Source organism: Acartia tonsa, chromosome 12 (assembly GCF_053477335.1).
Source record: "Acartia tonsa isolate MP-2025a chromosome 12, ASM5347733v1, whole genome shotgun sequence".
Taxonomy (NCBI): domain Eukaryota; kingdom Metazoa; phylum Arthropoda; class Copepoda; order Calanoida; family Acartiidae; genus Acartia; species Acartia tonsa.
The window spans coordinates 46332416-46404504 of record NC_137271.1 but is presented as its reverse complement, the minus strand read 5'-3'; the positions used below and the strand labels follow the sequence as shown (position 1 = coordinate 46404504).

Below are 72089 nucleotides of genomic sequence, written 5' to 3'. Positions count from 1 at the left end.
ACAACACGCAGAGAAAGCTACGGCTCCAGCCATCAATCAGATCTCACTAGACACCAGAAACAATTCAGTCCAACTCTTATAGCTACCAAAATACAGCGCCATCAATCTGGTAGAACGATCTTTCCCTTTAGCTGATGGATATATACCGAATCCTACAGCTATAAACAATGACACTCCAGTACCAGGAGTAGCCTTATCTGATTACCGATCTAATATTGATGAAATTCTAACTACACCAGATCCTGAAAAGAATAAACTTTTTGAAAATAGTGATGACGTTATTGAACTTGGCTTAAAACATATAGCTGAATCTGATAACCTCATGGACTACGTAACAGAACCTACTGGCTACAGTGTGCCTAAGGATCAGTTTGTTAAACCAGAGGATCTTGTGGTGCTGTCAGACTATCCACCAGAGGTAAGACATTATATAGAAGACATATTCCTAAAATCTTACCCTGATATCATATCTACACATTCTACTGATAGAGGTAACATGAGTAAATATCTAGGCAATTATACAATTAGACTAAAACCTGGTCAAACTTTACCCCAGCATAAGAAATTATATTATTTATCACCCGTAGAGAAAATGCAAATGCAATCTATCTTAGAGTTTTTGTTAAAGAACGGCACCATTGAAAGAGCTAATTTGGATGGGGATTCCTATAACAACTATGCAAGCCCAGCTTATCTGATTCCAAAGTCGGATCAGGGGAGCTGTCCTCGTTTAATTGTAAATTTTCAACAATTGAATCCTTGTCTGCAATCTGAACCTGCACTGCTACCCACAGCAGAAAATTTGATTCAGTCACTAAGGGACAAATTTGTGCATAGTAGTAGTGACATGGCTAACGCCTTTCATAGTATAACGCTAGAACCTTCTTGCAGAGACCTAACATTGTTTGCAACCCCCTTAGGAGCTTTTAGACATGCATCCTTACCAACCGGTATTAAGACTTCACCTGAAAGTCTATCACGCTTTATGGAAAAGATATTACACTGGGAATTGGTTTATGATGATAATGGTAATGTTGTAATGGATGGTGATTTAGCCAAGATGGTATACTCACCTATCCCAGAAGTCCAACACATTTACGATGATTTCATTGTCTCAACTGAACTAGCTAAAACTAGATCAGAATCATTGAATATACATTTTAAGATTTTGAAGAAAGTTATGGGGAGAATACACACGCATAAAGGAAAGATTAGTTTAAAGAAATCACAACTTTTTAAAAGTAGGGTAAATTTCTTTGGGTTCTTCATTTCACATAATTATTGCTGTGTAGATCAAAGGCGAGTACAAAAACTTCTAAATATTCCCATGCCTACTGATATTACTATAATGAGATCTTTTATGGGAGTACTACAAAGTATGCATAAACATTTAAGATTTGATATTATGGCTCCTACACATATTCTAACTTCACTTACCTCTACTAGAATAGGTAAAACTTTTGTCCCAACTCCAGAACAAAGACAAGCATTCGAAGACATTAAGAAAGCTTTAGCCTCAGGACCAATTTTTAGCAAATTAGTTAACTTATCGGCACCTAAGATTATCTTATCAGACGCAGCCGGCACTTCAACTGGCTCATATTCGGCAGTCTTAGCGCAAATAGTGACACCAGAATTACAGGCTAAAACCCTACCCCCTGGGCTAAACTTCGATGACCCTGTACACCATGTTATTTATGATAATAGGTTACCAATTTTACCCCTACCTTTGCAGAATGAAGGTGAAAACATTAAGGATTATGCGAAGCGTATGTCTGAAGATGGACCACCTGAGTTTGAATATTTGGCTAGTAAAACTTTGGGCTATCCTGAAGACACTGTACACAATAGTCTCGGGATATCTTTACAATTGCTTCTAGAACTAAATAAAGTTCAAACACCTTTGACCACTATCCTGCAAAGAGCATCAAAAATTATACGTTCTACGATGTTGAGACAAAAGTATATTCAATTTGTATTTAATAATGATAGGGATAAATTCTTAGAATTTATTCGCAAACTAGAGCATGGATATGTATATCTAGATCCGCAACAACTCATATTTGAAGCTCTTAGTGTAGCTATGTACCGTCCTGTGATAGTTATCACAAATATAGAGGGTGCCAAACCTGTCACTCAACACTGTTCAGACAAAACAAAACCCCCTTTTGTATTTTTACTATATGGACACAAAGAGCAACACATAGTAAGACCTGCAATGGTCTCATCAACCAATAGCTTTAATTTAAAATCTTTAGCGTCTATGTTTGAAATTATCGCATACACCTCAAAGAAAATTACCGTTGCTGAGTCAAGATTACATATCATAGACATTGAAATCCTAGGAATTATTTATGCAGCAAACTCGTTTAGAACTCTAATAGGTCCAAGCTGTGAATGTACTTTGTTAACAGACGCAAAGTGTGCTTACTATCTCTTCAATCCTAAAGCATTAACAGCCGTTAATAAGTTGAAAAGGTGGAATACCACTCTGTTAACTCTAATACCGAAGCTAACAATGTCCTTCTTAAGAGGAGAAGACAATTTGGCAGATTTCTTAACAAGGGCATATAAGGCTACTCTACCAAGCATTAAAAAAGTAGCCCTACCTAAATTTGTTAAATCTGGGTTTGAAGATAACTTACCCCAATATAAAGTTTGGACTATTGAAGAATGGACACAGTTCATTATGGATAACCCCGACTATTTGGGTTATGATGAACAACCCCCACAGCCAAAGCAACAAAAACCCAAAATCACCATAAATTCACTTGCCGCAGAACATAGAGTTATAGGCAAAGTACTAAGACCTTTGGAAATCCTAAAAGAAAGGATTAGCATAGAAAATATAATTGCAAACCAAAAAGAGGAATACTCTGATATTTACACACGTTGTCTAACCTCTAAATCAAATACCTACACTTATAAAAGACAGAACTACGAACTTAAAGACACGATTCTGTTTACAAAAATAAAAGGAGATTTAAAAGTTTATCTCCCAACCAAACTACTACCAGTATTAGTATGCTATACTCATCTTTTGTTAGTACATAGTGGAGAAATTAAAATGCTTTTAAATATGCAAAATTTCTTCCACCCTAATCTTAAGAAATATGTTAGAAATTACACTAGATCTTGTTTAAATTGTCAACTTCAAAATTCATCTACAAAACTAGAACAAGTAGGAACTTATAGTACAATTTCAAGACCTTTTGAATGTGTAAGTATTGACTACATACAATCCTTACCCCCCTATCGTAGTTATAATCATATCCTCACTATAGTCTGCCAACTAACAGGAATGATTCTTGCATATCCCATGAAATCACTCACATCCCGTGAATTTATAGACAAATTCATGTTTTATTTCTATCCCAATTTCTCCCCCAGACAAATATTGTGTGACAATGCAAAATCATTTTTAGAAAAGCAAAATTTGATATTCTTTGCTTCTATTGGCATCCGAGTTTTGTATTCTACTGCGTACTTTTCACCCTCTAAAGGATTGGTGGAAGCTAGCAACAAAGTAATAAAATGGCCAATCATTAAAATTTTAGCGCAAGACTCAACAACCTCATGGTTATATCTACTACCGTTAATAGTCCGACAATATAATTGCACTAAAATACCAAAAACTGGATTTTCACCCATGGAATTATTATTCGGGACACGTAGCTCCCTGTCTAAATTGTTCTTTGGAGCAATAAAACCGGATGAATATCACCCTGAAATAGCACGCACAGAAGCTTATGTGCAAGACCTCTCAGACGGTATACAAGAAAACTTGGACATTTCAGCAAAAGCTATTGAAAAGGGAAGGGAGGCAAGACTAAAGTATATTAACAAAACCCGCATACACAAACAATTTGATATAGGAGATCTTGTCTTGGTTAGAAATAACACTATTACACCTGGTGTTAACCCCAATCTTAGACCTATCTATCATATTTCACCCTATAGAGTTTTAGATGTAAGCCCTAACAGTTGCACGCTTGAAAGAATTTCTGACAAGAAAACTGAAATATTTAAATACTCTTTCAACGAAATCAAAAAGTTCAAGCCAATTGACGAACATTTTGACACCCTCCCAGAGGAAATAAGGGATATTATCACAAAGCCTTATAATAAACTCACAAATCAAGAGATAGCCACATTAGTTAAAAATGACACACTTCCGCTTATATTTCCGGTTAATTCAAAAGATCCACAACCAGGAATACGCGCACACTCACCCTTAGAAACACGAAAAGAAGTGTCACAAAATAAGAAACCATTAGATTCTGATTCGGACATAGAGGACTCAAGTGCCGACGAGGACATGACACTCGATTCCGTATTTATTACCGGAGGTCGACGACTTAGGAAAATAAATGATAGACATGTCAGATTTCGGAATGGCACAAGTTCACAACCATAATTTACATTTCCATTTACCCTGTAAACTTGTGAACAATATGATAATATGTTATTCTAATCTGATAACTAAGTTATCATATTCATGTAAATTTTCCCACTCAAGGTTATATATTCAGTGGTAAAATATACATCTTTTCTCTTCAACGGGGAGACCAACTATATGCAATATACGTCGACTAAAGAGTCGATCCCTTCAAAAACACTTACATAAAAAAATTTGCATATAGAGAGTTTTGAATCTGTATAGGCAAACAGAGTCAAACGATTGATACAGATTGTACAAAAATGCGAATGTTACAAATGTTAAATACGCACCCTAAAATATACACAAAAACTATTTAAAACATTTAATACAAATTGTACAAAGTGTACAAACATAGCAGTACTAATAGGCAACCTATATATATACGCCTTGAATTATGATGAGTTGATTAGTTATTAGAAACTATAACCACTCTACATACAAAAAAAATATGTCAAAAACTTTAATTATAACTTCGGACAGGAAACGCCCACTCAGAATTTTAGTAGTAGTAAACAATAACGATAACTTAAATTTTACCCTGAAATTGAGTCAGTTTACTATAACATATCCACAAGTGAGGAAATCACCAACCTTGTGAAGTACTACAGTTATCACATAACACGTAAGTCTTAACAGAATATTTTACAAAAGTTATAAAATGCAAACTAGATTCCGAAAGCCTATGCCTAGATCACAACGGGTTCTACATGAGACCTTCGCAAACCTAGTAGAATATTGTTATAACTTGCTTACGATGATTAAAGAAATGTTAGCGTTTAAAATTAGTTGTGGAATCAGCCAACCTAGTCGTATTGTACGATACTTGCACTGTCGTATACTTAGAAACACTTATAGAGACGCATACAACCGTTTGGTTATACGGTATAGACAGCAAGAGTATAGAAACCGACAGACTATAACAGACGAATTACGGGCAGTAGCACGCCAAATAGAGAATCTGAGAGACACAGTCCTCCTCATTTCTGGGCATTGTACTCTCCCCACTATCCACGAAGAGTAAACTAGATTAAAACTGATTCTTATAATCTGATTTCTAACAATGACGTACGGACGTATCCTAACGATATAAAAGTTTTGCATATGATAAAACCTCTTGTACATATGTGTATTGATGTAAAATACTTATATTCTCATATATCTCTATGTACTTATTGAAAACGATAGGAAATTAATCGCATAAATCATAGTAGAGGTATCAAAAAGGACATAACAAGAAATTTTGTTATTTATACAAGTTATCATAAACCAAGTTAATGTAAGCTAAACTAAGCACCTTGCAAAAATAAACTTTAATTATGTATCTAACTAAATTAAGGAACAGACAATAATACTTATAGAGTAGCTACGTAAACGGGAGTGGTACACAACAAATACTAAATCAGTAAATAACAGTGTATACGCTACTTAAAATTGCTATATTTATTTAAACAAAAAGTAAATAATCTTTAGAAAGGTATAAAAATTTTGACAAATATTTTTCTTTGGTGAAAACTTAAAATTAAATCAATTTTGAAAACAGAACATAAACTTTTATTTTTACAGTATTTGAAAAACATTATGATAGTAAGAAGTTTTCTGACAATTTAACATCTTAGTTAATATAATTTGGACATAAGCTGTATAATGGCACATAATAAAACTTCGAGATTGCTAAACGTTGAGTTTATACATAAATGTTGAATTTATACATATAAAAAGCACATAGCCTAATAACAAGCTAACGGAAGCCTAACATTTAACTCTACTTGTTGGAAATAAGACTTAGTTTTAAATCTAAAGGGACATAAGAACATTTTACCTTGAGACTTTAAACTTTGTGACTATTGTATTGAAATTTAAAAGGGAAACGCTATTTATTCTAAACCTTACTAATTAAATAAAACTTCCTTAATGAGATCATCCAATCAATGATATTACTTTAATTACTTGAGTTACAAACAGTCTTTACATGAGTTTTCTAAAAATACTTGAATAAGCGTATGTAAATGATTTTGTCTAAACGTCAGTCTTTCGGTCTACTTAGATATTGGTTACAAAAAAAAATATACATGCTATTTACAAGTCCTCTCTATATCACAGCACAATTAAAATTCACGATTAATGCACAGGGATGGATATAAATGAAATTTAGAGAAAAGGTACTGAGTTGCGAGTTCGATTAAATATCTATATATACATGACCCTTACAAGCTAACAAGAATGAATAAACTGCGACATAAGGCTGTAATTACAGTTGTTAATATACTATCGAGAAAGAAAAAGGATTAGTTCGCTTACGAAGAAAGTAGTTAAGAATTGAATGAAGTTTTAAATTATGGGCATAAAGAAAATACAACCTTATAATCATTTCCTTACATACTAAATATCCTTACAGACTAAACATATATATACATAATATAATGGCAGAAGTGTAAATTAATGTTTGGTTTTGTACAGTATAAAAAGTCATAATGTCTAATAACAAAAGTCTTTACTTCATAGTGATTACTATTTTGACTAGTTACACAAGAATAGAAAATCTGTAAATTTAGTCACATGTTGTCTAAACCTGGTCATTGTCTTAAAATTTGTATGTCATATTTTCAACCAAGCTAACAGCGCCACTTCACGGCGTACGTTTAGGGAACATGGGACCCCGACGTCGAGGGACTCCCTCAACGCCGGAATCCTCTGTCCTGTTGTTATCTGAGGAATGCGTAGCTGAGTTGAAGCTACTCTCCGCTGATGTTATCTCTTCCAAGATAGCAGGCGTTGGAGTACGCATGGAGCGGCGCAAACGTTCTAAACTGAGGACCCGCAGTGGAGTGGGGTACTCGATCTCATCAGTCACCGCATTAAATCTAATCGGCGGGAGATCGGGGTCCTCGATATCGTCAACCAGTGGGACTAAACTAGCCGCATCCTAAAATTAAGAAAAGGGACATTATTAGACAACCATTTTAATAAATGCTCACAGGAAAATGTATCAACGTTTATCCATATTGTTTGTGAGTCAATTTTTATACATCTCTAATACTTTATCCAGAATCTTGATATTAACTATTAGGAAGGAATTACACCATAGTTAAAGTAAAGTTATTGTCTAATAGCATAGCTATCTGAGCTAAACAGCCTATTCTAAGTTACGTAATTTTTGCAACGAAGAAATATTATAAGAGCTTATCAAACTTACCACAGACAAATCAGCTGCAGATGGAGATTCAATGCGACTTAAGCACATAATAGAGCTCAAGGAAGAGCTGTCGCTGGATACCTCAGCTGTTCTCTCAGAACTGACTCGATTACACCTCCCCATATTGGTGTAAAACTGTGCCAGGGGGATGGAGTTGGTCGCCTAAAATATAATAAGATCTTTTAGTTTAATCCCAACGCCAACAACGAGTCTAGGAAAAGCAGGAAATGAGAATGCCTAAAATCCTGTAAAAGCTATATGATTAGGTAGCAATTCAACCCACTTTATACTAGAATTAAAATCTTAGATCGGTTCAAAAATGCTTATGCAACCATACATTTTAAGATTAATATTCTACCAATAAAAGAATTTTAGTTGCAAATACCTCTAGATACGTGTACAAATATACAGCCTCTTTCTGAAAATTAATAGAAAACTAAAGCATGGATACTTACATGTAAACGCTCTGCTTGATCAACAATCAACGGACGGAAGCCAGGACTTCCCGTCGAGGTTTCCAAGCCCGCAGGCACATTTCTTCCAGTAACCCGATCCTCAGTGGCAGACAAACAGTGTACGGCAAACAGGCCAATTCTGGACCTTACTTCTGCTGGAGTCGATGGACTAGCAGAGGGAGCCTAAAACAAAAGGAAAACATTAAAGTCTTGATCTAACATTTAAACCCCCAATGAGAAACGTACGGCACGAGCAAACTCTTAACCTTCCCAGAGGAAAAATAATATTAGGTTGCTACTTAAGATTTTAGTAAATGTTAACTGGTATCTCAACTTAATTGCGGTAACCGAGCGGATTTCTCTGGCGACATAAAACGACGACAAACGGTGAGCGATATATATGGAAGAGCCGAAAGTCAATGTTGAGGAAGTGAGAATAGGACAGAACAACCCTACACCAACATGATGCTTTATTAGACAAAACGGGTGGCTAGAAAAAAATTATACAAAACAAAAAAAAGAAATATACAACAGAAGAAAACTCACCTGTGTATCTGACAGAATATCATCAATCTCAGAGGACGCGGCTTCATACATGGTGTCCGACGGCTCCGCAGTTGGCGACATAGCCCCAGCTCTAGTCCTGTTGGTCCTGTTACTGCAGTGGAGAAGCTCAATGGTCCTGACGCCTATGTTTCGGAGGCGCGTACATACATCTCTTATCCAGCGAGCCAGCGACCTGTCTGAGGTGTTGTCAATACGTGTAAGAGTCTCAAGCCCTACAGCGCCGAAGAAGACCACTATAAGAGCACATGAAAACAAGCCAAAACCCAACAACATGTTAATTAAGCCATCCATGTTGAAGGTGTCCAGACTCGTCTTCTGGTCTCTCCCCAACTCGGCAGACCCAGAATCACCTCCGGCAACATCGTCACCAATGTCACCGCAGGAGTTCTGCATCACCGAATTGAGGAGAGACCAGATGATTTGTATCGTTCTACTAAGCATCAGTGAGAGATGCTCGTTGCCGAACATCTCCCCTTGATCCCTTTCGGACTCTACAGTACTTGTACCCCCATAGTCGTCGACATCAGCAAGGCTTGGCATCCCAGACTGATCGCTGTACACTGAACTCGAGTCGTCTAAGGAGTTTTCAAGAAACGAGGAATTGGCAAGAGTGGCCGCAGCCGCCCTCATTGATTCCTCGAATCTTTCCTTAATATTCTGATGCGCGTCCAGGCTGTCAGGCACATACATTATGAGCGAATGTAAATTTAAAATAGAGGACTAGTGATTCTGAAAGGCAATATAGTAAAGTTGATTTTATGAAAAAGACTGTACACACGAATATTTTTTTTTGTATTTTAAGCAACTATGGTTGAACCTCCTAACCATTAAACTTTGATTTATCATCTAAAAGTAAAATTCTTTAAGTTAAAGAATATGTAATTAATTTTACATGATTCAACGCTTGAAAATAGCTATCGTTAAGCTATTCAAACATTAAAACTTTGTTTTATTAGATTCAATTAAGTTAAAGAATATGTAATTAATTTTACATGATTCAACGCTTAAAAATAGCTATCGCTGAGCTATCAAAAACATATTCATTATGATGTATCAAGCAATTAAAAAACTTATGTACTAGCTAAATCTGAATATCTTCAATGATGTTTTAAAAACACTTTAGATAAAGCTAGCTAAATATAATTTTTGTAAGCGACCATTTTTTTATAATATGGTTGAGTTACTCGTAACGTAAATAATCTATCGATTAGCGTCATTATAATTGAATTAAGTAAAAAGAAAATCTTATTTTAAAACCTATAGTAAAATTGTTTTAGAAGATTTGAATCAGGACTCAATAAGTTTTGATTATGAAAAGGGAACGCTGTAATCAAAAGTTAAAACGAATAGAATGATGGAACATATCTGTGTCAATATAAGTTTTGTTTACGATGAACGAATTTAACTTTTGCAGACGGAAAACGTAAACAAAACAGGGTACGTCAATTTACCTGATGACTCAGATATGTCCTATCAAAACTACAAATATTATATAGAACAAAATTGTCATATATTGAAGATGTACCCATATTGCTTCAAACCCACTTTCGTTTAAAAATACAGTGATAAAGGTCTTATCGACGAAGAAAAATAAGATTCTTGAGTCTTAAATAATGGCTAACGAATGCAATAATGAGCATATCAACAATCTATAACATAAAAACATTCATATAAAACAAACGGGTTACTATATTTTATCACTTTTATATAAATTCTCTTGGAATTTAGCGGTAAAATTAAACACTCGAACGCAAGCTCCGCTCGCAAAGACAATTATTATATAAATGAGCATAATTACTGGGCCGCCAGCTTTTTATAACCTCGCTCAAATCCAACCCCTATCACTTTTGACCGCCCAAACATAAACAAAGGGTTGACAACTTATTGTTACGTAAAATTTAATTACGGACGTCGAACAATATATTTTATAGATATTAAGTCTAAAAGGTACACTTGATAGCGACGTAATGTAAGATATTAGTCTTTAAAATGATTAAAATTTATTCATGATAAAAATAACATAAATACAGCTAATACCAACAATGGTATAAACCATATGTACATATACAAAATATACAAACAAAGGGTTACCAACTATTGTTAGTAGAATCTTATATTTTTACATACATACGAGTAAGGTAACAAAAGAAAATAATACGATATGTAAATACTAATTGTACTTATACATTTTTATATAAAATATTGTTTATATTCAGGAAACAGTTATATTTAACAGAAATAGAGATAACTAACCAATCCATTATAGGTCTATCTGTAACGAAAGAATTTCTAGAATATCCCAGGGATAAAAGGATTAATAAAAGATTATTAAAACTTCTTTTGTTTAGATTACCATAGCCAGGATACCCCAAGGAACCGGTTGGAGCACGCGCACTAACTCTTTTTAGGATCTACCATGGACCAGCCTGGAGATAACCTAGATGATCATGGAGTATTGGAGCCCTACCACCACCCTACCTTGGACGGATTGCGGTTGTGTTCCTGTCAACACCTTGACACAATAGACGAGAACAACAACATCATCACCACACCAGAGTACGATGGATTCTCAGAGAACCTGTCCATCACCATCAGGAATTTCTTGTTAAATACAGCCCTGACTACCAGAGAAGATAGTAGAGTAGAGACCGATAGTGACACTAGCTCCAGCAGCACACTGTCCCTCTCTACCAATGACCTCAACCAACTCTACTATGACCTGGAAAATCACTCAATCACCTTGGACGAGAATGGAAACGAGGTAGCACAAGTGGACGCCCTTGGCTACATATCTACCTCACCCCCAACCTCAACCTACACTTCGAACGAGAGCACTTCACCACCTAGTTCATCATCAGAAGAAGCTGAACTATCCAGAACAACCAACGCAAAAACATTTATTGATGTGACAATGTTAGATAAAACTAAACCCCTCAAGAAAAGAATGTATTCTATTTGGGAGGTTTATCATCTTGTATACCCAGCTATGAAAATACGCAAATCATACTTTCTTAATGGAAAGCGTATTTAACTTAGCTTGGAATACATTTATAGTTTATTATATATGCCTATATACTGGGACTACTAAACTTTTTCTTTTTCTCTTTTTTCTTTTTTAACAACTTACCCCCATTGGAGATGCGATCCTCAATTTTCAAATTCTTTGAACGTACATATGAGACTTTTACAGAAATGCTTCGCATCCACAACTATCTATCTATGCTTGATATAAAATCAACACTATATAGATCATATTATGAACCTTTGATTGACACGTGCCCTGCAATTAACTAGTAGCACTCAGGGGCAAGACACAATTACTTTAGCTAGGCCCAAGGCATTATTTGTATCAATTTATGCATTCATAGGACTGTCTCTACCTATATGACACCATATATGGGTAACGAAAGCCTATTCATGGTAATCTGTATGTGATTTGCTAATAGTATATGTTTATTAAAGATATTATGTTTATAGTTAATGTAATCATATAAACAACCAGTACATATATGTATGCCTACAACCATGCCTGATTTACGTCACATATTAACACACAGATATTTAATTGCACAGACAAACACTAAAATCCTGGTCCAGAGCTAATGTTATAGCATGTACCTCTTGAATTTATTCAGTTATTTACTAACTCTCCTACCATCAACTTCTCTTTCTGGCTTTAAAAGGTAATGACTTAGTTGTTTGGCATGCATTGTAGTTTAAATTTAGGCCCCTTAGTACTTAGCATGAATTGAGCTCAGGCCTTATGTTAGAACTCTAACACTTAGCACAATTCACTGCTTGGGACTTAGGGCATATTTCTGTCCTACTCTACTTATAATTTTAACACTTATCCTGTAAATATTTCCATACTTAACTTATGCACTTGTGATATAAATACACTTTATAAAAACATTTTCCTTCCTTAATATTTGATATACTTATATGATTCTGATCGAATATCAAAACCAACCATTTATTCTTAGGTTAAAGCAACATAATACTTCGCGTGGGTCTTTTGTTGAGCTTCCACCAGCTCAACCAAATTCGTATTATACTTGTGGGAATAGAGGGTTAAGCATTCTAAACAAGCGAACCGACGATGAGAATGTCTATGTGTATTGCATTAAAATTAGGTTTTAGTAGTACTCATAGAAGAGCGGTCTCCATACCAAAATATGGACAAACGCCCCATTCGCACACACATCTTGGAGGGTAAAGGTATCCTCCCCCAACATAGTTATAAACCTTCCCAGGACCTATGAGAACCACACCGGTTCAACAGAAAGCTAGATCTTTCGGTACAAACAGACTCACACAGATCCTGTTACTTTAATGTAAGTATAAAATTGATAAATTATACCTAACATTCCTGGGTAATAACTTGAAGAATTTTGTCTTGATGGATTAAACTAAATTTCTTTGTTTTAAATTTAATTTAAAAGATAGATAGATATTCTCTACTTTTTAAAAGCGAAGCATCTCTATAATCAAGTCCTAAAATGTAAGTATGTCCTTAAATAGTATTATAAATTTTTGCAGTTTTGAAACAATTTTACTTCCAATTTTGTTTATACTTTGCAATAATAATCTGCTTATATAGTTCTGACACCCTACAAGTGTTAATGTTAGTTAGTCCTTTAATATCAGAGCTTCGCTTTTATGGATGTTGTCATCCTTGTTGTATAAACAGATGGATGGATTATCTCATACGGATGAAGCTGCTGTCCATGACACTCTAACGTCAGGTTCAACAACCCAGGATAATTAAGCGGAGCCAAATGTCTCCTTTTCTGTCCAAACACCTGGGGTATAAGTTTAACAGACAAATCTTGGATTGCGCGACTTTTGCCTGAAAGTTCTAACTGTGCAATGAGGAAGATGGTTAAAGTCCCTCCACAGATTATGACGTCATACGATAGAATATCCAATGAGAGGCCAGCATAAATTTTACCATTGCAATTGGTCAATTACAGTGAATACTGGCCTCTCATTGGCTATTCTAGTATGACGTCATAATCTGTGGAGGGACTTTTACCATTTTCTGCAATGAGTTACGCCTGTTTTAGTATAGGCATTCCCCCTACTCTAACTAATTAATGTCGCACATCTGATATAGAATTAATGGTATTCATTTTTAACCTCTTTAGTTTTGACGCTGTGTAAAATAGAATAATGATAATTAAGATTGATACATATAAGATAAAATAGGCTAGAAAAGCTACTATAGCACTATAGCAGAATTAAACCAGGAAGGAAGGGGACAATGGGCTGTTTATTACACTAGTCCCCAAAGTTTTATTATTTGTTGGCTTGAATTGACAACTTTGTGAATTTTGACTAGGTTTGTTCAATAATTTTTGTTTCAACCACAAATTGTAATTTACAAAAGGGGTTATTTTGTATATCATCATTGGGAATGTAATCAATTTATCGTCCATTGTCTTATCCCTTTAGTTCCCTGAAATGAAACAGACAAATAAATTAATAATTTTAAAACCCAACTAAATGTTAACCCAGATTTCAACTCTGAACACAAACTTTCCCAAGAAACATTGCAATTTTAAACAGGGAGGGAGGGGTCATTGGACTGTTCATTACGCCAGTCCCCAAAATTTATAATAACGTTTTCTTATTCGTTGGCTTAACATTTTTGGGGACTTTTATTGAATTTTAATTATCCGTTCATTAAGCTCAACCAATAATTGTAATCTACAGAAGGGATAATTTTGTGTATCATCATTGGAGATGGACATTAATTTTGTTTTATCCCTTTAGGTCACTGAATTTTAAAGGATTTTCAAAAATGCCGCTTTTGACAAGCAAGGAATTATTTATAGAACACTCTTTCCAATATAGATTCGAATTCGATTAATACCCGTTGGATTAGAACCGGTTCTCAGCCATACTTTAAAGTCATGTATAGCATCGTATTACAGACAATTAGCATTAATTTTGTTAGCCTGGGCCTTCTACCCTTCGGGGCCAACCAAAGTGATTTAATCTTATAATTTTAAATTTAATATTCGTTTGAAAGTTGTCTGTAATACAATGCTAAAAATAACTAGCCTAAATATTGAATTTTATTAGATTTTAACTTTATACAATTTTGCCCCCAACATAATTAATTACACTTACTTAAAAGGTTAAAAAATCTACAAAATAGTTATCATCCTTCCCTGAATATGTAAGAAGCATCATTGTAAAGGAGAACCATATCGGCCCAGCAGTTAGCGAGATCTTTAGCTACAGACAGACATTCTGTTAGATATATATAAATTTGTGCAAATTTTCATTATTTTATATTAGCTTTTCTTTTAAATACTTGCTATACAATGTCAGTGATCTAAAGGAATAAGACAACAGCCGATAAATTTATGTACATCTCCAATGCTGATACACAAAATTACCCTTCTGTTAATTAGAATTAGAGGTTTATATGTTTGGACAAACACATTATTGAACCAACCAATTAAAGTTCAATAAAATTCCAAAAGAGTTAAGCCAACGAATATAAAAACACTATTAAAAAATTTAGGAGACTAGTACAATAAACAACCCAATGTCCTCTCCCACCCTGACATGGATATACATATAAACGTCCATGATAGATTTTTTTGTCGCTTCACTAAATCTATTCAGCCCGTTTTCTTAGGAAATTTTTACATTACATTTTTCATTCTATTTAGTTTAGTGTCATAAGAATTTTTTTTCCAGTATGGCTTCAATTCTTATATATATCCGCTGGATTAGAACCGGTTCTCAGCCACTCTGAAAAAACATGTAAAGCATCGTACTATAGAAAATTTTCCACGAAAAATAAAATAAAACTCATAAAATTATTACCAGTTTTGTCAGCCCAGGCCTTCTTTCCCTCGGGGCTTATTAAACTAGTTTTAATCTTATGATTTTTCATTTTCATTTCCACGGAAAGCTGTCTATAATACGATGATATTAATAACTATAAGTAATATCTTAATTTTTAATAGCGAAGCAACTCTTTCACTAATAAATGTCTGTCCGTCTGTCTGTATGTCACTTTTTCATAATTAGCAGGAAAGTACTTTAACTTTCAAGGTTTCGTGATTTTATTTGTTAAATTCTATGACCAAAGTTAAATTGATGTACACTGCCAATTATGAAGAAAAAAACATCCAAATAGCAGATTTAAATTATTAGTTGAAAACATTGGACACTGCTATTTTTTTTACCAACCAATCAAGATTTATAAGTTCTCAATGTTTTAAAGTCAAAGAATAAGAGAACATGCTCAAAATTAAAAGGTAATAGTTTCAATTAACAGTATAAGAGATAAAATCAACCTTATTCAACGTTCACTCAAAGCCCCAAAAATAATGGACTTAAAAGTGTATTAAACTGTATATAAGACATTTGCGAATATATTGATACCATTAATTTGTCTCTTAAATCAAAAAAAGTATGTTTTTTTAATATTTTTCTCTTGCTACAAATCAAATTTCAAATTTGAGTCACCAAAAATCCTAAACTAATTTTTGCTCTAGAAGAATCAATTTTTGGAGTTAGAAAGTGCTTAATACCTCATTTTAATCGCCTGGCATTGCTTTATAATATATAGGAAATAACTTGGTTGTTTATAGAACAGCTGACTAAAAAATTGAGGTTTTGTGATAAACCCACTTTAGTTGTTGCTCCATAAATGATATTTTTTCCCCCAATTTTTTTGGCTGTAAAGAAGCTTTATATATTCATATAACATCCACCTAAATTTGACTTTTGGTATTTTATTTATAACATCACCAGAGGGAATTGAATTTTGGAAAAAAAAATCAATTTATATTTTACACTGCTATGCATTGTTCTTGTTCTTGTTTCTAAAAAATATTTATATTATTAAAAAGAGAATTATTTAACGCTTCTATAGGTATGTTTATCATTTTTCTAGGCTAAATATAACTATAATTACACCATTTTAAAGTTAGACATCATAACATATTAACACAATTATTGAATCGGTCTGTATTATTAAGCTGGCAACCCTTAAAACAGCTGCATTTCATTAGCCTATTATATAAAGTAGTAAGCTTTCTTGTCTTCAGCTTAAGATTTCGACAATTACAGTACCTATTGAGTTCTCTGTTTTATGAAAGCTTCTTATAGGTCCCTGGATAGTTTTGGAATCTTGAAAAAAATATCAATTTATATTTTACACTGCTATGCATTGTTCTCGTTCTTGTTTCTAAAATATATTTTATAATTAAAAAGAGAATTATTTAACCCTTACAGATCGGGGGGGGGGGCTCCAAGAGCCCCCCCCTCTAGTTTTTTCGATTTTTTTGTAGGTAAGATGGAGTGCTGTGTAATGTCCTCTAACTTCTAGCCGTATATCCTACAATTTAGAGTACGTATAGGTATTGTATAAGTGTGTTATTTTCTTGTTAGTAAAAGGATTAATTAGTTCTATCTTGTAAAACAAAAAAGTTATAAAATAGAGGACCAGATAGATCCTATATTTGCAACATCTATCCTTATACCTCTAGTATCTGAACTAGGAGACCATTAATTATCCAGCTATCTACACATCTATTCTTATACCTCTAGAATCTGAACTAAGAGACTATTAATTATCCATCTATCTACACATCTATTCTTATACCTCTAGTATCTTAACTAAGAATATATTAATTATCCAGCTATCTAAACATCTATTCTTATACCTCTAGTATCTGAACTAAGAGAATATTAATTATCAAGCTATCTACACATTTATTCTTATACCTCTAGTATCTGAACTAAGAGACCATTAATTATCCAGCTATCTACACATCTATTCTTATACCTCTAGTATCTGAACTAAGAAACTATTAATTATCCATCTATCTACAATCTATTCTTATACCTCTAGTATCTGAACTAAGAGACCATTAATTATCCAGCTATCTACACATCTATTCTTATACCTCTAGTATCTGAACTAAGAAACTATTAATTATCCATCTATCTACAATCTATTCTTATACCTCTAGTATCTGAACTAAGAGACCATTAATTATCCAGCTAGCCGCACAAATTAGACACCGAAAGACAAAGAACTCAGATATTGGTTTTTTCGCAATACATTTTTCTAGGTTAATAATAACTTTAACATTTAAATTGAGTTTTAGACAGTCTGTTATATTCTTTTTAATATTTTATAATACAGGTAAATTCCAACAAAAAAATGTCTGAAAAATCAGCCATGTGACGTCATAAAAATAAGGGATATGAGAGGAGAAGTGGAAAAAAAACCTAAAAAAGAGATGGATAATCCCTCATTTTTTTGACGTTACATGGCTGATTTTTTAGACACATTGTCCAGCGACAAAAAAATACAATTTAAAAAATGTCATTGCAAAGATAGGACTCGGGTATTGAAAAAATTCTGGTTAGAATAAGAAGTTCTAATTACTTAGAAGCTGTTGATAGTGCCTACAAAATGACGTCATAAAATACAAATGACCTATGATAGGCTCATGCTCAGATTTAATTACCAATGGCAGGCCAGTATGACATTTATAAAAAAAGCCTCTTTTGACATGTTTAACTGTTTTCCTTTAAAATGACAAAGCTAACATTGCTTGGTTCACCTCTATAAGAGACAAAATGAATTGGAATTGAAATTTTTTCTTATCATAGATATACAAGTTAAAGATGTAAAAAAGCTGCGCTAATTATAATATTAAAACATTATCAGGGAAGGAGAGGACATTAAGCTGTTTATTAAACTAGTTCCCATTTAAAAATAACATTGAACCTTATTCGTTGTCTTAATAACCTTAGGGACTTTTATTGAATTTTGAATGGTTGGTTCATTTAGTTGAGTGTCCAAACGTTTTAACCACTAATTGTTTTTTTATAGAAGGTGTAATTTTGTGTATAATCACTGGGGATGTACATCAATTAAACAACCATTGTCTTATCCCTTTAGATCCCTGAAATATGATAGATATAATTTTGAGGTGAACATTCCCTTATCTTTCCTAATTAAAACATATATTTAGACAAAGGGTTCCACAGATTTTGCCATCCTTATAATCAGTAACAGGATCTGTGTGTGTCTTTGTGTGTGTACGAAGGATGACCACTGAACCAATATGGTTTTTCCTTTACAGGATAGCTTCTCATAAGTTTTGGGAAGGTTTATATTTATTTTGGCGGATTATGTTTTTTTTTTTAAAAACATTTTCTTTTAAAAGCTACAATTAAAAATGGGGTGGGGTCGACTTCACCCCCCCGGCCTCCCTCCCCCCTACCCTCAAGGGGCGTAGCCGTTCAGGGAGTAAGGGAGGGGACAATGGATCGAATATTCAATTTTTAAGGAGTCTCAGACTTTGGGGACTGGCTTAAAGGGAATGTGCACGAATACAGCAGATTCTTACTGATTTTGGGGACTTGCGCATCAATGCCCCGCTAACTAGCTGAGCTAGTTTTGAATATGCAGACAGAAAAGTTTGTTATTTATCGCTGGTTTTAACAAATATTTTTTCCCAAGAAAATGTCTTTTCATGTATAGAAACTCTACTGTGATATTTATGTATCAAATAATCTAAGAACTGCTTGAATTGAGGGGTCAGTTATAAATATATCAGAAGGGTTGAGGTAGTTCTAAACAAGATTTTTTAGTGATTAATTACAGAATGTTTACTACATTGTGATGTGTTGATAATTTCATTTTCAAGTAAATGATTTTTTTCTTAGAACAAAATTTTGTTCTAAATTAGGTCACCATGGTCCCTTTACAATTTTGGTAAAATTTTCTTGATAAATCGGGTTTTCATTGCTTTTCAGCGAACCCTCTTAATTGAATTAATTGCCCATTGTCCCCTCCCTTACTCCCTGGTAGCCGTTAGTATAAGAATTGAACCAGAACAAATAGAAACAATATAGATAACATCCATAAAGCGAAGCTCTAAAATCAAACAGTAGAAAAAAAATTATTGTCTAAACAAAATTGTAAGTAAATTTATAGCAAATATTTAAATACAGAAAGCTGTTTAAGGGTAGTGTTACGATATTATTATTAGGTAACGATTATAGAGTTGCTATGCTTTCTAAATCGTACCTATCATCATGTTAAGTTTGATATCGATAGTACAATTCTAACATGCCTAAATTACGGGCCGTACGGACAAATCCTAAGCCATTGATATAAATTTTAAAAAAATTACAAGAAAAAAATGGTAGAAATTGTATCCATTATCAATATGACACTAAAATTATTTGAAACAAAATCTGTAGGGTTAGGATTTAAAGACGAATAAGAAAACGATATTATAAAACTTTGGGGACTAGTATATCAAACAGCCCTTTGTCCCCACTCTCTTTGGCTTTAGCTGGAAATATTTGCTTTTATTTTAATAAGATCATGTTTTTGTTCTTGAACATGACTAACTCTATGGATACACACATTTAATTTGTAAATTCATTAATAATTGAATAATGAATTAGTCTGAAAGTGAAGTTTACCAGAATTACATATGAAGATTAGAAATTTATTTATATCAGTGAATAAACAGTACAAAAACTGCACGTAATTGTAAATTGTAATAACACTATTTTCAATTAATTTTTACTTTTATCTTATATTTTCAAAAGGAGCTTGTATTTGATGATTGTAAATAATTCAGAGATCTAAAGGGCTAAGACAATAGTCAATAAATTGATATGTACACCCCTAATATATATAACACCTAGTTAAATGTTTGGAAGTTGGTAAGTCAACGATCAAGCAAACGTTAATATAAAACTTTAGGAACAAGTGTTATAAACAGCACAATGTTACCTTCCTCCATTTGACACCTGATTCGAAAAATAATTTAATTACAAAAAAAAATTAAAAAGGACATTTGAGAAAAAATTATTTTGTTTTACAAAAGTTGACAATAATTCTTACTTACAACCAAAAATAATGTTATCATCCTTGTTTTCTTAGAATATACAAATCAATTGTGTGAAAGGAATTATATCCTTAGCATAAATACAATGGCAGTGTCAGCTGCTAGGGCTGAATATATCTTCAAAATTCTAGTTATTGGTAAGTATTTTAAGAGCAACATTGATTTGATTTACCTCATCGATTACCTAATACAAGTTGGGATGCTTTCCATGACACTTCAACACAAGGTCCAACAACTTATGGAGCTAAATGTCTCGTTTTCTGGACAAATACCCAGGGTATTAGGTTAAGTAACACTCATCAGACAAAAAACTCTTTGCTTGCACAACATTTGTCTGAGAAGTCCTAACTGTGCATGGTAATGAGTTAAACTTGTTTTGAGCCAAAACACATTCCCCCTACTCTAACTATTTATGTTGCACACCTGACAAAGTAGCAGTAAGAACCATTTTTAACATCTTTAGTTATGACACATTTATGAGATTTTTATCACCTCCCCAACGCTGAGCTAATGTGCTATGTGTTGAGCTACAGTAGCATGTTCCATTGATTGGTTTGTATGCTGTTTGAATTAAGTTTGTATAGTTGCAAATTATACCTAATCTTTTATATCTAGAACTCTATATTTATATTACAGATTTTTTTACAATATATTAATATTATGCTCATCATATATTTGGTTACCTAGTACTAAATGACACATTTTATATTGGTCAATACCGAAACTATTAATTCATCAGCCAATTATTTTTAGATAAACGTTTGTTTATGTTAAATTATTTTTAAAAATAGAGTTTCTGTTTTGTACTAATTTACTAGTTGAGATAATAATACTAATTTACACTCACAGTTTTTATCATTATTGTTTACTGAGCAAAGTAAATATCTTGACCCAGAAACAATAACAAATTATTTCCAAATTTACGCTGCATTTGGAGAAAAAGAAAATTGTTGCATTAGAAAAGTAGGAAAAATACAGACATATATATCTACTTTATAAATACAAAGGAAATTTTCCTAATCATATCCATGCCCTTTTTTGCATTGTACTTTGCAGGAAACGGGAATGATTGACAGTTATCAAGGCAGAGTTTTCTTTATTATCTTTTATCCTTTTAAGGAAATAAAAGATTTTCTTATCTGTATGTCTTACTGTCTGTCTGAACTAAAGGATCTTGCTAATCGCTAAAGCCACATTGTTCTCCTTTATAGGGAAGGTCTATAACTTTTTGGGAGAGGATACCACCTCCCTCCTGAGAGTAATTGCCCTTAGAAAAACTCATCTTCCGCCTATTTTTAAAAAATTTTTCCTTTCCAAAACTAAAATTATAAATGGAGGAAAAGTTGACCCCCCCCCCCCCCAAAAAAAAAGAAAGTTTCGTATGTATTTTTTCTTTTGTAACGTTTTATAATACAGAAGAAGCTTGTAATTTTAAATTAAATTGGCAATACAAATGAAAACTCAAATTGAAATAAAAAAGAGAAAAGTTTGTTTCAATAGTTTTTTCCTGAAGCCAGGTTGATATTGTAAATCCTATCTGGACAGTTACAATGTGTGAGCAGTTTCTTCAATTTTATTTTATAGTTATAATGATTATGCTAAGAATAACTAAAAAGTAATAAATATGTTAAGATATTAAATGAAGTATTAGATTTTTTTTGTCTTAAGTATAAGATTTTAATAACCAAACTAGTGAGAAAAGATTGAGTCCTATATTTTTAGGAAGCTTCACACAGGTCCCATGATCATTTTGACAATTAAGCTTTAGTTCTGCCCCCTCTCACTGCTTTTGTTACCAAGCCCCTACCTGGATGCTAATGGTGCAGCAACTAGTCCTAATACACAATAATAGTTTTTGTCTAAAGTTTTATATTTCCAAAAACTACTGAATCAATTTAGTTTTCATTTAATGAAAGCTTCACATATGTCCTGAAATGGATTTAAGATTAAAGAAAATAGAATCCTAACTTAGCTATTATTATCAATTAATGAAGCCTTAATTATGTTTTAACTTTGAAAGTGTTTTATTATTATATAAGGTATTTAATAACACGTAATTTAAGTTCTCTATAAAGTTATGAATATTGCTTATCATCAGTTTTGTAATGCAAATTGTTTTACCAAAATCTCAAGTTTGTGGTTTTGTTCCTTTAACCTTGTTGCATAATCCTATATGATTACATAATAGTTCACTTCAACATATATTTCCAATATCATGTACTGCATAAAAAAGTATCATAAAATGATAAATGAAAATAACTATTTGCGTCATAATTTTCTTGCTATCAGTAATAGTTTATCTTAAATTATTTGCCTTAACACTAGCCTCTAGGGAAGAGCCCAAGATTTGAAAAAAATATCCTAAAACTAAAACATTTAAAAGCTCCCATGAACCTAATTGTTTCCAGCGTTTCCACAGATATTTAGCTTAAGAAAAAAATCTTACTACTACTTACTACCTATTTTTTACAAAAAAATAATAAAGGCAACTCTAAGCAAAATAAGTATTATGCAAGGTGTCTAATAACCATATTATTGTCAAATCATTGCCCAGTATAAAAGATAATCTAATAATCTAATGATAATTGATTTAAATCTAAACAACTTTACTTTATTTTATTATTTTCTACAATTACCCCTTTGGGGGTGAGGTGTCTATTGAGGAACACCCATCAATTTATGTAATCCAACAGACAACCAACCATTTGATCACATTACCTTTGTCTGGAAGTCTTAAATGTGCATGGTAATGAGTTGCGCCTGTTTTGGGCTAATGCATTCCCCCCTACTCTAACTATTTGTTATGCATAGCAGCAGTAGTAACCAGTGCAGTGTTGGCTTTATTTATGATGCAGTTCTGGGCTGATATTCAAACTTTTTACCATTCCAAAAAAGAGCGGATGCGCTATGTGTTAAGCCAACGTTGCGGTTACTTTATAATATTTTAGCTTTTGCAAAGAAAATTGATCAAATAATACAACTGAAAGCTAAATCTGTCAGAGTTAAAGAGGGGGTGAGGATTAAGAGAGACATATGAGAGAAGACTACTTGAAAAGGGGGAGGGGACAAAACAAAGATATAAAAAGAGAGGATAAGTTAGATAGAGAGAGAGAGGAGAGAGGGAGAGAGGTCAATTTGTTGCAATTAGATTCTTCAGAAGTTAATTTAGAGCTAATAGAAAATAAAATACCTCATATTTTTTTACACTTACAATAAATACAGACACATTAACAGAGAGAGAGAGGGGACATTGAGCTGTTTACTACGATAGTCCCCAAAGTTTTATGATAAAGATCTCATCTTCGTTGGCTTATGAACTAGAGGAATTTTATTGGTTGGTTAAATAAGTTGAGTGTTCAAACATTTCTACCACTAATTTTTATCAACAGAAATGGTAATTTTGTGTATCGTCTTTAGGGTTATACATCAATATATCGGCCATTGTCTTATCCCTTTAAATTCATGCAAAATAATGAAAAATTGTTATATTTTAGTTTAGAGTATAAAAGCTATGTTTGCATATTCATATGTAAGAATTGTTAAAAGTAATTACTATGCAAACAGTAATAAAAACAAATTTCAAAACTAGTAAAAAGTTAGGAAACAAAATGGAAAAGACAATGAACGATTACGATTTACATCTATAATGATAATGATAAATAAAATTATTGGTTGAATAGTTTGGGCACTGCTAGTTTAGAACTAATTAAAATTCAATAAAAGTACCCAAAGTTTTTAAGCTAATGAATAAGGGTTTTAAAAATTTAGGTTTCTAGCCAACTATTTAATAAATTTAATATTGCTGTTTTTTTTGTTGAATAAATATAGTTTACAACTTCCTTCAGACTGTCGATCATGCTACAAAAAAGATATATTATTATTTCTTTTATTTATATTATTTTTTTCCTTTCCTTTTTGATTCGCTACTTATGGATGTTGTCATCCCTGTTTTAAATATAGTTGTAAAGAAAAATCAAATGTTATTTGGGTTTTATTACCTAATCTTCTTGGTTGAACCTTTCAGAGGCTAGGGGAGGAGCAAACCCTATTAAATAAACTAGTAAGTTTTTCGAGTGTGGTAGGTATGTCCCTCTACAATAAAATAGGTAGAAGCTCCTAGAGGCTAGGGGCGAAGCTATTATTGTAAAGTATAACTCTATGCCAGGGAGGAAGGGGACATTGGGCTGTTTATTACACCATCCCCGAAAGTTTTATATTGACATTTTCTTAATAATTGGCTTGACAACTTTGGGGACTTTTATTGAATTTTGATTGGATGGTTAATTAAGTTTAGTGTCTAAACTTTTAACAACCTCTAATTGTAATCTACTGAAGGGATAATCTTGTGTATAATCATTGGGGATGTAGATCAATATATCGGCTATTGTCTTATCCCTTTATATCCCTGTTGTAAACTGTGTTTGTATAGAGATTACTGCCGCTTTTATGTTCATTGCAACATTAAAACTAAATTCACAAAATTTTATTTTTCTCTCTCTTACAATTGGATTTTACTTTTCAATTCAAATATTTTCTATACATATTTTCTTTTTAAAAGTGAAGCTACTCTATAGTTTACATTGTCTGTCCGTCCGTAAAGTTATGGGAAAGGTGTGATTTTCTTAGTTGCCTATACAAATAGAGAGCACAAATGTTCAGTCAAAATTCCTATGACACATGCACACTTAGTCTTTGCATTGTTTTGTCCGTCTGTCTGTCGGTCATGCTTCAAAAGAATGAGATCAGGTTCTCAGCCATACTGAAAAATAATGTATAGCATCATAAGATGGGAAAAATAACTATTAATTCTTTAATAAAAAATAATAAAAACAAAAAAAATCTGTTTTAGGCGAAGTTGGCTGCGGAAAAACATCAATAATCAAGCAATATGTCCATAAGTTCTTCTCAAATCAATATAAAGCTACCATAGGTATGTACATAGATAGATAGATAAAATTATAGATAAATAGATAGATAGACAGACAAACATCCATAATCAAGCAATATGTTCATAAGTTTTTCTCAAATCAATATAAAGCTACTATAGGTATGTACATAGATAGATAGATAAAATTATAGATAAATAGATAGATAGACAGACAAACATCCATAATCAAGCAATATGTTCATAAGTTTTTCTCAAATCAATATAAAGCTACTATAGGTATGTACATAGATAGATAGATACAATTACATGTAGATTAATATTAGATAAAATTATAGCTAAATAAGATAAATCTTAGATTAATAGACAATCATAGATAGATAGATAGACAGACAAACATCCATAATTAAGCAATATGTTCATAAGTTCTTCTCAAATCAATATAAAGCTACCATAGGTATGTACATAGATAGATAGATAGATAAAATTATAGATAATTAGATAAATCTTAGATTAATAGACAATCATAGATAGATCGATACACAGATAAATAACCATAATTAAGCAATATGTTCATAAGTTTTTCTCAAATCAATATAAAGCTACCATAGGTATGTAGATAGATAGAATTATAGATTAGTAGATAAATTGATACAGATTTTTTAATAAAAAATGTATTGCTTAGTTTAACCCACTTACCATTGACAGAATTTAGAGAAACATCTTATTTTCTTAACTGTATCAGCAAAGTTTTCGACAAATTAAATGTAAAACAAGTTTTTTCCCATAGTATTTGATTTAAAAATATTTAGGACTAACTCCAAATTACAAGGTTAATGTTTTGACTTAATAACTTTAAATGAACTTAGCTTCTAAACGGCTTGTAGAACAGTCAGTGTACACATATTATCAAAACTGGAATTAAAAGAACTAAAAGATATATCTAATAACTATTTACTAAAAATGCATAAGAAGCGTACAGTAAACAAAGATGCACGTATTCTTAAAAAACTAAAGAATAACTTATTTTGATTTTAGGTGTTGATTTTGCTTTGAAAATAGTTCAGCTAGATTCAGATACAATTGTCAGACTTCAACTTTGGGATATAGCAGGTAATAAATAAACATTTTGTCAACTTTAATTCACATAGCTTTAATTAAGATAGGTGACTATCTGCTTGAATCTTGCTTGTTATCAATTGCTCAAATCAAATAGCCCCACGTTTTTTAGGATTATGAATATTCCCCTGTCTTTACGAATTTTCTAAATTTATGTTCATTACACAGAATCTCCTACGAAAATAGTACCATGAATCATAACTAAATTCTACGCTCCTAGAGGCTTCTACGCTTTATCATGGGAGTTAGTTATTAACCTTCCCTGGATCTATCCTGCAATTGTAAATGGGAATCATTTCGGTCCAGTGGTTAGCAAGATCTTTTGGTACACTTACATATATAGACATCCCGTTACTTTTACATACATGATTTGGTTGTGCAATACTCTTGCATAAGCAAAAACTGTTTTACCCAGGTATCTTTATGGATTAATAAATTGATATACACCCCCCTTCCCCCTCCAAATAGTTATAAAGCTTTTCAAGACCTATGAGAAGCTATATTGTAAAGAAGAACCATATCGGTTCAGCAGTACAGACACAGATCCTGTTACTTCATCATAAGAGTTGTTCGTTTGTCTTAATAATTTGCTTTGAATTTTTTAACGGTTGTCATCCTTGTTTTAACTAAATGTAACTTTTTATTAGGACAAGAACGGTTTGGTAGTATGACCCGAGTGTATTATAGAGACGCTGCGGCTGTATTTATTGTTTTTTAATTGTATTATTAGGTCAAGAAAGGTTTGGAAGTATGACCCGAGTGTATTATAGAGACGCTGCGGCTGTATTTATTGTTTTTTAATTGTATTATTAGGTCAAGAAAGGTTTGGAAGTATGACACGAGTGTATTATAGAGATGCTGCGGCTGTATTTATTGTTTTTTAATTGTATTATTAGGTCAAGAAAGGTTTGGAAGTATGACACGAGTGTATTATAGAGATGCTGCGGCTGTATTTATTGTTTTTTAATTGTATTATTAGGTCAAGAAAGGTTTGGAAGTATGACACGAGTGTATTATAGAGATGCTGCGGCTGTATTTATTGTTTTTTAATTGTATTATTAGGTCAAGAAAGGTTTGGAAGTATGACACGAGTGTATTATAGAGATGCTGCGGCTGCATTTATTGTTTTTGACCTCACAAGATCTGCTACTTTTGGTAAGAATCGTATTATAAGTAGCGAAGCTACTGTATAACTTGAAATGTCCGTCTGTCCGTATGTCTTAACGTCTTGTGGGAAACATGATTTTCTCGGCTCCTATGAAAGATAGAAGCCTGAAACTTCTTGTCAACATACTTATCAATGTGGAGCATAATCTATAAATTACTTAGTCTGTCAATTCATCCGTCAATTCGTTGCACTATAAGGGAAATATGATTTTAATCATATTTTAATCATGATGGACGGCATATTTTTTTTGGTGAAATCATTAACATCAAATAAAGATGCAATGGTTTGTCGGACATACTACAACAAATAAAATTATTAAAAGTATTAAGGTTTTGTATTTTTTTCCTGAAAATTTATTCTTGATTTATGACTGCTGAATATCTGCTCGTAAAATAACTTAATTCATATGTACATCTATTTTTTTTTGTGTTTAGCTTCTCATGGATTTTGTCATTCTTGATTTTTTAAACATCAAAAATTGGATGTTTACGTCTTATACTATGATGATAAAGAAAACTAGAAAATATTTTAAAAGCACAAAATAGAAATGATTTAGTGTAAAAAAAGTTTATCCTAAAATAAGATATTCGTGTAATATAAATCAATAATCTTATTAAAACCAGGATGACAACATCCATAAAAGTGAAGCTATGAAACGATAGGAATAAGAATATTAACACTTGAATAGTGTAATAACTAAATAAGCGTATAAAGAGTATCCATGTATAAGTCTAAACAAAATATTGTAAGTAAATTTGTTGCAAGAATGTTTAAATACAGAACATATTTACATGTTTAGGACTTGATTATAGAGATACTTTGCTCTCGAATCAGATGAATATGATAACTGAATTAACGAAAAGAGCTAACCGTTCAGGACAGACATACGAGATGGACCGAGCATAATTATATAAAAGCTTCTCTTTTTAAAAGGTCAGATTATAAATGTTAAGTTTATGATGTTAAAAAATATCTTAATTTACTTTATTTTAACCACTTTTAGAGGCAGTGATGAAATGGAAGAAAGATTTGGACGAAAAAGTAATAACCAGCGATGGAAAACCAGTACCTGCCTTTCTACTAGCTAACAAGGTAGATAGATATGATAAATAGATAGATAGATAAAAAAGAGAATATTATCATTAACCCACTAAACCTTGATAAAAAATGACCAATTTAACATCACTTTAGTAATGTATGTAGAATTCACGTGGATGATAACACAGGATAAAAAAAATTGTCGTCAATATAGGTTGCAATTTCCCCTCGCTTTAATTGGTCTGGCCGTTAATCCAGTTAGAGGAGTGGGAATGAGGTAAAGAAGGGGGATGGGGGAGGTCGTTATTTTAGCCCGCTAAAGAGTTCACTTTATTTTAGAACATGAAAATTTGGTGTAAGATAATAGATCCATTATTTTAGTGTGATCTGCCAAGAGAACCTGATCTGCCATCAGATGAAGTTATTGATAAGTTTTGTGAGGATAACAAATTTGCAGGTAATGGAGTGATGGATAAATAGATAGATGGATAGATAAATAGATAGACGGATAGACAAATAGATAAATAGATAGATAGATAGATACTTAGATGGATAAACAGATACATGGATCTTCCACGAAAACCTGATCTGCCATCAGATGAAGTTATTGATAAGTTTTGTGAGGATAATAAATTTGCAGGTAATGGATGGATTGATAAATAGATAGTTAGATGGATTAATAGATAGATAGATGGATTTATAAATAGATAGATAGACGGATAAATAGAAACATGGATCTGCCACGAGAACCTGATCTGCCATCAGATGAAGTTTGAAGTTATTGATAAGTTTTGTGAGGATAATAAATTTGCAGGTAATGGAGTGATAAATAAATAGATAGATTGATAAATAGATAGATAGATAGATAAATAGATACATAAATGGATAAACAGATACATGGATCTGCCACGAGAACCTGATCTGCCATCAGATGAAGTTATTGATAAGTTTTGTGAAGATAAGAAATTTTCAGGTAATGAAGAGATGGATAAATAGATAGATGGTTAAATAGATAGATAGATAGACAAATAGATAGATAGATGGATAAACAGATCTGCTACGAGAACCTGATCAACCATCAGATGAAGTTATTGATAAGTTTTGTGAGGATAATAAATTTTCAGGTAATGAAGGGATGGATAAATAGATAGATGGTTAAATAGATAGATAGATAGACAAATAGATAGATAGATGGATAAACAGATCTGCTACGAGAACCTGATCTGCCATCAGATGAAGTTATTGATAAGTTTTGTGAGGATAATAAATTTGCAGGTAATGCAGGGATGGATAAATAGATAGTTAGATGGATTAATAGATAGATAGATGGATTTATAAATAGATAGATAGATGGATCAACAAATACATGGATCTGCCACGAGAACCTGATCTTCCAACTGATGAAGTTATTGATAAGTTTTGTGAGGATAACAAATTTGCAGGTAATGGAGTGATAGATAAATAGATAGTTAGATTGATAAATAGATAAACGGATAGACAAATAGATAGATACATGGATCTACCACGAGACCCTGATCTGCCATCAGATGAAGTTATTGATAAGTTTTGTGAGGATAATAAATTTGCAGGTAAAGGATTGATGGATAAATAGATAGATAGATTGATAAATAGATAGACGGATAGACAAATAGATAAATAGATAGATAGATAGATAGATACATAGATGAATAAACAGATACATGGATCTTCCACGAAAACCTGATCTACCATCTGATGAAGTTATTGATAAGTTTTGTGAGGATAATAAATTTGCAAGTAATGGATTAATGGATAAATAGATAGATAGATAGATACATAGATAGATGGATAGATACATAGATAGATGGATAGATACATAGATAGATGGATAGATACATAGATGGATAAATAGAAACATGGATCTGCCCAGAGAACCTGATCTACCATCAGACTAAGTTATTAGTAAGTTTTGTGAGGATAATAAAGTTGCAGGTAATGGATGGATGGATAAATAGATAGATAGATAGATAAATAGATAGATAGATAGATAGACAAATAGATAGATTGATAGACAAATACATGGATCTGCCACGAGAACCTGACCTGCCATCAGATGATGTTATTAATAAGTTTTGTGAGGATAACAAATTTGCAGGTAATGGATTAATAGATAAATAGATAGATAGATAGATAAATAGAGAGATGGATTAATAATGGATTTATCGATATCTATTATACGATGTGATAAATACTTAAATATTAGGTTGGGCCGAGGTGTCTGCTAAAGAAGGGAAGAATATTGAAGAAGCAGCTACTCTACTATTAAAACTTTTAGGAATAAATGTCAATTACCATCAAGGGGGGGGGTGGGGGTGGACGGATGTGAGCCTTGGGGTGTAAAACATACATTCAGTGTGATATAAAACATAAAAGCCAGAATAAATGTATATGTATAGATATATAATCCAGATAACTACCTGGATCAAGTGTTGTGGACCTTTTTCGTCTGATAGTAAATTATTTTTGCTTTTTAGTAGCGACTTGGCTGCCTAAATATTCCAGACGGCATTGGCTAATATTCAAAGGCCAAATTGAAAGTCTGCACAGAGTACCTGAAGTTTAAACATTTATTTAACCTCTCCCCCTTCTATTAATTACTTTAATATAGTCAGTATGAAATTAAATAAAGGCGGGGAATTGGGGGAGGTTAAGTGCCCAAGAGAAATTTTGTGGGAAAGTACCAAAATATTATAAATAAACAATGGCATTTATAACTGGCAGTGAGTCGAGAATGCCACCAAGTATTGAAAGGACCTCCCATTTCAACTTTGAATGTTCTACAAGCTGAAGAAGTCAACTCTAAATCTAAATGTTCATTATGCTTGTAATTTTTAAAAAATAAAGCTTTTCTATAATTATGGTAGGTCCGCCCGTAACGGCTAGCTCTTTTAATTAATTTAGATATGTTAGAACTGTACAATTGACTTTAAATTTTGTATAATGATTTAATAACAGTTAGGTAAGAATGTGCAGCAACTATATAATCGATATCAGAAAGTCCGTACGTCCATTTAAAACATGCTGATTTCACTATGCTTTCAAACTTTTCTCAGTATGGCTTCGAAACCGATTAATGTCCACTGTATGTAAGAACCAGTTCTTAACCATACTGAATAATCATGTATAGCATCGTATTACAAACAATTATCCACAAATACTAAAATATTAAAATTATTACCAGTTTTGCTAGCACGGGCCGTCTATACTTTGATGCGATAAATACTAATATCATTGTAAGAATATCTGTAGTTTATATTGATTTTGTAAATAAACGTATTAAATACATTGCTTTTTAAAGACCTTTATTTAAAGGAGAATGATGTATGTCTGTCTATCTGGTTTTACTAACTGATAAACCAATAAGGTTTATTCTATACCACAGCAACTTCCTGTTATGCATTATTTAATCAAAATAGCTGCTTTGTAGCTGCTTTGCCCCAAGAGCTTTAGGTATTTGATGGAAAATAGAATGAGGAAGTAAGATATCCCCAACCTACATTTTCAAAGGATCATAATTTACTTTTTAAAATTGCATAATATTATTCTAGAGCCGATTTACTTTGGTATAGGGGTGATAACCAGGAAATATGAGAAGCTACATTGTAAAGGAGAACCATATTGGGTCAGTGGTTATCGATAACCTTACGTTAACAAGGATTCGATTGGATATTTTTGGTCTTATATTTATGTAAGTTTGACTTTTGAATTGCATTTGATATATTTAAGCATTATAATGATTGAGTTTTCATTTTGAAAAAAGCTTCATGTAGGTCCCTGGTTATTTTGTTTTTCATCTTATTTTATTTTAACACTGGGATGGTTTTAGGCTATTTTTCCCTTCCATACCACTTTTAAGACATCTTCCCTAGATGCAAAGGGCGCCGCCGCTAGGTGCAAATCTAGAAGTCAGACAGCTATGAAAAATAAACACATTTCTGTATTCAATAGAAAGTGGGACTTTAGCCTGAGGCTAAAAATACTCAAGAATTAAAGGGATTCAAAAAATGCTAAAAATATATGATTCAGAAATGTCCATCGTTGCTAGAAATGCTTGAAATCAGTTAAAATTTCGACCTAAAAACTAAAAGAAAAAAGGATGACAACAACAATAAAAGCAAAGCTATAAAATAAGGAAAAATAAATATAAACAAATTTATAGCGTCCAGAGAAAAGCTTAAACTAAATTGTATGTAATTTTTTTTTTAAAATTACCTAGTTACAGGATAATGTTTGAGGACCAACTTACATTTTAAGGACCTAATTATAGAGATGCTCCTTTCAACATTTACAATTGTTGGGTTAGGGATCATCATTATACAAATCATGTAAAACTTTATTTTCAAAAAAGTTTAAAATCATTTTTAAATGAATTTGAAAACATGTTGTAATGATTACAGAGTTGCTAAGCTTCTTTCTAAATATTACCTTATTGTTACAGGAATCAACAAACCAAGTTTCAAGTAATGACAATTGTTTACGGACGGACCGACTATAATTATATAAAAGCTTATATATTAACAATTTTATATCCATTTATTCTCTGAAAATTTTATATTTATTTCTAGCAGATAAGACTTCACGACTCTACTGTTTAAATAAAGCAGTGTGACAATATCAAAACAGGAATCTAAAAGGACAAGGCAATGGCAGATAAATTAATTTACATCACCAATGATAACAAAATTAAACCTTATATAGTAGAAACATTTGATACTTAACTTAATGAACCATCTAAAGTTAAATAAGAGTTTCCAAAGTTATTAAATCAACAAATAAGAAAATGTCAATATAAAACTTTGGGGATATATATATAATAAACAGCCCAATATCACCTCTCTCTCTGATATTAAAAGCTACTCTATAATTCAACAAAATGTCTGTCCATCTGTCCATATATCTTTAAGAAACTGAATGGTTAAACCTTGAATCTTAAAGAGTCAGCTGCAATTTTTGGTGAAGATTCATAGTCTCATTCTGCAAAAAGCCTTTATTTATATCATAGAAAAAGGTATCATATTGATTTTGAGGAGGTGTCGGGTTCGAGTGTAAACTATACCATGTACCTTCTGCTGTTGTGTCTGGTGCGTGACACGAACCTAGTAAAAGTGTCTCACTCTGATAAAGACGTAAAAAGTAATTAGCCAATGAGAGGCCAGTATACACTGTAATTGACCAATGTTAAAATTTACAGTGGCCTCTCATTGGTTTTTTTACGTCATAATCAGAGTCAGACACTTTTACTAGTCTCGCTTGACACTAATAGTGAGAGTAGGGGTTATTCCTTGGCCTGTAAAGAGATTCAACTTATTGCCAGGTACAGTTACTTCCCAGAGAAAGGTCGTGCAATCAATTGTATGGTTGTCTGTTGGATAGGGTTGGCGTTAGAGTATCACATCCCTTAACAAACAAGTTAATTAGAGGATATCTTGACATCGAATGTGAATCCTGCCCCAACATAGTAAGGTTTTTTTTGTATGAAGATTAAGATCTCAATAACTACTGATCGGATTGTGTTCCCTTTTTATGGAAGCTTCTTATAGGTCCCTAGATGGTTTTAGGCTATTTAATTTTAATATCTAAGTTTTATTTTAGGTTATTTTACTACCTTCCTTACTCCTTTGAATACAGAGCTCCTAGATGCTAGGAGCGCAGCCGATAGTAAGATTTTTTAAGATTATATATTTTATCATTGAACCCTTCTATTGAACAATATTTAAATTTTGAAAACAAGAATGAGTTTCTACATAGCAATGCTTTAATTATATATTTTAAAACTACAATTTAAAGTGTGTCGGTCGACTTCTCACTTAACTCCCCCCCCCCCCCCAATTCAAGGGCCTCTAGAAACCTTTTGGGGCGTAACCGCTAGCATTATATAAAGTAGTAAGGTTTTTTGTTTATTTGTTAGGATCTAAACAAGCTAATAAATTATTATATTAAATGAGGACGTATGGAATTTGTAGTAATACTTCATAATTGTACCTAATTGTTTTTTGGAATCATCACACATTGTTAACTATTTTTTGTACAATTTCATTAACGACCAGCGCTAACAATTTCAGACTGAGGTACAGATGGACTGACAATAGATGCTGAAAATGTTCGCTTAAAAAAAATATAAAATAGTGAAAACTGAGGGCAAAATTTTTGCTTTAGTTTGATATATCTTTATAATACTGATTTATTTCTGACACCATATTGAACATTCAGCGACTTAGATAGTTTCAAACATAGATAGAAATATAGAGATAGATAGATAGTTAGACATTATATAGATAGACTAGCAGCTGCCCCCTTTTCATTTAGGGACTCTGTGTTCGAAGTGGTAGCCTAAAACCATCCAGTGACCAATAAGAAGCTTACCTAAAAATGTTGAACTTAATCAGTTCAGTAGTTATCGAAATCTTAAGCTACAGAAAAAAACATTATCACTTTATATAGTGGGATTAATATTGGAAACTTTTGATAACAACGAAGTTCAGTTCAGTTCAGGCGCGTCTCTCTTTTGGACTGTGGAGTCCAGAGAATACGGCCACCCTGCTCCTCCATGAATTCCTTTTTTTGGCAAGTGCTTCAGCTTCTCCCCATGTTAATTCCAAATTAAAGAGGTCCTTTTCAGTGCTCCGCCTCCAGGTCTTTTTTGGTTGTCCCCGTTTACGTTTACCAGTGGTGGGGTTCCATTTTAAGCACTTTTTTGGAAACCTATTTTGTTCCATTCTAAGCACATGTCCTAGCCACCTTAGTCTTTTAAATTGCACTTCTGCTTCAATACTATTGCACTTGGTCTTAGCATACAGCTCAATGTTTGATATTTTGTTTGGCCAGAATATTTTGCAAATTCTTCTTAGGCAGCTATTGTGAAATGCATTAAGTTGATTTGTTTCAGTTTTCACAGTTCTCCAGCATTCAGCTCCATAAAGAAGAACTGATTTCACATTGCTGTTGTAAAGTCTGATTTTTGTTTTCAGAGCAAGTTTCTTTGAATTCCAAACGTTGTGTAGACTGTTAAAAGCAACCCTAGCCTTATCAATCCTGGTTTTAATATCAGCTTTTGAGCCATTTGCACTGCTGATAACACTCCCCAATTTGTTCAATTGCTTTGTTTCAATTGTTCACCATTTATTGTTATAGTTTGATCAGGGTTTGTAGGTATATTCATAATTTCAGTCTTCTTGACATTAACAAAGAGCCCGACTTGTCCTGCGTATTTGACTAGTCTATCTGTCTTAGCTTGTAGATGTTTAATTGTTTCTGAAATCAGTGCCAGGTCATCAGCAAAGTCCAGATCTTCTAGGTGTCCTAGTATGCCCAGCTGGAGACCACGTTTTTTGTCCTCTGTGGTTTTCTTCATCACCCAGTCAATGACCAATATAAATAGAATAGGTGATAAAATGCATCCCTGTCTAACTCCAGTGCTTATTTTAAAGAAATCAGATGTCTTATTGTTTCCAACTGAAACACAGGCTTGGAAGTTGTCATAAAATTTAGTTATCATAATTATCATCTTTTCAGGTATACCATAACTTCTTAGTATTTTCCAGAGTGTTTGTCTGTGTATGGAGTCAAAGGCCTTAGAGAAATCAACAAAATTTACATGGAGTGGCTTGTTAAATTCAACACATTGTTCAATAACTGTCCTAAGGGTGAAAATTTGGTCAACACAGCCTCTTCCAGCACGGAATCCAGCTTGTTCTTCTCTTAGTTTATTGTCAATTTTCTCATCAATTCTGTTTAAAATAACTTTACATAGGACCTTGCTTGGGATAGAAAGCAGCATAATTCCTCTCCAATTATCACAATTATTCAAATCTCCCTTCTTAGGTAGTTTTATGATTATACCTTTAGACCAGTCAGTTGGTATCTTTTCTTGTCTCCAAATTTTATCAAAGAGATCAGTCAGAGTCCTAGCAGAAAGATCTATGTCTGCCTTAAGCATTTCGGCAGTTATCAAGTCAGGTCCAGGTGCTTTGTCATTCTTTAGACTATGTATAGCAGCTTTAACTTCTTGAATAGTTGGTGGTCGTGTGTCTATGTCTATTTCATGTCCTGGTTCTGGTTCAGCAGTAATTTCAGGTTCAGGTCTGTTCAACACTTCTTCAAAATGCGATTTCCACCTTTTAGCAACTTCTTTTTCTGTAGTGAGTAATTTACCATCTTTAGCCTTGATATTTTCACCACTCTTGTTGTTATATTTGCCACTTAATTGCTTGGTTATGTTGTATACTGTTTTCATGTTACCGAAGTCAGCTGCTCTCTGGGCCTTTTCAGCCAGATTGTCAATGTAATCTCTCTTGTCTTTCCTTGTGCACTTTTTGACTTCTTTGTCTTTAGCAGTATATTCAGCTCTTAAATTGCCCATGTCAGCCAAATGTTGAGCATTATGAATTTTGTTTTTAAGCTTCTTTCTCTCTTCTATTTTGTTCCATGTTTCTTCAGAGATCCAGTCCTTTTTCTCTGGTTTCTTGTGTCCTAGGATTTCCTTAGCAGTAGATTGAAAGTTTTCTTTAATTGAAGTCCATGTGATCTCAGTCTCGTCATTTAGGTCCTCTAAGACTTGAAATCTATTTCTGAGTTTTAAGACAAATTCATTCTTTATCACTGGGTCCTTTAATCTTGAAGAATCATATTGTCTACCAATCTCACTCTTTTTATCATGGCCAGTACGCTTCAGCTTTAATTTAATCTTACTGACAACTAGTTCATGGTCACTGAATATGTCGGCTCCTCTATAGCTCCTACAGTCTTGCATTGACTTGACCCATTTTCTATTGATCATAATATGGTCAATCATGTTTCTTGTTTGTCCATCAGGTGTTGTCCAGGTATATTTGTGAATGTTTTTGTGTTGGAATAATGTACCTCCTACGACCATATCATTATTTAAACAGAAATCAAGTAAAAGTTCTCCATTTTCATTTCTTGTACCTATGCCAAAGTGTCCCATTGCATTTTCCACTCCACGAAGTGTCATACCTTTTTAGTAAACCTTTGAGCACGCACATTCCAACTTTTGCAGACAACCAACCCTTTCATTTCATGACCCTTGTGTGGAAGTTTTAATTGTGTATATTAATATCCTTAGAGGTCTCTAGGGGCGTATATATTTCTTTTACCATATTGAACATTTAGCTTGGATAGATACATTTATAGTTAAATAGATACACACATAGATAGATAGATAGAAAAATGAATAAACAGATAGGTAGTTATATATTTAGATGAATAGCTTAATACCCTATATTGTCCAAAACATTCCCAAGACCATTGAGAAGCTTTATTGCAAAGAAGAACCATTTTGGTCAAGAACCAAGTTTAAAACCTTTATAGTAGGTGCTTTAGGCACGAAATTTCAGACAACCAACCCTTTCATTTTATAACCTTTGTCTAAAAGTTTTATCTGTGGTAATATCCATAAATGTCTCTAGGTGCGTAGCCGCTTGAGTATATAACAGTCTAATCTAATATTTTTGCTTCTATAATAAATAATATTTATATAATATGATTTATTGTATCAGCTTAATTTACTTATCTTTATTTCCTTCTTCAGCATTATTTCTATTTTTCTTAGTTGTGTATATGTTAATTTCATCAGAGAGAGAAGGGAGACATTAGGCTGTTTATTACACTGGTCCCCAAAGTTTTATAATAACGTTTTCCTATTCGTTGGCCTTTTGGGGACTTTAGTGAATTTTGCTTCATTATGTTGAGTCTTCAATTATTTTAAACTACAGAAGGTTTAATTATTAACCTTATTCTTCCCTTTTACTTATCCCCTCCTCTCTTATTATATAAACGAACTGACCAATAAATCAAACCATATTAGCAACATAAATTTACAATAGTTTTTCCCCTGTCATATTAACCATATATATTCTATATCCATTTGTTTAGAAAATCTAAAAGTTTTAAAAGTTGTGTTTTTTTTATACTTGGTTGTTTGTGTGAATTTAGTCAACTCACAAAAACTTTAAACCACAAAAATAGCAAAACAATAAAAAAACTTATGATCCTTATATAAAAGTAACAAGATATGTTGTGTCTGTCTGTCTGTCTGGCTAATTGCTGAACTAATAGGGTTCTTCTATAGAATGTAGATTTTCACAGGAAGGAAACTATTTTGGAGGAGGCTATCACCATTCTCCCAAGATTATTTTCAACAAAATAATCCCTATTTAAAACAGCTGAAACTTAGCCGCTTGACCTACTTAATTAATAAACAATTAGTTTTTAAAATCATTAAGTGATTAATTTATTCCCTAAAAAATTCCCAATTGTATTTTGTGACAATATTTTGTCTTTGCCATTTTTAATTTGGTTAATGTATACACTTTTCGGACCTAGCGGTAAAATGTAGAATTTAAGTATTTTAGCAAACTCGAACTTATTTAAATGTTATCGATTAATGAATGTAGAACATATGTTGATATTATGCAGGTAAAAACATTAGGTTGATAACATGGTACTAGTTAATTGGTCAGTTCGCTTATTTAGCAAGACGGGAGGAGATGGGGTAAAGGGTGTGGATGGAGGTTATCGTTATTCACTTTATTAGAATACATGATCACCTGGTGCAAGGTCCAAGTAATAATAGATTAATTTATCCATTTTAGGCTAAAGCTGCATGGTGTAGGATTGTATAAACATTATTGAATTTAATTATGCTAATATATGTGAAGATGCCTCACAACAACTTTTTATAATACTATTCCAAAAGCTAAGATTGTTGTCGGATATTCCACCTGTTCGTTTACAGTGCACGTGCACATAGGTGAATAACAAAACATGGCAAAGGTGAATTATATTTATGTTTATGTATAAAAATAAAACACCAAAAAATTTTGGTTCCAGGACAAACTCAGGAATGGGGTATTCATATCCAGTTTTTTTTTGTCTAGGAATGAATATTTTTTGCCCATCTATTCATTCCTAAACAAAAAACTGGATAGGAATATCATTCTCATTTAAACAAAAACTCATTTTTATGCTAAAATGTGGTTTAATTTTGGTTTTTAATTTTCAGTTTTCTCCCTGAGGTAGTCATTTATTTCCTTGAGGTAATTATGCTTGCTTTTAGTAATCAATAAAAATTCTAAAATCTTCCAAAAAAAAATGAAAATCTTCAAAAAAAAAATCAAAAATCTTCTATAAATATGACTGTATAGACATGGGAACTTCAGTCGTGCGAGGCTTGTGGTGCAGAACTGAGAATCTGTTCACCGGTTGCCATCGAGGCTTGTGGTGCAGAACTGAGATTCTTTTCACGGGTTGCCATGCTCGGGGGGAAAAAAATGACTTCCTCGGGGATAAAAATGACTACCTCAGGGATAAAAATGACTACCTCAGGGAAATAAATGATACCTCAGGGAAATCAATGACTAACTCAGGGATAAAAAAAAAGAATATTTACATCCACTATTTAAGGGGTCGTTTATGAGAGAATGTCAACATATTAGATAAGTATACCTTTTAGTTCAGGTATGGTTAAGATTTGAATATACAAATAAGCCCCCCTGCAGGGATTAGACATTTAAAAACCAACAAAAAGTTTTAATCAAGTTTATAGGTAAGCTGTTCATTTTAGAAAATATTGCTTCATTTTATCTTTGTTTGTTTATAAAAAATGGAGATATTTTCTTTTATATATTCATATAGTTTTTATTTATCTATCTTTTTTCTTTACCTACTTCTAAGGTCAAATTAAATCAGCACACAACGTGTATGCATAATATAAAGGAATTAAAACACTATAAAAAATATATTCTACTTTTTTTCAGAGATATATAGGGGAACAATGGGCTGGTAATTATACTATCCCCCAAAATTTTATAATATAATTTTCTTATTTGTTAGCATAAAAACTTTGGGGACTTTAGTGAACTTTTATTGATTGATTTATTAAGTTGACTGTTTAAACGTTTCAACCACTAATTTAAATCCACAGAAAGGATAATTTTGTGTATTTTCATTGGGCCATTGTTGTATCACTTTAAATCATTTAAATTTTTTTTTGAAAATGACAAAACATATTGGAATATCAGAAACAAAATTAATCCCCAAAATAATGACTTAAACAACTAAGATAGATTATTTTTTTATAGTTATTGTTATAAGATAAGAAAGGATGAGTAGATATAGAATACTAGCTAGTTAGATAGCTCTATCAAAACAGATTTATTTAACAAAATATTTTTTTATTTAAAAAGAAGAAGCAATTCCAACAGGTACTAAAGTTTTATTCTATGATTTTGAGAGAATGATGAATTCAAAAGGAAAAAAAAATATTCTAGATTATTATTATATGGATTTTGAGAGAATAGTGTATTCAAAGAACTATACACTCTAAATTTTTATTCTATGACTTTAATCGGAAAATTGTATCCAAAAAGAACAAAACATTCTAGATTATTCTATGGTATTTTAAAGGGCTATACTTTCTTATGTTTTATTCTATGTATTTTGAGAGAAATGTTTATTCAAAAGGACTACGCACTCTAAAGTTTTTTTTTATGAATTTTAAGAGATTAGTTTATCAAAAAAGACTTTCCCCTCTAAAGTTTAATTCTATGATTTTGAGAAAATAGTTAATCTAAAAGGACAATGCACTCTAAAGTCTTATTTTTCTATGAATTTTTGTAGAATAGTGTATTCAAAAGAACTATACACTCTAAAGTTTTATTCTATGGATTTTGAGAGAATAGTGTATTCAAAAGGACTACACTATTCCTCTGTCCTTTGATCTTGGGGCAATGAAATAATTTCATTAACAACATAGGAACAACAAATTCATCAAGGTTACAAGGAAAGATCAATTGGAGATATTTTCTTCAATTGGAAAGGACATTGAGCTTTAAAAAACAGTTTCAACAAATAAGATTTAAAAGTTTAAGTCCTCAAAAATTGATTTTAACCAAACATTATCCCTTTATAAACATATGCATGAATGAAATTGTGTATTCTTATTCAGCTTTCTATCAATTTGTTAATATATAAATCTTTTAATTTATTCTCTGAGAGCCAAATATTAGTAGGTAATTTAAAAGACTACAGTAATTAACTATGAAACCTATACAAAACAAAATCTTAAACATTGAAACATTTATAAGGGATAAATATTGTCTAGTCTGAAGGATACTATCAAAATAGAAAAGAAAAGGGGGAACATCATTTAAAAATGTTAGAATAGGAGAGGATCATAAAGAAAAGTTTTGTAAAAGTAATCAAGTTATAATGATATCATTTTCATGTTAGCTTAGACAGATAAAGATTATCAAACTTAGGCAAAAAAGCACCAAATAAGGAAGGAATTTTGTTTTAGGAAAACTGTCAAAATCATTAATATAATATATATTTGACTAGAAACTAAACAATATAAATTTTAAAACTGAAACTAACAGATACTAAAAAATAGAAGAGGAAAATAGTAAGAACAAGGCAAGAAGGCAAAATATGTCTGAATAAAACATAAAAAAAAACATTCAAGAAAAAAAAGATTTTGTTCAACAAAAATGAGAGAATTAGAAAAAAGCAAAAAAATGGAAAGTGTGGAGAGACAACAAAAATAGAGAGAAAAATGAGTTTGTAGCAGATTATCTTAAACTTGGAAAAGTTTTTATTTTTCTTGTAAAACTCTTGTTGTTACTATATATTTATCTATCTATCTAGTGTATCAGGAAGGGAGGGGACATTCAGCTGTTTATTACACTAGGCCCCAAAGTTTTATGATAACGGTTTCTTATTTGTTGCCTTGATAACTTTGGGGACTTTTATCAAATTTAGATTGTTTGGTTCATTAAGTCGAGTTCCAAACGTTTCAATTACTAATTATAATATATAGAAGCGGTAATTTTGTGTATCATAATTGGGAATGTTCATCAATTTATCGGCCATTGTCCTATCCCTTTAGATCCCTACTAGTATATACAAAAGGTTTTGTCAACATTTTCCTATAATATATTTACTTAGCTTTCTGGGGGGCAAGGGTTAGGGTACCTACTTCTTTATTTTAACAGACAGCATGTTATATAAAGCTTAGAATCCCTCCATCTGCATGATTGTCTCTCTGTATATGAACAAATTAAACATACTTTATTTAATTCAAATTACAAAAATTGGGTATAGTTCTATTTGTGGCAATGCACCTTAATGGGCGATACTTTGTAGATTATCAGTAGCATTTCTTCTACTAATAGACCCTGCTCTAATTCTGTGGGATAATCATCTAACCCAATATAACCTAACCTAACCTAAAATAACCTATAAAAAGCCATTTTAAAAATACGACGAATCTCGCCTTAAGGGGCGTTGCCACAAAAGGGACTATTCCCCAAAAAATTTCTATCAGTCTTGTTTTTTATGACGAAAAACAGTGACTTTACAAAATTTAAATGAGTTTCATTCTAAATTTATAAGTTTTAAGATTATATACATTTTCCAAGATTTTGAAAGCTGTTTCAAACTTTTTAAATTAAAAGCTTAGAATGGTGTTTATAAAATTGTATTTAACATTATTATTCAAGTTAAGGATAGATTGCAAAATTATAAGAAAGGAGAAAAGGTTAAACAATTGCTTTCTAAATATTTATTTTTCCTACCTAGGAAATACTTTTTTAATTTTCTGTTCAGAGAAATTATAATTTTCACAAGAATTTTCTCTCTCATTTTAAACTTGGTTATTTCCTAAATACAAAATAGTATTGTACAATTATACAAATATATATATTAGGGTAAATATTTGAAATATATTTAAATTCAAATGATTGTGATAGTTAGAAAAAATATATTTATTTAAATATGTATATTTTTAAATAAACGTTTTTGGGAATAGTCACTTTCGTGGCAACGCCCCTTAAGGGGCGATTCGTCATATTTATAAAATGGCTTTTTATAGGTTATTTTAGGTTAGGTTAGGTTATATTGGGTTAGGTGATTTCCCCACAGGGATAGGCATTTGGCCCGCAGGGTTAGAGCCCCCCACAGGGGCTAGAAATAGGAGAAAAGCTACTGTTAAGAATCGCCCCTTATGGTGCGTTGCCACGAAAGGGACTATACCCATTTTTTTTATGAGAAAATTTATCTTAAACAATCATAACATAGTATAAAATAAGGATGAAATTGTAATAAATTGTTTAACATTGAAAATATCTATTTGCCATATGTTAAGATGTTAGTTCAACAATGAATGATTTCTAGATAATCAATATCAGAAGCTGGATAAAATATGATTATATTTTTGGCAGTTGTGAATTAATAATTGCAATTGTAAACTTCTGGCTTTGTTTCGGAGCCTTTTCAAGAAGTTCCTGAGATCTTTTTGACTACAGTCAAACACGTCACTCCCCATAAGACAGAGAAAGGCAGATTACGAATACTATAGGTTTATTGTATGAAATCAGTTTGCCTGAAACAAAAATATTAAATTTAATACATTAATTCATATTTAAATTTATGTTTTTTGTTATAAAAAAATCAAACAAAAAAATGACTATTTTCTTCAAATAAACACATTAAAACGAAATAATTTTTAAATGGTTTACAATATATCAAAAATCATAAAAATGTGGTAAGACGGCAGTATACGGACAAGCCTTTCATAGAATTGCTATGCTGCGGCTTATCAAATTACAACCCAGCGCTAAGCCTATTATCACCATTTCACCCTGCCCCTCCAGGGCCTTGCCGATACATCACAAGCAGCGGTCAAATTGGACATCTCTGATAGTGGGAGGGGCGCGGCCCCTCTACAACCCCAAGCCCCAGTTACCTGCCTTGCCGGGAGATGTCTACACCCCCCTTGCCGCAGCCAGACCTTCCCCTTTCTCTGCCATCACCTGCCTACCCCAAGGAGGCAGCCTTCCCTCCTACCTTTGGGCCTGTGGACACAGCCCCCAGCTCAAAGGAACCCATCACCAGCTACCCCTCATCATCTATTATTATACTTCTATTTGCTATATAAACCTGTATATCTTTCATAGTATTGTACAATTATACAAATATATATAGTAGGGTAAATATTTAAAATATATATAAATTCAAATGATTGTGATAGTTAGAAAAAAATATGTTTTTTTTAAATATGTATATTTTTAAATAATTTTTTTTATGAGAAAATTTATCCTTGAAAATCATAACATAAGATAAAATAAGGGTTAGATTTTATTAAATTGTTTAATATTGAATCATTCTATTTATTAAATTGTTAAAATTGTTAGTTCAACAATGGAGGATTCTCAGATAATCAATATCAGAAATTTTATTCCCTATTAGAAGGATAAAATACTCTCCTAGAAAGAAAAAAAAAATTTGGCACTCCAGTAAACATTAAATACTTTTGTCTTGTTTATTGAACAAGTTATTCCCTCACAAGGGGGATGGAATATTCAGAGAGGGATGTAAATTAATGTCTGCATAAATGATCAATCATGGACTGAAACTACTTGTGAAGATTAGCTGGAGATTATGAAAAAAAAGTTTTTAGAAAGTTTGAGGATGATTGATGATGCAGTGAAGGCCAGAGACAGGGACAAGATTTAGCAAAATCAATAAAAAAAATTTATAGAAATCTATTATTGATAAATAAAAAATAATATCATTTCAATATTCTTTTGTTCTTTTTTTAGTTTAATATTAATCTAATATTAATAAAAGAATTGCTAGCCTTAATATACAAGGAATAAAATAATAGACATAAGATACATAGAACCTTTTCTATTTTCTCTCTTGATGTCTAGATATGTTAACAATTACATAAATTATCAAGTATAATTAGAGGTAGTATTAAATCTTATCCCCCTGAAAAGTAAAAATGATCATTTCTTTGTCCTCTAATGATATGAAGAAAACAGCAATATCAGACCAGAAGTTTAAGATGTTTTAATAATCAAACTGACATTTAATCTCTATTACATGAGAATTATCACACATAACTTTTCCAAACTCTTCCTTGTAATAATTTATTAAGTTTTCAGCACAAAATATTAATTATATAATTTATGGTCTGACTTAGCAAAGTTTGAAAAGACAAGAAACAGTTTTATTTCCAACAAATGTGGAAAATGGTCCATTTTCAAGAGATTATTAACATAACTTTTATGAATTTTTAGTAAAAAAATTATTATGTAAATTATAATAAGTTTCATATGATTGTGATGTAACAAATCCAATTTGATTGATTGATATGTGCTTAACTTTAACTGAAACCCATTTCAAGAATTGACACTTGTCAAACACAAATACATTTCAAATTTAGATTATCTGCTATTCCCAAAGATATTTTTCCAGACTGAATTAGAATAAGATAAAGGCAGTGCAATACAAGAAATTCTTCTGTAAAGATATGATGTGGAACAACTTTTTAAAAGTGTATGGTTATGTATTAATAAACATTAAACAGAGCTATCTTTATGTAATTTAACACAATAAATTTAATACATAAAGCTCTGCTGTAAATTCAAAAGAATTTTTTTAAATGTTACTTATTTTTATTTTGTATTTCAGATCATACTAAATGCAGGAAATGATTCCTTAAATGATATAAAGTAATTCTAAATATTCTTTTTGATGTGTTTTGTAAGTTACTTTAAAAAAAAAACTTTACAAAAATAAATGCCTTTGATTCAAATTTTAAGATTGACTGTAATTATATTATTAAAACAGATTGTCCTTTTAGATGTATATCTAATTCTGTGTTTGAAATGTTTTGTTTAGTTTTAGATGTGTGACATTGGGTTTAGTTCAAATTACAACTTGAAACTTTGACATGTGGATAGATAGATACATTATAAGACATTTAGGTTGATTGATAGACAGCTAGTAGGTGAGGTTGGAATTAATAAATAGGAAGTTTGATTTAGTAAATTAGATAAAATTAATAGATTGAAATGAAACTAAGTAATGGATAAAAATAGACTGAGAAAGAGTTGGAGAAAGAGAGAAAGTAGAACTGATATTGAGAAAGAGAAGGATTTAAAGATTTATGTTTGACAATATTGATTTATTCCTTCTGATTTTATAATATGGTGCCTTTGCATTACATTTAAGTAGGTCAGTGTAGAAATAGATAGATGAATAATGGGGCAGATATTAAGATATCTAGATAGATCATTGGATATAAAGATATACAGATAGCTAGAGTTTCCCTGACTTTTTCTACTGAATACTTTTTATTCATCTTAAATAAATGTTTGTTAGGCATTCAATTACCTTTTTCTTTACTTAGAATTACACACTGATAAGAAAGTAATCAAAATCCTGAGCTTAAAATAACATTCAAAATGAATTATTCATTACAATATTTATATCTTAATCTATTTTTGAATATAGAAAAATTAAAGGAAATTAGATTATGTCTTTCTGGGCGCAAACAGCATAGAGTATGAAAAGTATAAATATAGCCAAAACCTTGCTAAATAGCAGTCCGACCACCATGGATGTTATTTTAAAACGACGGGAAGTTTGATTTTGATATCTTTGACTAAAATTTTTTTGAAAATCAGACCATAAACAACAAAGATTCGAGGAAAGATGTAAAAAATCGAAAAGTAGCTAAAAACCTGCTTTAAAGCAGTATGATTGCCACGAATGTTTAGGACAGACATACATTTGAAATTATAAAGAAGCTTTGCTAATAAAACACTATTTTAAGTACTGAAGTATACTTCTTCAGTGCAATACTAAACCTATATGATTGTTATGCATAATTATTTTTCTAAAAAACACAGAAAATATTCTTATTTTCTTCTGTATTTTTACCCCAAAGGATTTTGCCTACATTTGCGTAATGATCTTTTATGATAAATGGAGTAATAATGCATTTGGGGCATTATTCTTTTGCTTCAAAGTGGAGTTGTAAAACTCCCAACAATGTTACTTTGATTGTTTATATTTAAATCTAAAAAAATCCGGATCTGTGTGTGTGTCAGTGCAACAGCATTGTGCTAACCGCTGAACCAATATGGTTCTCAGTTACAATGTAGCTTCTCCCAAGAAGAATCCTTAGTATAGAAAAGGATTACCAAAAAATGATTGCTAGGTGCTGCTAGGCGGTGAAACTATCGTCACACCCCTCCCCCCCTCCATCTCAAGGGCCACTAGAAACCTCTAGCGGCATAGCCACTAGTAAAATAGTAAAGTACAAAAAAATGTTTAAAGCAATTGTTTTTCAAAGGTATAATATTAATAAATGTTTTAATGATTTTTACAAGAACAAAATTTGGAATTTAAAGAAATAGTGGAAATTGCCACAAACATTTTGTTCTATTTTCAACACTTTTCATCCTAAAGATAAATTTCTTTTCTCATATTTCTATCTATCTAAATTGTTCTCTCTATCTTTTCTCATATTTCTATCTATCTAAATTGTTCTCTCTATCTTGGTATTATATGTATAACCAAGCAAAACTATTCTACAATTACAATCCACATTTTATGAAGTACTAATATAAGTGAAAATATTTGTTTATGCTCTTTTGAGGCAATACTACGTCCCCTGTCTCAACAAATAAAAAAATTAATTTTAGAACCATCCAATCTTTTTTCCTCTATACAGGCAACTGTCTGTGAACGTTTCTAACCCCCCCCCCCCCCCCACCATAAAAAGAAATGTTTCTTTCAGAAATGATATTAATTTTATCAACAACAAAAAAAAACACAAAACCTTTAACTATTAATCCTTCTTTATGTATATAAGTTTTATTTTGATAGTTTAAATGATGATTAATATAATGTTATAAAACAAGTCCAGTGATTTCCATAGTGTAATTTCCGTCTGCCTGTCTGTCCCTTAAGATCTCGGTAACCACTGAACCAATCGGATTCTACTCTTCAGGGAATATACCTACTGGTCCTGTGGTGGTTTTATGCTATTTTCTTGGGGGGTGGGACACCCCCAACCCCCCCAAAAATAAAAAATAAACAACCCCCCAAATTTTTTTTTTTACATTTTTTGTAAAATCTCAGTAACTGCTGATCAAATTGGGCTCTACCCTTCTGGGAATATACTTACTGGTCCTTTGGTGGTTTTAAGCTATTTTCTTGGGGGGTGGGACACCCCAACCCCCCCAAAAATAAGAAAAATCCCCACTTCCAAAATTTTTGGAAACAAAAACCAGTAATTGGGGTGGGGGAACCCCACTGCAACATGGGGCAAGTCCCCCATGAATTCACCCCCTCCCCCCGACAAAAAAAAAAATATTTATTTTCAATTTTAATTTTTGTGTATGCATGCGAACAACCTAGGTTTAATTTTTACGAATTGAAATTTTTGTGTATACGGCAAACAACCTGGGTTTAATTTGTACAAATTAAAATTTTTGTGCATAAAGCGCACAACCTGGGTTTAATTTTTCCACAGAGTAATTAAACAAAGAATATTTTTTTTGAATATTTCTATTAACGAGGGTTGACTTCCCATAACTATATAGGGCGAAGCCCCTAGAGGCTAGGGGCGAAGCCGCTAGTCAAAGTAAATAGTGTTACTTAGTTTTTTTTCTTCATTGGTATAAAACTAGCGTTGGGCCAGATACCGGATACCAGATATTCAGCTGATTTAACAGGCCGGGTATCTGGTATCCAGTATCCGGCTCAACCTTATTTAAAACGTTTTAAAAAAATTGCATTGTTTACTATAAGAGAAATGGTGTATGTAAATGTGTAAATTATAGAGCAGAATCAAATACGGGTATCTACGTCAATTTGTAGGCACCTGTGCAATAATAAATCTATTTATTTTAAATTTTATGGACATGACGTTATTTATTTGCATAGATACTCTAAAGATAATATTAGCTTTAAATCAAGGTTTGCCTCTTATTTAGTTCAATTGGCTTTCTCTCTTTGACATATAAAAAAATGAGGTGGTGGGCGTTTTTTCTTAGAAATTTTGCTGTCTGCCTGTTTCACCTTCCCATGTTTGATGGTGCTCTTGATGGTGCTCATAATATCCAGAGGGAGAAAGGGAGGGGACAATGGATGAAATATTCAATATATTAGGGTTTGAAAACTTGGGGACCAGCTTAAAGTGTTCGTGAAGGATTTAGACTGAATGTGGGGACTTTGGGGACTAGTACAAGTTAGCCGCAGAATTTGTTATGAATGAAACACTTAACACAAAGTCTAGCAGACAAAAAAATTTTATTGTATAAAAATATTTCAGCTGGTTCTAACAAATATTTTTTTCCCAAGAAAATGTTATTTCTGAACAAAAATGCAGCCAGGTACAATTCTTAAGAAAATTTACAGGAGAAATATTTGAAATTTAAAATCTATGGTAACTAGCAAAATTTAATTATGTCAAAATATATTTAATAATCTGTAGTAGACCTTCTCAAGTTAAGGCCTAAACCTGAATCTTTGAATAAATGATATTTAATTACAGAATTTAGGATTAACCATATCTTTTTTTGTAAAAAAAACTAAATTAATTTGTTTGTTGTTTTGTTTGATCCAGTTTTTTTTTACAAATAGCTTATGAGTCAGTAAAATGCAGAGGAAATTTTCAAGGAATTGTGAGATTTCCAGTCCCATTTACTACCATAGATCAATGTTAAAAATAATTTTAAAACACTCAACGAAGTCTATGACAACTATTAAAAATCTTTATCTTGTTCTATATTTTTTCATTAAAAATAGTGGATCTGACTCATTTTAGAACACTTGTTAAATATATAATTAACCAAAGAATAAAATAGAATATAAAATTACGTAAATTGCCAAGTACTTTACAACTATTCTTAATTCTTTAAAAGAGTTTATGTATTTATCATAAACCGAATTCATAGATAATTTTATTTTAAACACTAATGTAGTATCTAGCCTGCTGGATACCTCTCAAGTTCTTTTATAACAGACTCTGGAAGACGCTCAGACGTACAGACTTCCCAATATATATAAGAGTCGCTTTTATAAAATGATCAACAAAGATCATGTAAAGTAAGAAGGTGTATTTGATCAAATGGTCCACAAGTAACTAACTATAATTAACAATGGGTTACAATTCATAGGTGCAGTTTTAGTTATATACAAATATTAATGTTATAAGCAATATACATATCGTTACACTAGTTTAAATCAATAAATGACTCTGTCCCTGCGGAAGCAGGACAAGGGAGTGCTAATTATCTGTGGCGGAGCATCATTACTATTCGCGCAGAGCTACCTTTTGATTCGCTCTGAGAGGTGGGCCTTACTACAATAATAACAATTATATTAATCATGGTTTGTCTTTTGGTTTGTGTGCCTTTTTATTGTGCTACTTTAACCAAGATAGAAGTATAATGACCATGGCATGATTAATTGTGATATTTCCTCTATTGTAAGCTTTATCTAATTGAATATTGGATGTAAATATTGACAAAAAGACAGATCTACAAATTTTATATAAATATACTATTGAAGTTAAAGTCGCCTGTTGTAAATGGTAAGTAAATTTTAACTTCATTTTCAAACTAATTATATAACAAAAAATAAATTTTTGATAAACATTATGGTGTAAATATTTTGAGAAACATTATTTAAGCAGATTTTATTTTGGATTTCAGTGTTTATTAGTTGGTAGTTGAAATATTCATGAATATATTTTTCAAACATCTGTTACTTTATCAAATAGTTATTCATCTTGTCAGTTTTTGTTCATATCTACTACTGAACAGTAAGTTTATTACAGTAAGACCTACGAAAAAGTATATTTTAGGGTTTAGAGCCTTTATATCTACATGTATCATCAAAAGTAACATAAGCTCTTGTTCTCTATTTTACACTAGATAAATGAAAAAAATCAATTTCAAGCATGTATTAACGGAGATTTTTGCAAAGTTTCTTCTTTTGAGAAAAATAATTTTTTTTGTCTTTCATAATTTTTGGATTGATAATGCCAAATAAAATGATTATTTGCAAATATCAGGCTATCAATCAATCATTTACAAATTAGTTTATTATGCGTTTTGGTATAAGAAATAATATGATTTCTACCTTAATTTTGCTAAAAAAGTTGTTTCATGTAAAAAGTTACTGTTTGCTCACTTTTTTAGAACTTTAGTTCTAAAAATCTCCGTTGTTAATGTAGGTAAAAATATTTTTTTGTTGTATATTTTTATGTGAAAATGTAAAGAGAACAAGGACATATGCTATATTTTGTTGATATATAAAGTAATAAAGGCTGTAATTCATAAAAGACACTTTTTTGTGGGTCTTACTGTATATTATCTAAAATACCTACTGATTAATAAAATTTAATATAAATAAAAAAAAAATATAGTAATTAATCTTAAAAATATTAGTAAAAACAGAAAAATAATTAAACAAAATTATAAAAAATAGTAATAAATTTAAAAGAACAAAATTTATCAGAGAAAAAGAAATACCAGACTTCCATCATAAAAATCTATAATGCATTTAAATGATATGATACTCAAAATTATAATTTTCATTAATATTTATTGTTTTAGAACTGTAATAAAGAATAACTAATAGCTTGCATTTTTTTAAGGAAATGCTTTTATTCTTTTGTGGATTTGCTCTTCTGGCCTCTGCTATGGGTCAAGGTAATGTATATTTTTAAATACATTTTATCTTTTTGATAGGGATAGTATATTGATCCAGCATAAATTCAATCAGAAGATAAAAATAAACTTCTTTAATTTGTATGCAGGATGTGAGCAAGGATGGACTGAATTTCAAGGATCAGGTAAAATAATTCTATATGTAATTACTTTCTTAGATATAAATTTAACTTATATCTCCCAATTTTACAAAATAATATTGTTAATTTGCAAGGAAAATGTTATAAGGGTGTCAATGTTTTTATGACTTGGGAGAAAGCAAATTACACTTGTGTTGCAAAATATGATGCTGAATTGGTTTCTATACACTCAATAGAAGAAAACAAATTTATCTATGGTAAGTATCTAATTCCAATTCTTTGTTAAAGGGAGTGTGAACGTAAAAATTTCTCATCTGATTATTAAATCTTGACATTTACTAAGCACATTTCACTACACTGATCAACCAAAAATGTCCTATTCACAAAAATATCCAGATATAATGCCTTGATTTTATGGTATTTTGAGAGGGAAAAAGGAAAAAACAGGGAAAATCTGAACGTTTTTGTTTCTTATAATGTTTGTAGGGATATTTAACTTGTCATATATAGTTGAAACAATTTACTTACTGTTAAGGATTTATTTTATGCTATAAAATTGCCAATTCGTTTTTTTATAACGTAGTAATTAGGTAATAAAGACATATTTTAAATTCGTATTATTGACAAAAAAATACCTCACTGTCTACAAAGGGTTGAATCTCATAGGTTATATAAAATAATAATATCCTTTTTTATTGTGTTGAACAATAAATAACCCACTTTGGAGAATTAGTTTACACTTTTATCAGACTGTTTATAAAGAAATATTGCGTCTTTATTATTTACAAATTTGTAATTAAAGGTGGGCGAGAGATGGGCCATTTAAAGTTAATTGGATACTAATAAAAAACCTGTTTCTGGCTTTATTATTGTATTTGGTTTTCAATAAAAAAATATTGCTTATTTTATCAATTTTTATGTAACTATACATTGGATTAAAGCAAGGATTATATTAAAAATCAGCTTAACTGTTAGGAAAAATCTAGAACTATGTGAAAAAGTTTAATTTTAGCTATAATGGGAGAAAAACGCAATTTAATGCACATTTTATATAATACGGAAAATTTCTTCCTTTCCCCGTACCTTATAAAAATCGTCGGAAAAAGCCGTTTTTTAAGCAAACAAAAGTGCGTTTTGCTCTATCTGTGAGATATTATGAATGAGATAATGTTAAGATTTGATATTAAGATGAGAAAAATTTACGTTCACAGTCCCTTTAAAAGCTACATTTGTTAATTTAAAGCATTTAAAATAATTATAGATCTCATTAAAATGGACAACATATTTGCTGCATGGATTGGTGTAAGTGATATTGGAAGAGCTCCACTTGATTTTGCATGGGCTGATGGATCAAAATGTAATGCAAACATTTTCTTAATTTCATTATTGTTTATAAATAAGTATTTGAATCAAATTACTATTAGTATATAGTAACCAAAAAAATAACTTTTAACATATTTTAATTCATGTTTCTAACTAAGGTTACTTAATATTCATATTTCAGTTAATTTCACAAACTGGAACATAAAATATAATGAGCCCAGATTTGGCTGTGGTGGGGTAATGAATTTATTAATATTGTTTCAAAAAAAAATTTGTATGTGTTTTTTTTTCAAATCTAAAATTAGATACTTAAGCACAAATTACGATTTTAAAACATAAGAATTGATTTATACATTTAAAATCAGATGGGAGGTAAGTATGTGAACGGAGAGTGGGGTTCTATTGAATGTAATGAAATAGAAATACCCTTTGTATGCCAAAGAGGTAATTTTAAAATTTATTTTAATACTTTATGGTACTTTTATTATATATTGAATTATAGAAAATTATTTGTAATAGTAAGAAAAATAAATAAAAAAATAAGTATTAAATTGGGTATTATTCATAAAAAATGATTTTGTGATTTTAAACTTTAATTATACAGTGTGTTTTTTTTATGAGATCTTTTTTGAAAGCAATTTTACCCCACTTATAGTTATCAGAATTTAATGATTAATGGCTTATTTTCTTCGTCTTTTAAGGCAATTAATAGAACACCAAATAAATATTTCAGTTTTTATTCAAAAAGTACATTAAAATCTAAAATTCAAAACTTAGGTGTCAACATCTAAAAACTAAAAATGTATACAGATACTATTAGGGACATGTAATAGAACATATCAAAGTTTGAAGGTCATATCTCAACCAGGGAGGGTGTACTGGCCCCCCAAAGTCGACTACAGAAAATCCAATTTTTTTCTTTCAAAGGGTAGAAGATTTAGGCATTAGAAAAATGCGCTAAAACCATTTTTAGAAGTTGACACCTAAGTGTTAATTTAAGATTTTAATGTACTTTTTGAATAAAAAATGAAATATTTTGTTGGTGTTCTATTAATTGCCTTAAAAAACGAAGAAAATAAGCCATTAATCATTAAATTCTGATAACTATAAGTGGGGTAAAATTGCTTTCAAAAAAGTTCTCATAAAAAAAACACACTGTATATTATAATTTTAGTTAGTAAATGCAATGAAGGTTGGTCCAAAGATCAAGCAACAGGTATCATTATTGCAGTAAATTTAATCTTTTTATATATGATTTTTTAAAATCACAATTTTAAATTTTATGAACTCTGAAAAAATGATTTTAAAAGGTTCTTGCTTTAAAATTTTGTCTGATGAACTAAGCTGGGAAAAAGCTAGAGAACAGTGTATGTCTATTGACCAAGGATCTGATCTGGCATCCATACACACAGACCAAGAGAATGAGTTTGTTAAAAGTAGGTTCACAAATTATAATTAAAAAAAAAAACTAACAATACTTTTTTGGATTTGTTTTTTAGAAACTCTATTAAAAACTGTTTAAAAGATATCTCCTGAAATAATTGTCATTAATTTACACAATTATACATTTTTAGAACTGCTAAGAGAAAATTATACTATTCCTGGAGTGCAAGGATTCTGGACAGGAGGTAATGACCTCAATGATGAAGGCTCCTGGGTCTGGACAGATGGATCTCCAGGTAAAAATATTCAGATGATTGCTTTCCTGATTATTTGATTATTTTTACATCTTTTTGTAAAAACTTATGATTTAGTTGAATTTGCTGATTGGCATAATGGCCAAGGAAAACCAACAAAAAACAAGGATTGCATTGCGGTAATACTTCATATTCATTCAAATTTAAACATAGATAATAAAGTAGTTTAAATAATTTTAATATTTTCATTTTTTAAAATATGTAATAAATAAAAATATATTTTCTATATGTTTAATCAGATGTGGAAGAGCTTTGATTATGAGTGGAAGGATTGGCAATGTAAAATGACCTTACCTTCTGTTTGCAAGATAGAGAACAAAAAATGAAAAAAAAGGTAGAAATTAAAATATTTTTTCATTGTTGTATGATTAAAGAAGTAAGAATTTGATAATAACATATTTAATATGCTCTCATAGAAACATTGTATTAATTGCAGAATTATAAATTTTTCTGAATTAAAAATGATACTATGATTATTTTAGGTACTGCTTTACAGGAATAATGGCACTGGCTATATTTTTGGATTAAATATTTTAATAAGTTTGGCATTATAGTTATATAAAAAATTGTATCTTAATAAATCTATCAAAATTAAATATTGATTTTTTCTTCAAAATCATTGACATAGGGTAAAAAGTAAGAAGCAATTAAAATAGACAGCTAAGCTTCTCTACAACACACATTGTCCATCAATCTAAGAAACATAATTTACTCAGCACCTATATAAGATATGATTCTAAAATCTTTGCTAAAGATTTCTATGACCTATCTATGTACATCCAGGTTATACATTGGTTTGTCTGTCAGTCTAATTTTGCTTGATATTTTAGTATATGTTTCTATGTATCTTTTCTTTGCTACTTATGGTGTCATTCTTATTTTAGCAACTGTTTACTTAATTTAGTGGGATTTTTTTACATGTTTCTAAATAAATGGTTGCTAAATAAAAGTGTCAAATATAATATTCACTGAATTATAATGATACTAGGTCACCAAATATATAAATCTAGAGCTTGGTCATTCAATTTACCCTCTTATACTTCATTTTAGGAAAAATCCAAACATTATGATATTAAAATTAACATTAAAAAAAAATAAAGAAAAGTTGCAGTAAAATCTGAAAATTCCCACCTTTTTGGATGTTCTAAAAATGTATATTACCTAAAGTAGTAATTGACACTTCTGGTTGCATGGCTTAACTCTCAACAAGTGCATATGGCCAAAAAATAACTAGTTAATTTACCAATCAATAGAATAACTGTAAAAAAAGTAATTATTGATATTGTTTAATTGTTAATTGTATCTGAAATATACTTATCTAAAAGGCACAGATGCATATTTATCTTTTTTATTTTTATTAAAACTTGGGTAAATTAAGAAGTTCATTAAAAAAATAAATAATTATTATTATTATTTAAACTTTATTATTAGAATATAAATTATAAAATGAGACATAGTGATAAAAATCAAAGCATAATACAAATACGAGTAAAATAAGATAAAAATAAATAAGGATTGGTGAATTCATTGTTTGACAAGGTTTATTGCGTCATCAATCGCCCCCTCCATAGGTTCCCTGGTGTCAGCCTCGTTTTTGGTCAGTAACCCCTTCATGGTCAGGTAACTGCTGAAAGCTGGCATCCTGGAGGGCGTGTTAGTCTGTTTTCTAGGTTTACGCTGAAGTGAACCCAGAAAGAAATTGGCGCAAGCTTTGTAGGCTGAAGGGGTCAGGTGAACCCCATCGACCAGACTGTTTTTATCAAAATTTCTACCAAAAATGTTTTGGTACTCCAGGAATTCGCATCTCTCTGGTAGAACGAGGCTTGCCTGCAGATACTTGTTGAAAAGATTGGCATAGCCAGTCATTGAAATCCGCTGGTTCTCACTGTCTAGGACAGAATGTTCCTGTAGGCCACAACATTGAGTGATGTGTCTAGGGAAGGGTCCTAGAATAAACACCCTTCCCTTGAAGTGCTGCGCCAGGAAGATTGACAGCTTATTGGTGTCTAGAATCAACTGGTCCATCTGCTGGTCTGACAGGATCATTGGGTTAGTTAAGTGGTACACTCTCTTACCATTCTGTAGCATGTCCATCCAGAAGTTGTCCTTGTTTAGCATGTGGTTTCCCAGGAAATGTAAGAAAAGAACATCTTCTTCTTTCCCAGCTGCTAGGAAAGAGTGGTCTTGGTTCCAGAAGAAGCCTAGGTAATCACCTCCCTTACAGCAGGAGACAACCTGAACACCCTTGGTGAGGCAGAGCTCTTGTAGAAAGGGTTTGGTCTGCTGCATTATGGAGCTACCGAGTAGAAACACGATTCTGCCACTGTTAATATCCAATCTGGAGCCAGATCTGAGACCAGCAAATAAGGAATCTTTGCTTGGAGTTACAACAGCTGTTGCTGTTGGGTTCAATTCCACATGGGCAGCAGACACCGACTGTAATAAGGATACAAGGAAAGTCTCCTCAATATTCCTGGGCATTCCAAAGCTCCAGTCTCCACTACAACCCTCTGAGAATTGGCCATCACAGCGTGCGTACATTCCCCCCACCTCCTGTACGCAAATTGGGGGGGAAGGAATGGTACAGACAGCTGCACCATGCTGTTCAAGAGTGGAGGTGAGGGGTTGCCAGAGTGAGTATTTAGCATTTTTACCTCCTGCACTGTTACCAAAATGACACACTTGCAGGTGTGAGTTCAGCTGCTTGATTGAAATTAAGCTGTCCAAGCCATAGCCAGTCGGGAATGGTGGAATAGAAGGTAATATTTGCAGGTTGTAAGTTGCGGCCCACTCTGAAAAGCTCAACAGCTGAGCCCAGTATGTTGTGTGGCCAACCTTCATAAGCAGGGTGAGAAGGAGACATACACCTATTGACCCACTCTGTATCCTTAGTCCAGCCTTGAAGTGTCTAATCAGCATATTTTGTAGGTCAGTAAAAGTTCCGGACTCCACACGAATAACAGGACAGCAATCTTGTTTCAGACCAACAAGGACTGGACAGTGTTGATCACCAAGAAGAAAGACTCTTGCCGAGTTGTTTATGTTGTGACTATTACCCATAACATCACACGAGAAACATGCTCCTCCAAAGAACGTACAGGTCACCTTTGTAGTGGCTGCCAGTCCTGAGACCAAAAATTTTGGTTTGGGTAGAATCAAGCCCATTCGTTGCAGGCGATTGTCCTTGTCAAAAACAGGAAGTTTGTCGTTGGTGAACGCTTGTCTGGAAACTAGAAGTTGACCGTTGAGGTTTAATGTACAAATGTAAAAATCCTTGTCTGAGGGAAGTTGCAATTTAGAGTTCTGATTGCTGGGAGCTATTTGGCGACGTTCCTCTCCACCACTGATTTCATTACGGCGGCTACGGTTGTGTCCAGCACCTCCACCAGAACTGCGGTCACGAACACGCTCAGGGTGGCCTCCTTCTCCCACACCAGCACGCCCAAAACGCCGAGGCTGGAAATTCTCCTGGTCTCGTCTGTGCTCAGCAACTGAAATAAGAAGAGAGTGTTAATTTTTTTACAAAAGAAAAACACAACAATTTAAGAGGAAGAGAGTTAAGATTTAAAAAGTTTGACGAGACATTGTACAACAAGGTACTTAAAGGTAAACTACAAAGGTTAAGACAGGAAAATTATTTTTAAAATAAAAGAAAACAGTTTGTAGCAAAATTTATTTATGACTGATATTCATCCGTTCATTTAACATTGCAAATAAGAGAAGATAGAATTAGCGTAACCCCCCCCCCCCCCCCGCCCCCATTTCCCCATGAAATCATTCCTATAGAATAAAGAAAAAGTTTAACAACAACAGGGTTTGGTGCTCTGTAACAGAAAAATTAGAGGGTGGGATTTTTTCAGGGTTCAATTGACAACAATAAACTTTGAAGGAAACTGAAATCAAAAGAAATTAAAAAAAACAAAACATTTTTGTTTATTAATTAGTAGCGTGGCTTCTCCAAAGCTGACCTTAGCCGTATGTACATACATTCAATATTGTAACTAAGAGATATGCAAAGTTAAGGGGAAAAAATTGTATACAATGTAGAGGGACAGGTAAAAGCTTCTGTTAAAGACATAAAGTTTTTATTTTGATTTAGATAAAGAAAATAGCTTATTTTCTCTTCACCTCCCCTCATAATCCAGCTAATAGTTTTATTAAACTAAAACCCAAATATAAATTTTTAGCGCTGTTCCAACTCGCCCCACCCTTCACCCTTTCATCATTTAATTAATATATCAACCTGGGTCAAAGATTATTTTAGAAAACTTCTTACTATAACTGCCATTTTTTAAAAACAGTTTCCTGTAATTAGAGATAAAACAAATAAGATTAACCATCAAGGGTGTCTTTCCTTTCCTGGCACAGCTGTAAAGAAAATAATTAAACATTAAGATTTCTATATTAAGAATAAAAATTACAAAATCTGGTAGATAAGAGGGTGCTCCTATTAAAAGATTTTCCATTGAAAAGTTAAAGTTTGTCACCTTTAAATTATTATTAAAATAATTATTTGCTAGGAAATAATTCCTTTAGCTATATGTAGATAACTTAGAAAATATGTATCATGTAAAAATTATCTCTGCAAAAAACATTTTCCTTTTTTTCATTGTTAATGGATTAAAAGAGAACACTTATTTATAATGCAGGGAGTGAGGGGATAATTGGCTGTTTATTACACTAGTTCCCAAAGTCAAATAGAGTACTTGTTTGTTAGCTTAGAACCTTGGGGACTTGTCATGAAATTTGATTCTTTGGTTCATTTAGTCATTAGATATTTAGTTATTTGGTCTAAACGTTTCAACCACAGGTTGCAAACTACAGAATGTGTAATTTTGTTTTTTATCATTTGGGATGTACATCAATTTATCCGCTTACCCCTTTAGATCCCTGTTTCTAATGTCAGATTTGCATTAATTTATAGAAAAAGCAAAAATATGAATAACAGATTACGTCAAATAGCATATACCTAGAAGAGAGATAATTTCTCCCCCAAAATAATTCAGAAACCTTTTGTTACTGTTAAAAATAAATATTTTTTCGCTTTATTCTACCAACAATACTTTGTTTGCTGTAAATATAATCAACAATAAAATTATTTTTAGCAGATTTATTATCTTTATCTGATGCACATACTTTATCAATATTTCCCACTTGTTCTAGTTCCATTGTTAAAAAATAATATAAATCAAAAGAAGAAAAAATGGAAAATCTACGTCAATTGTTTTATGCGCAACGAGCGGCTACGCCCCTAGAGGCTTCAAGGGGGACTTGAGGAGAGAGTCAAATTTAATAGTTAAATTTCTTATTTTAGATTTTAAAAGAAAAAGTAAAAAACAATTTTTGGGGGGGCGAATTTTTTTTTTTTTTTTGGGGGGGGGGGGTGCCGGGTTGTAATAAATCCGCTAATGAAGGTAACAAAATTAATTTTCTTCTATATTATATTTCAGTGTAATCTATTTAATGGTTATAATCTAACTCCACAAATACAAAATATTATAATAATACATCACATTTTTACAAGTGTGGTAATATCTATTATTTACGTCATAGAGATTAAATTTTATTTAATTCACAACAATTATCTACAAGCTTAATACTTAAATTTTATTACTTTTAATTAAAAAGTGTTACAGTCTGCCCTCAAAAAGCTAAAAATTTCTTTTAATTAGGTAACAAAATTTTAATTAGACTGTTTAATAAAAAAATTTCTGAATAAACTTGAATATTTGAATGTAAATATAAAAAAAATTTACTTTTTTTTTTTAATTGCTTTACTTAAAATTAAAAATTTCAAAATCATACTGTAGTTTTGCTTTATTTAAAGGAAAAAAGGAATTTTAGCTTGTATTTAGAACTCAAAATTGTAGAAATTTAAACACATTTTGGAAATATTAAGATTAATAAGGGATTCATCTGATGGCGGCTGCTGTTTCAGTAATTCTAGTTGTAGGCACTCCTGGCTGGATGTGTGGTTGCGGATCATCAGCTCCTGATAATTTGATAATTCCAATTATCCAATGTATACATTCTCCATATTTCAGGGAGAGAAGGATGTGCATGTTGTCTCGGCAGATGGGTGAATTCTCTGCTCTTGTTTGTCAAACTCGTACCCGGAATGACTTGTTGACTCATCAGTCAGGTATAAGTGATTTCCCTTTAATTTTTTTTGTATCAATAATAATTCCAAAAGCGATATATAAAAAAATATTTTAAGTTCTAATTGCTAATCAAAAAATTAAAAATATTTTTATTTGCTTATTCATAATATTCAAATGATTAAAATGGAAAAAATTTCTTCTGTAATAAAAAGATCTTAATTTGCTTTTTACTTTTCATAAAATTTTTACTGAAAACTTTCTGAGGAGACCTTAACATAATTTGTAAAAATTTCTTTACTAATAAAATTTTCTATTTTTTATAAAAAGGAAAATAAACCACTACTTTTACATTTAATTTGCAATGATAAATTAAATAAGAAATCACTATCTCTTTATCCTTGTTCGTTTTGGCTTCTTTAATTTCAGGTTTTTGTTGTTACTGGTTTCAACCCAATTTCCTATAATGTTATAATGATTAGTTTTACAGTGGCCAGTGATTTATACACGTCTACTAGAATTTATCATTTTTACTTTCAATTTTTATAAAATTATCTTTTAAACTTTTAATAACTTTTGTATGGTTATCATAAATCTTCCAAAAGTAATATCTTTTTAATACTTTTTATAAATTATAAGATTATCTTTTAAACTTTCAATAACTTTGCATGGTTATCATAAATCGTCCAAAAAAAATAATATCTTTTAATATTTTTTATAGATATTTTCTAAAATGAACTGTAGTAACACCATTTACCTTCAGTTTACCAAACTCATTTCTGTGTTTACTATGGCGCAGGCATTTAAATTTCTGGTTAATGAACCGGTCAGCGCTATTTCATTCTTGTCAGGGTCTCTTGACCTATCTGTGGATACCTTAAAAGTAAACAGAATTTTATTTTAATGAATTTTTCAACTATCATTTAGTTTACACTTTTAAATTAAATATCTTAAAATTTTCTTTAGGCATTTTCTCGCATAATTTTCCTTTAACCATTTTGTCTTTCTATTTAAATTATCGTACTAAAATTATCATTCTAATATTTCTCCCCAGGATTATCATAAAATTATCTTATCTTGTCTATTTTTTTATTTAGGATAAAATACAGTACCTTGATGAGATGGATCTTCCCTCCATTAATTTTTCTGGCGCTGTACTATGGACATCTTTCATTTTCAGCATCCTGCTGAATCTTTTCTTATTGTGTCTCACAGGTATTATCTAAAATTAATTTATATATGAGTTAGGGTGCTGTGGGATTAAACTGAATACGCCTTTGGTTTCTAGTTGGTCTAACCATAGGTCTATTTTCTTCATTTACAACTATCATTTCTATATTATCTTTTCTTTTCCTTTTTTTGTGACACAATTTTATACATTTTCTCATAATTCTTTTAAATATACTAAGAACAATATATCCTAGAATCAAATTTGCCATGTATAATGAGATTTGTATATATATATTTTCTGAAGCAAATCTTTCAAAAATTGTTTTATCTTCTGAGAAGTTATTATTGAAATCTTTATTTGTTATAAAAGATTGTTCTGTAATTACCCCGTCTTTCCTAAAAGTACATGTACTTTCACATTTATATTCCCTATTAAACAAAATAATAGTTTGACCTTTTTTAGCTTTTTTAAATTGGCATTTTTCTGTATTTTTCTTTTCTTGCTTACACGGAATATCTATAATTTCATTTAGACAATAGTTTTTATCTTCAATTATTTGGCCTTCACATATTCCCTTATTGTCTATAACATAATTTTTTGCATCTAGAATAAGACATTTTTTATCGAAGCAAAATGGCACTGGTATAACTTTATAAGCAGGCGATATTTTCTTTTTAAAACCAAAAATTGTATTGTTTGATACAACTAAGCTTTTAAAACTTCCCATAATTTTACATTCTGCAAATAATTTTTTATCTAAAACTGCTATTTCTGAATTTTTTAATTTTTCTTCTAGCTCTAAAAGATAATTTATAATTTGAATCAATGTTTCCATAATACTGTGATTTTTCCTTTCATCTTCTAATATTTCCTTTAAACCTTCTATATTAAACTGTTTTTTCTGAGATGAAAAATTATATTTACTTTTCTCAAAATTAGAAATTTTATTGAGGTAGTCCTTGAAAGAAATTAATTCAATAACTTCTTCATAGATTTCAGAACTTCCCTTTTTATTATCTATTTTAATTTCACTAATGTCATCTAACATTAAGACTTTTTTAAGTTTATCTTTCATAATTGATATTTGGATACCATCGCTAGTGCATTTATTGGGAGTTGATTGGCATATATCATTATCAACACTCCTTTCGCTAATATTATCATCCCTATTAGTAAGAAAGCTATCATCTAGACTATTTAATTGATAAGATTTAAAAGTTAAATTTAGTAACTGCACCATACTTTTTATCGTTTCAACCATGGACAATATTTTAAGGCTGATGTTAATTTTAACATTACTATCTTCACCTGTAATTGTATCCAGCTCTTCTAGCTTCCTTTTTTCTTCATCACTTAGGGTATTGATTAATATGTTGAAGCTGCTCTGTAGTAGTTTATAAATTTCTTCAAGACTTTCATTAAATTTTTCTCCAAAGTCATTTGATATATCATTCTTCATAACTGACAGTTGTTGATCTATTTTGTTGATTAGTTCATTTAATGTATTCCCAGCTTTTCCATTAGCTTCTAAATTAATTGACACTATCATTTTGCGAATATTATTATAAAAGTGCAAAATGCTTTCTTTATTTGTGTTTTCACTATAGCTATCATTGTCATTTTCATTTTCACTTTGATTAGAATTTTCATTAGTGATACTATTATCACTGTTATCGTTGTCATTATTGTTATTGTTTCCACCATTCTGATTTTCAGAATTATTATCAAGGTTATCACCATTTTGATCATCTGAATTATTATCAAGGTTATCACCATTTTGATCATTTGAATTATTGTCATCTGAATTATTGTCAAGATTATCACCATTTTGATCCTCTGAATTATTGTCAAGGTTATTACCATTTTGATCCTCTGAATTATTATCAAGGTTATCACCATTTTGATCATTTGAATTATTGTCATCTGAATTATTGTCAAGATTATCACCATTTTTATCCTCTGAATTATTGTCAAGATTATCATTATCACCATTTTGATTATCTGAATTATTGTCAAGATTATCATCATTCTCATCCTCTTGGTTATTATCGTTTGTATTATCGTTTTCTCCATTTTCAGGTTGCTCCCCTCCATCGTTGCAATTTTCGTTTTCATTTTCTTCAGGGTAGCTTAACTGTTTTCCTAAAATATTAAGCAAATTAGTAATCTTAATACGTAATTCATTTAAAGAAGATTTATAAATGTTTTTTAATTCCATTGGAGTTTTTAGCTGTGTATCTTTCATTAAATTGTAACCAATAATTAGCAATAACTCTCTTTTTTTATCATTTACTTGACACATTAAATATCTTCTAAAATTATGAAATTTTATTTTTGCTTGTGTTGTAGTCTGTGCATCAATAACTTGTTGAATCAAAATTTGGCTTTCGTCATATATATCTCTATGATCTGTTTTAATTTTATTTTGCATTTCTATAAACAGATTTTCGATTTCTTCGTCACTTAGTCCATCAATATTATCTACTGATCTTTTTGTCCTTGGAACAGTGCTTAATATATATGTCATTGCGTCTATCAAATTTGTTATATAACATATATTATCATTCTCCACATTATCATTTGTACTAAAACCCCCAAGTTTTTGTTTGATTTCATTCCATTTGTCAAATACATTTGGTTCCCCTCTCAATATAGACAAAAAGGGATTTTTTTCCAATTGCAACTCTAAAGTTTTAAGTTCTTTTATGCCCAATATCTCTATTTTTATCTTTTCTGGCTTTCTAAAATTATCTTTTAATTTTTCGCTTACCTCAAAGTGGGATGTGCCATATATGATGGTTTCCTCTTCTCCTTTCCTAGTGTTTATAATTGTTACCAAAATTATCAGTAACCATTTCATTACTTTCATTTTGATCTGAAAGCAAAAAGAATTATCGTAGTATTATCTTTATGTTAGAGTATTATTCTTTACTTGATCTATTACACTTTATTCTTACAAATACAACAATTTTATTATTTAGTATCAAGAATATTTTCGTTTTTAAGACTTTAAATTTTACTATTTTTACTTCGTTTTTTCTAATAATAAGAAAAATCTTATTTTTAAAGAATTTGAACTTACATATCCTTTTATCCAGTGTTATCATATCATACTTAACAAAGTTTTAACTTTAAATGAAATTTAAATTATCTTTTGAAGAAATATGCCAAGTAAACGCTAAGGATATCTTATTTAACTATCTTTTAAAGAAAACATTAGTTTAACTTTTAATTATCTTTGTTTAAACTCTAAATACTTTCACCAAATATTATCTTCTTATACAATTTTCACAAGTAATTTTCAAATTTTTTACAAGGTTATCATTTTAAAATTTCATTTAATTTGAAACTTTAAATATATCTTTAAATAGAAAACAAGTATTATCTTTTTGAAGATTTAATCTAATTAAGTATCTTCAATATTATCTTTATCAACCTTTCAAAATTATCATAAAACTTTACAAATACTTTATCAATATTACCTTTATATACTTTTTTTAAAGATTGGACATTAAAATTATCACGAAACCTTACAATTTGATTCTTAAGTAATAATTTGCATATATCTTTAAATAGGAAACAAGTATTATCTTTTTGAAGACTTAATCTAGTTAAGTATCTTCAATATTATCTTTATAAACCTTATAAATCTTTTTAAAAATTGGACTTTAATGTTATCATAAAACTTTACAAATACTTTATCAAAAGTTTGATTCTAAAATGAAAAAAATTGGACTTTAATGTTATCATAAAACTTTACAAATACTTTATCAAAAGTTTGATTCTCAAATATAATTAGCAAATGTTTTACTTTAGAAAATTTTCCAATGTTTTATATTTACTAGTTTAAAACTAACTGGCAATTATGTGTTACTTTTATTATAATATATACACTTATTTACACTTGTGTGTTTGCCTGTGACGTCATTCAATTTTTTCCTTCCTCCATTTCTTCATCCATATCATTTTTCCCTTCCTCCATTTCTTCATCTTCATCTATATCATCACTTCTAATGGTAAATGTTTCCATATCAAGGATTTTATTTTGTTCTAATTTCTTGGTTAATTGACTTACTTCTTGTTCTTTTGTTGTTATGTCAGAACGCATTTCTATCAAATGGTCTTGGCTTCGCCTGTAGTCTTCGCTTAACTCTTCCCATCTTTTTTCATTTTCCATTTTTTCTTTCTTTACTCTTTCCAATTCTTCAAGCGTTTCATTAAGTCTATCTGTCAAATTACCATTTTTCCAAGTTAATTCTTGGACTTCTTTCTCAAGGGAATCATTTGTGGTCATTTCTGTTGTCATTTTAGTTTGATTTTTTTCTATCTCTTGACAATGTTTGACAATATCTTTAAGCAGTCCAAGGTTAGATTGGCACTTGTTATTGATGTTCTGTAGATGTCTTATCTTCTCCTTCTCAAAGTCACTTTCAACTTTTTTGTCATCTTTAGCAATTTCAGCTTTTTCTTTTTCTATCTTCTCCTGTACAATTTTGATTCTTTTTGCTTTGTCATCTTCATATTCTTTCTCACTTTCTTCTTTTTGAAGGTTAAATTTATGGCTTGCTCTTTCATGTCCTTCTGTGCTTTTTTACATTTAATTTCCAGCAGTATCTTTGTTTCTTGATCATCTTCTTTCAATATTTCATTTTGAAGGTTTTTTATTTTTATTTCCAAGGTTGAAATGTACTTTCGTAGCTGCTTTACATGTTCTGGCAGCTCGTAGCTTCTATTTTCAATCCTCTTGAGTTTGTTGGTCAGTTCAGTTAGATTCTTACTCTTTGTTGTTTTCTTTAACTCTTCCAATTCAAGTTCCGCTTGTGTTTTTTTATCTTTTAGAAGAGCAACTTTATTTTCATGATATTTCAATCTTACATCACTTCTTTCATTTGCAGGTTTGAATTCTTTCTTATCATCCTCAGTATTATTTGTTGTACCAAATATCCTTTCATTGTATTCCACTTTCCTTTGTCTAACAAATAGATCATCACAATTGTTTAACAGAATGGCCAGAGCAGTGATGAAATGACCGGTTTCCATGTACTCCACAACACACCTGGCTTGGAAGTAATACTTTTGGGTGTTTTCAAGGTTGTAAACAAAGAAGATAGGTATTTCTGCCTTGTTGGTATTCCTGGCTTTTAGATTGTTCACATATTGGGGATATGTGTTGGTGTTTTCATTCAGATTGTTTCTACGCAGCACAGACATTACAATTGAACTTCTGATGTGGCTCATATATTCAATATTTATCTGTTTTCCTACGTGTCTTAGATATTCCTTTACCCCTTCTATTAGTTGGAACAAATTTTTATCACGCAGATGGATATCTTCCATGGAGTTGCCAGGAAAACTCATGATTAGGATGGTTGGTGGTTCTTCAAATTTCACATTTGACATTATCATCTCACTCATCTTCCCAATGTACATCTCTAGATTTTTATCATAACTATCGCTGCTAAAGCATGAGAAAATGTCAATATCCATTATAACAAACTTTGTCTTTCTTGAGTCATTTTCATTGAGTTCTTTAACTATCATTTCCATTACTTTCTTATCCATACTTTTCCATTCCTTTTCAGATACTTTTTTGTCAAAGATTTGTGTTTGTTGTCCTAGCATTGTTTTTATTTCCACATTTTTTGATGACAGGAATATCTTGGCAGCGCCCAGAACATTTTTAACTTCTCCATGGGTATAACCAGTTTTTTTTGGCTTTACAGCAATTTCTTCGATGGAGTCACTTGATGATTCTCTATTATCGTTTTTTGATCTTTTCTTTTCATATGTCTTATCCCTCATTCCTTGGTTGTATCGTTTAACGCCTCTATCCTCATCTCTGGATTGACTTCCGTTCCTAAAAAAAGTATAATAATTTTAATTATTTTAGGTTTGCTATTCAAGAGACTTTTGATGAACAAGAAGCAGTTTAAGGTTTTAAAAGAAGTACAAATGGATCTTTCCCAACTTTCCACAAATTTGAGTCATGATGTATCCACCCCTGTACCTTCCATTATTATATCTTCCCCTGACAATAGCATTTTACATGTCTAATTTTTCCAACAAATTTCCATTTAATTTTTTAGCAATAATCATTTTAAAGACTTTCAAAATCAATAAATACATTTTTATCATTTTATAATTTTAATGCATCATTTTTCAATTTTATCTTTTAATTTATAATATTCCCAAACTTTCAATTTACTTTTATTCTCACAACATTTTAAAATTTAAGTTTAACTATATATATATATAAAATATCTTTGTCATAAAATTTTCGCTTTTTATCTTTCTAATTACAATATATAAACTACGTATATTTTTTAATTTCAGAATTTTTGCACGTCAACAGAAAAATGTATCAAGTAGTATCAAGTAGTATCATCTTACTTTATTCAGGTATTTTAGTTGAAAGTTTACTTTACTTGTGAAATGTTTAACATTTCTCGTAACAATATCTGTGAAATGGCCTGCGGCCCGCAGCTACAAGTTTATAAAAGTGAAATGTTAGAAGAATTAACTGTGTCCACTATTGATGTTAATTTAGTCCAAGAGAATATGCAAGAATTTATGTATAATATGATGTAAGTTATCATAATAAAATTTTAAGCTAGGCATTTAGAAAATTTTGTTGATTATCATTGGAAAAAAATTTTAAATCTAAGCGTTAGAAAAAATTTTGTAGATTATCATTGGAAGACTTAATCTAAGCATTTAGAGAATTTTGTTGATTATCATTGGAAAAATTTAAATCTAAGCGTTTAGAAAATTTTGTGGATTATCATTGGAAAATTTAAATCTAAGCGTTTAGAAAATTTTGTTGATTATCATTGGAAAAATTTTCCCCTTAATATAGCTTTTACTCTTACTAATTTAATTCATTATCTTAGTTTAATAAAAATTTTATCTTAAAGAATTAAAAAGAATTTTCATAAGTGATATATCTTTGTTTAGGGTCAACTACACCTTACAGCAGCCCCTCATTATCGACGACGCTCTCGCTAAGTTTTGGGAGAAGAACCCATTACTATCTCAGCACAAGATTCAGTTGGGTCTTATAAACTTATTGAATACTGATGTGAGTTATCATTCATACTAACTTATCTTATTTTCTTATCATTTTTAATTATCAAAATATCTTTCATTAAAGTTAACTTTCATAAATTATGGTATGGCATTAATTAGCTTGACAAAAAAATTTTGAAAAAAAAGTTCAATGAGTATTTTATAATCACAGGAGATTTGAGTATTAACATTTCTTTTTTGAGTATTTAATTAAAAATATCACTGAAAATTGAGAATTTTTTAATACCATAAGCGTAAGAATATTTTTAATACAATGTGTGAAATTAATTTCTGAAGAAAAATTTTCTTTCTAGGATGGAACACTTATCTCTACTTTGTGCACGCAGCTATTGGGTATAAACGTAGCCATTCTTCGCTATCTACTTGTCTGTTATTCCTTTGTTATGGTTTTGCAGGTAACTTTACATGAACCCCATATAAAATTACCTCTTTTAAAATGAGTTTACCATTATTACTTTTCATTTTAAAAGTATTATTACCCTTGACTTAATAAGGGTAATCTTTTTAAAGTTATTTTTAACATATACTTCATAACTTAAAAAAGCTTCGAATTAATGTTACCGTAAATTAATTAATTCAAAGAAAAATTTGCTATGGTTTATAAAGACATTTCTTGAACGTTTACCATTTTAATTTGTTCTTTGAGGGATATCTTTGAGCCCATAGACTTTTTTGTTTAGGTTATTGTTCCACTAGTCTATCTGGTGACTTTCATTCGGTGGATACACAAAACTTTGAAAGATTACTGCGACAGAAAGCGTGCTACAGAAAAAAATCCATCTACTGAAGAAGATTTTAAGTAATAATTTTTTACCTATCATATCTTTTCCTGTCTCTATCTCTCCCTTGATCCATTTTCTTCTCTGAAATTTCACATTATTTTATATTATAATTTTAATTTATTTCACATTTCAAAATAAATTAAACCAAGAATTCTTGTTTACTATAATTGAGATTAACTGTTTTAATTTTGAGATATGTTTGCTTTAAGAGTATTTTTAATGAACTAATGTCATACCTAGCTACTTTACTTTGGGTTGACAATTTTTTGTCCAGTTTTAAAAGATGTTTTATAAAAGAACAGTCTTATGTTTGTTTAAAAAGATGTTTTATTTAAAAGAACCGTCTTATCTTTGTTTTTCTAAAGTTTTTTCCGTTATTTATTATTTCAATTTTAACCAGGTTTTTACATTTCTTTTTCTATTTTTTGTTAATAATCTATTTAATAATTTTTTAACAATATTCATTTCAATTTGATATATCAACTGACCGAGTGTCCCTTTTTAAAGCATAATTTATAAAAGGACAGTCTCTTTTTTTTCTTTTGACTTTCTATCTTATTTTTAACTTTATTTCAACCAAATTTTTTCCATAAGTTATCTTTTATCATATTTCATAAGCCACATTATCTTTTATGAAGAATAATTTACAAGTCTTTCATTTTTATACCCTAAGTTATTTTTTATTATATTCCATAAACCATATTATTTTTTATGAAAAATAATTTACAAGTCTTTCATCTTTATAATCCTAAGTTATTTTTTATCATGTTTCATAAAACACATTATCTTACTTATAAATTTTCCTTTATAAGTGTCCCTTTAAAAAGTTAGTCTATAAAAGGACATTCTTTTATTTAATATTTTCTTAAATAATCTTTTTAATATGTCACCCCTGTTAAAATGAATAATTTAGTTGGGGGGGGGTGTTTTTGGTTTTATTTATTTGGTATTTATAATTTTCTATCTTTAAATTTTCCCTTTAGTTGTGGGGGGGGTGTTGTTTTTTAGTTTTCGTGGTGTTATGTGTGTAACGTTTGACCTTTTATTTTTATCTTTTTATCTTTTCCTAACATTTGTTTTAATTCAAAGTAAATTATTTTGCACTTGTATTTTACTAAAAGAGTGTCCTTTTCTTTAATTAGAGACCCCACTTTAATTTTACCTGACCCTATTTTATGTATAATGTATAGGACACTTCATTTTTTAAACATTTTTTCCTTCTAACCAATTTTATTGTTTTCATGAAAAATTTTCGGTTTTATTTCACTTTTATAAAACCTCATTTTTAATATCATTTTACACACAAAACCTACTCTATGGTTCTTTATGTACAATTTTTTAATTTTTTAGAAGAAATGATTGTCTTTTTAATTACCACATAATTGTTTGTATATCTTTTTTAGCCATACATTTTAGGTTCAAACTTTAGACTATTTTTAGATTAGACTATTCAAATATTCAGCAAATATCTCCTATTTCAAAA

At 30.9% G+C, this 72089-nt stretch overlaps 2 protein-coding genes across 3 annotated transcripts; both read left to right on the top strand.

Moving 5' to 3' along the window:
* The first annotated feature begins 20607 nt into the window (after positions 1-20607).
* Rab32 (RAS oncogene family member Rab32) lies at positions 20608-32102 on the top strand. Its single transcript, XM_080178620.1, has 8 exons — positions 20608-20705; positions 25418-25498; positions 26492-26566; positions 27635-27727; positions 28744-28832; positions 29160-29235; positions 31021-31092; positions 31539-32102. Exons 1-8 carry the CDS (start codon positions 20654-20656, stop codon positions 31643-31645), a joined length of 645 nt encoding a protein of 214 aa, XP_080034746.1. The 5' UTR covers positions 20608-20653; the 3' UTR covers positions 31646-32102.
* A 19251-nt stretch (positions 32103-51353) lies between these two features.
* On the top strand, positions 51354-56065 carry LOC145333991 (C-type mannose receptor 2-like). Of its 2 annotated transcripts, none has more exons than XM_080179264.1 (13): positions 51354-51459; positions 52297-52351; positions 52459-52494; positions 52584-52706; positions 53711-53806; positions 53954-54009; positions 54138-54216; positions 54947-54988; positions 55083-55208; positions 55347-55451; positions 55527-55588; positions 55709-55803; positions 55952-56065. In XM_080179264.1, exons 2-12 carry the CDS (start codon positions 52300-52302, stop codon positions 55793-55795), a joined length of 864 nt encoding a protein of 287 aa, XP_080035390.1. In that variant the 5' UTR covers positions 51354-51459; positions 52297-52299; the 3' UTR covers positions 55796-55803; positions 55952-56065. The 2 variants fall into 2 exon arrangements, with proteins under 2 accessions (XP_080035390.1, XP_080035389.1); XM_080179263.1 differs by having other exon boundaries at positions 51367-51473.
* The last annotated feature ends 16024 nt before the right edge of the window (positions 56066-72089 follow it).

What these genes read in the sequence shown, in the direction of transcription:
- Rab32 (XM_080178620.1), top strand. Translation starts at nt 20,654, where the DNA reads ATGGCAGTGTCAGCTGCTAGGGCTGAATATATCTTCAAAATTCTAGTT. An exon ending in TCAACTTTGGGATATAGCAG is followed by an intron (nt 26,567 to 27,634) that starts GTAATAAATAAA and finishes TTGTATTATTAG; the next exon opens with GTCAAGAAAGGTTTGGAAGT. An exon ending in TGAGGATAACAAATTTGCAG is followed by an intron (nt 29,236 to 31,020) that starts GTAATGGAGTGA and finishes CTTAAATATTAG; the next exon opens with GTTGGGCCGAGGTGTCTGCT.
- LOC145333991 (XM_080179263.1), top strand. Translation starts at nt 51,378, where the DNA reads ATGAATATATTTTTCAAACATCTGTTACTTTATCAAATAGTTATTCAT. An exon ending in ACCCTTTGTATGCCAAAGAG is followed by an intron (nt 54,217 to 54,946) that starts GTAATTTTAAAA and finishes TTATAATTTTAG; the next exon opens with TTAGTAAATGCAATGAAGGT. An exon ending in CTGGACAGATGGATCTCCAG is followed by an intron (nt 55,452 to 55,526) that starts GTAAAAATATTC and finishes CTTATGATTTAG; the next exon opens with TTGAATTTGCTGATTGGCAT.